Source organism: Desmodus rotundus, chromosome 5, assembly GCF_022682495.2.
Source record: "Desmodus rotundus isolate HL8 chromosome 5, HLdesRot8A.1, whole genome shotgun sequence".
NCBI lineage: Eukaryota > Metazoa > Chordata > Mammalia > Chiroptera > Phyllostomidae > Desmodus > Desmodus rotundus.
Genome location: NC_071391.1, coordinates 59,171,238 through 59,243,326, shown reverse-complemented (window position 1 = coordinate 59,243,326; position 72,089 = coordinate 59,171,238). Strand labels below are relative to the sequence as shown.

The following is a 72,089-nucleotide window of genomic DNA, read 5'->3' as shown; positions in this document are numbered from 1 at the left end:
TTTCCCAACCCAGCTGGTGAGAAGAGACACTAATTTCAGCTTTGTGTGGGCTCCAGGTACTGTTCCCTTGAGAACATTCTTTTCCCAGCCTCGAATAGTTTCCTCATACACATGTGCTAATCAGTACTTTGCTGAACACCTAAGGTGGACCCTCTGTTGTCTTCCAAGTTCTCTTCCACACAGCTCGCTCTTTATGGTACAGTCGACCCTTGACTGATGCGGGGGTTAGAGGCGCTGGCTTGTAAGCGGAAAATCTGTGTGTAACATAAGTTGGCCGCTAACAAAGGTGGATCCCAACTGTGGATGGAAGGCACTACCGTATCCTGTGAACTTCAGGTGCCTTGGTGCCCCAGACTCCCATCTATGGCTCCTCAATTCAGACACGTGCAGGCATCTGCCTTAGTTCCCTGCCCCTGAGTCATATCCTACAAACTTTCTCAATGCAGTCAGAGGGGCTTACCTTGTTTGCTGTCTCTCAGTGATCACTGTTCTTTATTACCTGATGGAAATGTGCAGTGCCTTGAAAATCATTGTTTAAAAATATTTTGTCCAATGTGTTGGTTGTTTCAGGAAGGAGGGTGAGTCTAGTCCCTTTGCTCCACCCCTGTTAGAGGCAGAACTGCCCAACCTCCTTACATCTTGCAGCAACTCCATTCTCAACACCCGGCTTGTAAGATCTCTTTTCCATCAAGCCATGGAAAAAGAGCATGAAGGATCACATGTAAGTAATTCTTATGAGTGAAGTCTGAAAGTGGTTACTTATGTCTGTGACATTGCCCTGACTAGACATCGGTCACATTGCTGCATCTGGCTGACATGCCAGTGGGAAATAAAAGTCAAATTGTAATCCCAGGGAAAAATTGGAAATAGTTTTGGTGAATGGCTGACGGATTTCTGCCACATGGTACCTTCATGGGCACCAAATACCTATTTTACTCTTCCTCCCACATAACAGAAGATACTTATTCCATGTCAAAGGAGACCACCGCGCAGGCATTTGTGCTTTTCAGGTGATGCTATTTCCTTTCTATCAAGACTGATGTCACCTATAATGATTTTGTAGCCTGTAGAGAAAGAAAAGAAAAGAAATTAATTGCTCTCCCATGCCCACCCAATGAAAAGCACTGGAGCAAGAATAAGATCACTACAATTAAAACTTCCATTTGGCCCTGGCCAGTGGGGCTCAGTTGGTTGCAGTGTCAACCAGTAGCCAAAGGGTTGTGGGTTCGATTCCCAGGCAGGGCACATGCCCAGGGTGCAGGCTCACTCCCCCATCTGGGTATGTATGGAAGGCAACCGATTGATGTTTCTCTTCCTCTCTCCCTTCCTCTCTCTCTAAAAGCAATAAAGAAGTGTCCTCAGATGAAGAAAAAACAAAACAAGCAAACAAACAAAACCTTTCCTTTTAGACAAAGAAAAGAGTAGGATTCTACTCCAGACTGTTACCTACAGCAATGATGAACATGCCATCAGGCAGGCATTGTGAGGGCCCGCCCCTAACAAATGCAGGAAGATGGTGATAGCTGAAGTTAGTTTGGGGGAGCGTTCCTTTCTCAGGGGTTACTGAAATTTCATACTTCTTTCCTGTTCCTGAAATTTGGGGGCTTGTATGTGTTTGAGGTGTGAATGGTCAAGGCATTTTTAGTATCGGTTCATGGCTTCATTAGCAGTTCACTCTCCTTAAACATTAGTAGAACTATTTGCTTCCGGGCAGTTTCACATCATTGCAAACACGCTAACATTCTTTCGTGGACATGAGTCTGAAACCTAGTTCGTCTTTGCTTCTGCTTTCTTATCCACATCTCTCTCATTCTCACTGGCGGCTGCCTAGAAACCACCTGAGGCCATCTACGGGAATGCCGCACATTGCTGGCTATTGTTGTCTAACGGTTTTTTCAGTCTTACCTTTTTCTGTTTGAGGTCTAGAATAAGTCATCTTTTTCAATCCTTTGAGGCCTTAAGTCCTGGAATCTACCTGTTATCTTTTATTTATGATGGAAAACTATTACCTAAACTGATATCTTTCTTGCAGTAAGTTGTTAAAATATTAGCAATGCATACGAAGATTATGGATGTGTTCAACCACTTCCCCTGTGCTACAGGCCCATACCTACCTTTCAAATTACTGGAACATTTGTTTTATCAAATATTTTCCTTTTGTGAAATATGGATCACCGGCTTTCCAGAGTGTTCTACCTTCAACTAAACCAACTACGACTAAACAACTAAATCGACTTCATAAAGTTTAGACTGTTCTTGTAGCATCATGCTGCTTCTGGAATCAATATTTTAAAGTAAGTCGATAAAGTAATGCAATGGATCAAACGCTGTAATTTATTTTCCTTTTACATGAAGTCCAAAATGTGTGTTCTTCATGCGCAGGCGGCTGTCTTCCAAATGGCGCCCCGCGCCCCCCCCCAGGCTGGCCATCTCCTACATACAGCCCCTGAGATTGCGGTGCTCTCCTCCATCAGTGAGCAGAAGGAGAGCGCATGGGGGTCATGCATGGGCTGCACATGGAAGTAGGCACTTCGCTTTGGGGGCTCTTTGGCCAGAACCCTTCACAGGGCCAAAACCGACTGCAAGGAAGGCTAGGGCATACACATAGTCCTGTCGTGTTGGCAGAATGAGCCCAAAACTTTGGTGCATAGCTAAGGAGTTTCTGAACAGAAGCCAGCATTGTGGAAGCTAGAGTGGCAATACTGAAAATCCTGAATCTTTCTAAATACTTTTGTGCTACTCTGTCAAGTTTCACTCTATAACTGGACTTTTCAACCATGTGAGCTAACATTCTTTGTATTGTCGAAGGCTATTTTAGTTGAATTTTCTGCCACTTGCTGTGCCAAGCATTGTCATTAATATAGTTTCCAAGTGAATTTTCCACTAACAGCAACTAACAACTGCTGCTTCTCTGCCCCCCCAACCCCCCGCCGCCTTCCTGTTATCTAACTATGGAAAGCACAGTCTGACTGTTTCATGCTTGAGTTTCCCATTCCCATCAAGCATCTGATGTATCCGGCCTGCATGTTGGGAATTCAGTTCAGTCCAAGTGATGAGGCTTCAAAATACATAAGATAGGAGTTTGGGGACAGGCTAATTCCAGGTGTGAAGGAGCTTTTGGAATTCATGTTTATTTGAGAGTTAATCTTGTAGTAGGAGGGTAATCCCTGATGACTCACCAAGGCCTCGGAATATATGACCACACCTTCAAACTTCCCTAGAGCAGAAGAAAATTCACATAGTAGTCACTGGTTTAAACCAAATATTTTCCTCTTCCCCGCCCCTGCCCCTCCCTGTGCCCCCCACCCCACCCTTAAAAGATCATCTGAGCCCAAATCACACTTCTTGGTGATACTTAATCTGAATTTGTCTTAACTGCAATTCAAGCAAACCTGCTTTCTAAACCAAACAGAGCTGAGCCTAGTTCTTATCTTTTGGCGTCTGCCTCCTTTTGTTTCCTTTATAAGAACAGAAACTCATTTTTTCCATTTTTTATGATTTTGGGAATCATTCATGGAGTGTCTCCTGGGTATCAGGCACTCTGCAGTATGCTGGAAAATAGCCAAATTGAGTGATTTCCATAAACTAGGTAAGGGAATAGCTCATCCACATTCAGGCAATTTCTAGATTGTTAATGTGATATTATGCGAAAAAAATGCAGGCATTAAAGTTTGAGGTTAAAGACATATTTCCTTTTATTCTGCCTCACAGATGTGTGTTTTCCAAATTGAAGACAAGACCCTCCACCAGCAAAAAAGACTATGCTTTGCTGAAGTACTTACAGGTTGTGTTAATTATGAAACTGGGCTCTCCTTCTCTGAGCTTTAAATACCTCATTGTAAAAATGTAGAGTACCATGATTTCAAAGTTAGACTACTTGCTAAATGATGCAACCCTGGTGAAAGTGCTTGGCACAGAGTAGGGTTACAAGCACCTCCTTTTATCCTCTTTCTTTTCTTCTGTCTCATCTCCCTTTGAATAATCCAATCAAGAATATAGATACAAATATTATTTCAGAGGTCAGTACTTTTCTCCCTTCCTAGACCGGCAGCGGCACGGGCAGTTTCTTCTTATGACTGTGAAAGTAACCCCTCCCTGTCCGATTGGGATGATGTCCATTGCCACTTCCCAGGTATATTTTACAGGCGTTACTGATGAAGAGCAATTGGACATCAAAATAATAACTGCAAAAGATCACACACTAAAAAAGCGACAAGGAAAAATAGTTTAAATGAAAGGCAGAAAAGCATTAGTGAAATTTTTATATCTAATTGACCATACTTGTTAAAAATTACTATTTGTATTTATTTCATTTTAACAAATAATTATCATAGGCACAAATGAAAATAAGTGGGTTTGTTGGATTCCATTTGCTGTATGTTTATCTTGAAATAGAGCATTCATTTGAGCGCTCTAGAAGTTGAGTATGTTACCCTATATTACATGTAGCATCTTATTAAGATTATTTTTACAGAATTTCTTTGTTAAATATCACCCCAAATTAAATCTTTAATTTAAAAAAACTTTGAGTCTTTATTAAGATGCGTGAAATGCTTTGATGTGCTCAAGATGAGAAGTGCTAAGTGGTAAGTATAATTAGATGTAGAAAATTCACACGTGCTAAAAATTATGTTCAAATACCACATTGATTTTTTGTGATATTTGTATTTTGAATGAACTCCCAAATTATGTGAAAGATTATTTAGCTTCAGAAGAATATTCCTATGACTTCCTATTTCATTTTTGGAAAAAAGATATATGTTTTATTATCTTTTGAAAAAGGAAATGATATTTCCTTAGCATGGCATTTCCAGTGATATATCACTTCATAATATGCTAAAGATAAGGAAAAACGCATAAGATTGTAGTGATATTATATATAAAAAGCTCTATTTGTTTTCAAAGGTGATACTTTGCTGAGCTTTATCTTCAGTACACATTTCAGAGACAATGAACTGTGACCGGAAAAGTATGTTTTATAATGTTTGAAACAAAATAATCCTCATAGTGGAAACAAGTGGAATTAAGAAACCACGGTACATACATCAGTATTTTTACATATCTACCTACACACATCCCCAAGAAATAAATGATAAAATAAAATGAAATAAAATGTTTCTAGTGCCAGTGTTACAGGCTTTCGAAGCGGCTAGGAAGTCACTTCTAGTTGTGATGTTCAGTGATCTTTCTTAGAGAGTCGCATCCTTTTAGACTTATGTTATGGGCAATAGAGTACTTCTAGCCCTATGGTTTAAATTTTAATAGAGTATTAATATTAAGTCTTGTAACAGACTTCTTTTAGTCTTATAGTGGAGACAATAGGAATAGTGAGAAATTATAACTTACTTTCGTATACTGATCTCTTCAATTGCAATAAACCATTGCTCAGTCGTTTATCTGATTTGATTTTTGTAGGTAGAGAGGGCGGACACTATTTATTGCATTTCACCGATAAAGAATCTGGGGCTCAGAGCGATCCAATGACTGCTGAGGTCTCACTGCAATTAAGTTGCAGAGCTGAGACCAAACTCAATAGTTCAGCTTTTTAAATTTATTCATTCGTTTTTATCGTTTTAAAATTCACATAAAATGTACTGTCTTACCCATTTTAAGTGTTCAGTTATGTGGTATTAAACATATTCCAGCACCACCCTCTGTCCCTATAACTCTTTTATCTCATAACATTAAAACTCTGTCTTTACCCATTAAACAGTAACCCTCCATTTTACCCTCCACCCAGGCCCTGGCAACCACCATTATACATTCTGTCCTTACTCGTGATTTCGAGCACTGTAAGCAACTCACGTAAGTGGAATCATACAATATTTGTCTTCTTGTGACTGGCTTATTTCACTCAGCACAACATTCTCAAGGTTCAGTCATGTGCCATATTAAAGAATTTCCCTCCCTCTCCAGGCTGAATTATATTCCACTGTATGTATATACCACATTTTGCTTCCGCACTTTAGTTATTGTGAACAATGCTGCTAGGAACTTGGGTGTGCAAATATTACCTCGAGACCCAACTTCCAGTTCTTTTGGTCATGTACCCAGAAGTGGAAATGCTGGATCATATACTAATTCTATTTTTAATCTTTTGAGGAACCGCCTGTTTTCTACAGTGGCTGCACCAATTTACATTCCCACCAACGGTGCACAAGTCTACCGATTTCTCCACATACTTGCCAACAGTTTTTCCTATTTTTTTAAAAGCTGCCATACTAATGGGTGTGACGTAGCATCTAATAATAGTTGTGATTTACATTTACCTAATGATTTGTGATGTTGAACATATTTTATATGCTTATTGCCCATTCAAAGATATTGTTGAAGAAATGTCTATTCAACCCCTTTGCCAATTTAAAAAATAGTTTTTTTAAGTTTTAAATTATAGTTGACATAGAATATATATTAGTTTTAGGTGTGCAACCCCATGATTAGATAGTTATATAACTTGTGAAGTGATCACCCTGGTAAATCTAGTGCTCATCTGACACCATTTATAGTTATTACAGAATTATTGACTATATTCTCAGTTCTGTACTTCGCATCCCCATGACTATTCTGTAACTACCAATTTGTATTTCTAAATTGCTTCACCTTTTTTACCCATGTCTCCCAACACCCCTCCCATCTGGCAACTTTAAAATGTTCTCTGTATCTATGAATCTGTTTCTGTTCTGTTTATTCATTTATTTTTCTTCTTAGATTCCACATATAAGTGAAATCATCTGGCATTTGTCTTTCTCTATCCAACTCATTTCACTTAGTGTAGTACCCTCTAGGTTCATCCATGGTGTTGCAGGTGGCAGGATTTCATTCTTTTTTATGGCTGAATCCTATTCCATTGTATATATGCACCACTTCTTTATCCATTCATCTCTTGATGGCAGTTAGTTTGCTTTCGTATCTTGTCTATTGTGAATAACACCGCAATAAACATATGGATGTCTGTGGCATTTCAATTTATTGCTTTGGGTTTCTTTGGATAGATACCCAGAAGTGGAATGCTGGCTTCTTATTTGTCTCTTGCTATAGCCTTTGTTTTAGAGTCTATTTTGTGTGGTATAAGTATTGCTACCTCAGCTTTTTTGTTTCCATTTTCATGAAATGTCTTTTTCCATTCCTTTACTTTTAGTCTATGTGTGTTTTTGATATGCAGAGAGTCTCTTGTAGACAGCATATGGAAGGGTCTTGTTTTGTTATCCATTCAGCCACTATGTATCTTTTAATTGGAGCATTTAATCCATTTGCATTTAAAGTAATTGTTAACAGATATGTATTTATTGTTGTTTTATTATTCATATTTTGATCCCTCCTCCTCCTCCTTCTTTTTCTTCTTCTAGAAAATGCTTTAACATTTCTTGTAATACTGGCTTGGTGGTGATGAACTACCTTAGCCTTTTCTTTTCTGAAAAGCTTTTTATCCCTCAATTTTAAATGACAGCTTTGCTGGGGAGAATAATCTTGGTTGTGGGTCCTTGCTTTTTATCACTTTGAATAATTCCTGCCAATCCCTTCTGACCTGCAAAGTTTCTGTTGAAAAATCAACTGGCAGTCTTATGAGAGTTCCCCTGTAGGGAACTAACTGCTTTTCTTTTGCTACTTTTAAGATTCTCTTCTTTTCTTTAACCTTTGGTATTTTAATTATGATGGGTCTTGGTGTGGGTCTCTTTAGATTCATCTTGTTTCGGACTCTCTGAGCTTTTTGGATTTGTATGTGTATTTCCTTCACAAAGTGAGGGAAGTTTTCTATCATTATATTTTCAAATAGGTTTTCAATTTATTGCTCTCTCTTTTCTTCTTCCAGCACCCTCATAATGCTAATGTTGGTATTGTTGAACTTGTCCCAAAGCATCCTTACACTATTCTCATTTTTTTGGATTCTTCTTTCTTTTCACTGTTGATTGGGTGTTTTCTGCTTTGTTATTTTCACAGTGTGTTCTTTATCTTGACTGGTTCTTTTCATGTTTTCTATATCCATTTCTATGTTTCCTGTCTCTTTGTTGAAGTTCTCACTAAGTTCCTTTATTTTTCCCCTAAGTTCATTGTGCTTCCTCATTAACAGTGTTTTGAACTCTGCCTCTGGTACATCGCTTGTCTCCATTTTGTTTAGTTCTTTTTCTGGAGTTTTGTTCTGTTCTTTTATTTTAGCCATGCTTCTTTTCTCTTCATTTTGGCAGACTCCCTGTGTTTGAATCTATGTATTAGGTAGAACTGCCTTGTCTCTTCATCTTGGTAGAGTAGCTTTATGCAGTAGGTGTCTGGTAGAGCCTAGTGGCACAGCCTCCCCCGTTAACCAAGCTGTGTGGACTCTATGCAACCTCCTGTTGTAGCTGAGCCTTGATTGCTGTAGGCATATCAATGGGAGGGATTTATCCCCAGGCTGTTTAGCTTCAAAGACTAGATGAGACCACCACAGTGGATCTTGCTGTGCAGGGGCTGACCCCATGGAGCAGAACTCACTTCATTAGGGCTCAGGTACCCTCTGAGTGTGTCCCAAGTTTGTTGCTAATGGAGGTGGTCAGGTGGTGCTTTGGAGTTGTCTGAAACTATCCACTGGGTGGGCTGTTTCTGTGCCTCCTGACACAGGCCAAGGTGAGCTGCCATATGTGCCCTGCCCTGGGCCACCTGGCATGAGCTACAAAGCCATTTTCTGATGGCAGCTACTTGTGCTGGGCTTGGAGGTGCTTGGGAGAGGCCAAACTGCAAACCAAGGCTAACTATCACTAGTGCTGGGCCTGAAACCACTTAGCAAGAGGTAGAGGGTATGTAGAGGCTAGATGATGCTTTTTTGAAAGATTTGAGGAAAGTATGAAGCATGAGCCAAGAGATGTTTGTATGTAAAGCTGCTGGAAACTGCTTGGGTGGGCTGGAAAGTTGGATGGGGTGGGGTCTCAGGTTATGACCAGGGTAGGGTGAACAGTGTTAGCCATGTTGTTGGAAACTCAGATATGGTGCCCACCTGCTGGCTTTGTAAAGGAGGGCTTGGCAAAGGAACATTGGAGTCTGCCCGCACTTCTGCCTGGGACAAAGCTGCCCCTCCAGCCCTCAGCCTAAAGCTACAATTCCCTTCCTCCTCATATATCCTGGTACCTTTTAAGCTGCTGCCCCAGTGCTGGAGGTCAAAGTGAGTGAGTCTGAATAAGTTCATAAGGGCCTGTAATAGGAACACTTGGGACTTCAGAAGCCCTTGTCTCACTCAATCATAATCTCTGCTGATTTTCACAGCCAGAAGTTATGGGGACTTCTCTTCCCAGCATTGGAACCCTAGGTTGGGGGGACTGGTGTGGGCCTGGGACCCCTTGCTCCTCCTGGGGGACTTCCACAGATGAGATATCCCTCCCCAATTTTTAAACACCATACATGGACATAGATGCCTTATGTTCATCTAGAGGCCTTATGTTCAGCTAGATGTCAGGCAGTTAGTTCTGAATGGTGGTCTTTCTGTAATTTAGTTGTAATTTTGATGTGGCTGTGGCAGGTTCTGAGTGGAATGTTTGCCTATGCTGCCACCTTGATTGGAACCTAATTTGGCCTCTTAAGTCTAATTTGAAGAGCCATGATGAATGCAAAGTTGAGAGTTATCATCAGATTCTCAGCTTAGTGAATCCCCAAGGTCTGCTTCATGTAGTTCCTACTCTCAGCCAGGACAACCAGCGCTTCCCTTGCTGGGACCCATAATTACAGCCTTTTCAGGAATGCTTGTCAGTCCAGTGTTCCAAATGTTGTTTTTCCTAGTTTTGCTAACTTCTTTGTACAATAATGTCATGCAGCACTAGCTAATTAGCAAACAGCAGACAATGTGTGTTGATACATAACTCTTACTCTTCTGAAGCCTCTATTTACTGCCAGTGACTTGTGACCTCACTGTGAACCCTGGTGGCAGCAAAGCTACCACTGTGATTAGGGTTACAATACAGTAATCTTCTTAGCCTTAGTTGAAACTGTGAAAATCCTTTTCATCTTCAATTATTATTTATTTGGCCCATTTCTCTGGAGGGCAAGGGGTTGTCTAATCCCCCAGGCTGAGCCTCAGGAGTCTGTATCAGCAGGAAAGAATGTCAGCCCTGCATAGCGGGCCATGGATTTGAGAGGCCACAACCCCGATGGGGATAGAGATGGGGAAGTTTTAGCAACTTGCTTGTCTGATGGTTATTCTCCAAGGAAGCTGCTTTAAAAGTGGTTCCAGGAAAGTTCCTAGTAGTGTAAAATTTTCCTAAGTGGAGAAGAAGTAACAAACTTTAAAACCTTTTATTTAAAAAATTCCTAACATAAAGTAAGCTGAGGTACTACAGATGACTCAGGAGTGATTCAGCTGATGAAATGATTTCACTCCCAAAGGAGCTCACATCAGCAAAGCCGAGGTGTCATTGGACATGCACAGACTTTTTCCCAGAACAGCTGAGAGCTGTGTCCATCAAAACCACAGGCCCAGACTGGATTACTGGAGGACCCTATCTTCAATGAGTCAATAGCAAGTGTTCGGTGGAAGAATTTTTTCATCAAATCGAGGAAACCTCAGCAATGGCTGTCACCAGGAGCACTAAACAAGACTGTTTGTTTCAGTGGAGGAGGAGGGCCTCTTACCTAACCTGTTATAAATACCTGTTGGAGAGGTCCTGGAGTTTTGGATATTATTGCACTGATCTTCCTGAGCATTATGGTATCCAACAACCTAGAGGGCCTGGTACCTTTTTTGGAATTTATCACGAGATTATGAGCCTCAAGAAGCCCAGTAGACGTGTCTGGGATGCCTCTGGTCCTTTTTGTGTCTCTATTCCCTGTTACATAGGCCCAGTTGTACAACAATACACTTTACCTGGAGAAGATGGTCCCAGCTGTCTAGGTAAGAATCTCTTCTCCAAGGTACTCAGGTTGCTACTAAAAACTGTACTACATTCATATGTTGTGCATAAATCTTTGAAAGACTGATTATTTCCTTGGGATGAATTCTTAAAACAGGAACATCTGGTGAAAGAATATTTACTAGTTGTTGGATAATTATGCCTATATGTAAGACTCATTGCATATAGTCAGATTATCTTTGAGAAAGTCCTATCAGTGTACAGACACCATTTAAAGGGGCTTGGAGCTTGTGAGGTGAAGGGACCAGGCTGACTTGGGAGATAGTGGTGCAGTCAGAAACAGAACACAGTCCTTAAAACTTCTAGCTCAGCAGTCTTTACTCCCACCTTCCTTTTGTTTACTGTGGAAGCCTCCAGCCATGCCCAGGTTCCTTCTCAAGGGGTGGGAAAGCCAGCTTATTGCATCCAGGGCTCAAAGTGGTTGGCAGTAACATAAGATATGGTTTCATGTGGTTCATATTTTCTGTTGTGATTAAAGCATTTACTGAGTATCTGTGCAAGTCAAGACAGTAAATGCAGCCTGGCCTGAATGAGGACAGAACATGTTTTGAGCACACAGGTATGACATGGCAGGTACTGTGCCAGGTGCTGGTAGGGTATACGACTGGTAGGGTATAGACTGGGAGGAAATGTATAAAAAGAATGCTGGTAGGAAATAGACCGATAAGATGTTATGCATATAAACTGCTATTATATAGACTCGTGCTAGGAAGGGAGATGACTTCTTCCCTGTCTGACTCAAGGAGGTTTATCATTTAGAATTTGGTTTGGCTGCATATAACAGAAAACACAACTCAGATGGATTAAATAAGAGAGAAGTTACTCTCCTTGCATGTAAAATAAGTTCAGAGGTGGTGAATGGAGCAGTCTGCTACTGAAATCATTTACTTTTGAAGAATCCTGGAGTGGTAACAGAGGTTTAGGCAGGGGAACAGAGTCAGGGAGATTTCCCGAGGAAGCAGCTTTTGGATGAAATGTCGACAGGGTTGACATGAAAGGATGGTTGGGAGGGATGAATCAGCAAACTGATGTCAGAGCGGAAATATAGGGCACAGGCAGGAAGGAGGCAAAGATGGTATCATGTGTGGGAGGGCCCCATCTTTGGAGGAAAGAGAGCACATTTCCTTTCAGACACATAGAACTGGTGGGGGAGGCTCTGGTCAGTGCCCTGTGAATGGTGGGCTGTGTGACAGTCACCCCATGGCAGTGTGGACACTTTGTGTGGTGTGCTTCAGCCTGATTATGCCACCTGTGAAATGGTGCGTCGGTTCCCTTGCGAGGGCAGGGAGGGCAAACGTCTCAGCATTGATCAGATTAGTGGGATCAGGACTGTAAAGGTTGGCGGAGAATCTAAATAAAACAGTGATACTGAGCACCCGGTGGAGAGGCCTAGAAAAGCCATTTCCATGATGATCGCTGAGCCTGGGACCAGAGCTGCTGGAAGTCTTCCTCCAAGGCCCATTAGGTGTGCATTCATTTTTGAAAAAGAAATTGTTTTCTTCTCTTTAAATAAATAATGTTCCCTGTGAAAATAAAAGAGGAAAAAAATATAAAAGGAGAAAAATACATAACAAAGCAGTAACCTCATCATCTAGAGACAGTCTCTGATGACGTACTGGTGTATAATTTTCTACACCTCTGTGTGCATATCTGTGTCTATATCTACCAGGACATGTATACATACATTAAATGAAAATTACATATACTATTATATAATTAGGTTATAATTATGCCAAACTGGCCATTATAATATTTTGTACTTTTTCCTAATTTTGAAATATTATAAAAAAACATTATGAACATCTTTCCAGGTCATGCAATATTTTTCTTTAACATCATTTATAAGGGTTGTATGATGTATCGGTACATATTTATAGCATTATGGTATTTGGCATATCTAGAAAGTTCCAGTTTTTCTTCTATGATAATCAACACTGTTATATACACCCTGAAGTTAAATGTGTATAAACCTCTCTTTCTAATGATTTCATTACCATAAATTCCTACAGATGAAATTGTTAGGTAAAAGGCACAAAAATTTCTAAGGTTTTTGATATGTATAACCAAGTTTCCCTCCCACAGCTTTTTCTTAAATTATAGTCTCGGCAGGATCCTGTGATAGTATCCATTTTTTTGAACTTTGTCAATATTGGGTATTTTTAGTATTAAGAGATGATTTTACTACTTCCATTACTAGTGACAAATATTTTTTTCACACTATTATTGGCTTTTTTCTGTTTGTTTTCCTGCGTGGTCAATTGCTTATTTATATCCCTGTCCCTCTATCTATTTGGGTGTTTTAAAATAATTTATAAGAGCTTTATATATATATTCCCTTTTTTTCTGTCCTAAATGTGGCATTTTTTTCTCCAGGTTACAATGACCATTTGTTTTATATATATATATATGTTTAAAGTGTTTTTTTCTTTTATGGTTTCTGCCTTTTACATGCTGCTTAAAAATCCTTTGCCCACAATACTATTAAGTAGACATTCACCTTTGTGGTCTGGCAGTACCTTGATGGAGTAGAGAAACACTCAGGAATTTGAGGGAATCGGAGGATGCAGGATGATAGGATGTGTGAATGGTGAAGAGGGAATAGACTTGTGTGGCTGAGTTTTAGGCTTGGTAGACTTTGGGGAGGGCGAAACCGCTGACTAAAACCAGGAATACAGGAAAAGGAACAAGTCTGTTAGGGTAGATAATGAGTTCAGTTTTACACGCTTTGCATTTGAAATGCCTGCCAGAAAGCCTGGTAGAAATGGCCCAAAGGCAGTTGGAACGAGGGTACAGAGTGCAGGAGTAAGGTCGGGGTTTTAATACAGACATAGAAATATCCAGCAGACATTTGGTAGTTGAACATTTTCTGTTCAGTGCACATCCTGGGCCAAACACTGGGCTAATAAGCAGTTCACTGCACTGCTTCGTTGCGGCTTCCTGACAACTTTAGGAGGTGGAAATTATTATCCTCATTCTGCACATGACTAGGCAGGCTTACAGAAGTTAAGTTACTTTACTAAGTTCTTGTAACTGTTTAGTGGTGAAAGTCAAATGTGAAATCAAGTAAGTTGCTTGATTCCAGAGTTTTCTCTCTGGGCCTGTTTGCTCTACTGCCACACGAGTGGATGATGAGCTCACTAGGGACAGCCCGTCCCCAGGGTGGAAACTAGCACACGTCAGCAGTGGGCAGAAAAGAAGAGAAGGGGCCAGTGAAGGGACCTCAGAGGAAGCAGAGGGGGAGGGCCATGTGTGTACATGCTGACTGACACCGCAACCAGAATGCAAATATTTTTTTATCCTCACCTGAGGACAAGCTTATTGATTTTATAGAGAGGGGAAGGGGCGGAGAGAAACATAAATATGAGAGAGAAACATCAATCTGTTGATCTGTTGCCTCTTGTTCGTGTCCCAACCAGGGACCAAACCTGCAGCCTCAGCATGTGCCCTGACAAGGAATGGAACCCGCGACCTTTCGGTTCACTGGATGACGCTCCAACCAACTGAGACACACTGGCCGGGGCCAGAACACAAACACTTTGATGGCAGAGACGTATATCTTATTATATCGTACACGTTCTTATACATAAATCTGAGACCCCGCTCCTGACCCTGCTCCCGAAAAAAAATTCTGTCACAGTGCTGTGCACATAAATCTTTCCTGATTGGTGCCCCAATGGTCTGTCACTAATTTTCTTGAGTTATATCCCCAGAGCTAGACCATCGTCCCTGTGTCCCCATGTGTTATGGATAAGGCTCCTTCACAGGAGTGCCTTGGTATTGTTAAGCTATTGCCTTCTCCGAGAGCAGCACAGGTAGACTCCTTGGTTTATGCTGTCTGCATAGGTGGGCAAGATCACTCCCACTGACACAGTGCATGCTGCTTTTTGCCTGAGTTGTTGGGTGAGTGTGGGATATATGCTTTTATCTTTGAATCACCGATGTTTCTTTTCCTCTTTTATTGGATGATTCCCTACACACTTAGGACTTTGTAAACTACAATTTGAGTCATCCTTCTTTTCTTTATGGCCTGAATATGTAGGCATGTAGCAGAAGTAAAACTGGACCTGGATTTAACCACATGCTAAAGGGTTGTGGTATAGTAGGAAAAGCATGCACTTGGAAGCTAGAAGTAAAATTTTTCATTCTGTCCCTTTGGGCAAATTGTTTAAATTCTTTGAGTCCCATTTCCCTCCTTATCAAGTGGGGGTACCTACTACCAGGGTGGTTGTGAGGGTTAAATAAGGTAACCAAGATAAAGGGGTTGGCCCATCCTAGCCACCGAATTCAAGGAAGTTGAAACTCTGATTTCATATAGAATCACTTTGCCTTAATGTTCTTCTCCATGCTTGCCTTTTGAGTATTGTGTAGCTCATTTATACTCATCCCTGCTGGGGGGGTTAGGAGTCCCAACTCAGCCTTGGTGTCTAATGCAAGTCTACTGTGTGCCGCTATGGTCCCTGATGGTAACTGGTAATACATTGGCTGAAAATGGTTCAGGGAAGAATCTGATTTTCTTGGTCCAGACTAACAGTGGTTTCAGAAACTCACCTCCAAACAGTTCCTGATGATAATCATTAAATATTTATTATAGTTTTTCTTTCTGAGAAAAGAAATCCAACATCAAAATTTTCATGGACTGAAATGCGTTCATTTTAAGCACTTCCCATACAGAATCCACATTGGCCTCTCTCCAAATAATCTAAAAATTATTGCCTCCTCCCAGACAATTGCAGCTGTCCTGAATCAATACTGAATGTAACTCCCATTGCAAGTTAGCACAGGCTTCAGACAATCCTAGCAGATAAAAGGGGAACTCTTTGCAGACAACAGAGAAATGAGCTACAGCCTCAACTTGGCAGAACTATTTATTAAAATGGTGATGTAGAAGATTTTTCAAATGCCACTCTTAGTTGTAGACCTCATTTGAGAACTCTAACCATCTGCCTCGGGAATGAACATGCTTTAGGACAGCCCTGGCTTGTTCCTGTGGTTTGGTGTAATTATTAATAGTGCCCCCTTTCACTCTTAAGAGTCCCTGTTTGTATGATAAATTCTATGGTCATTCCTTAGAGGTTTTTTTCAGAGCAAAGCCCATTTCTCTGAAGATATATTCTTTGCACTAATCTAACAAAAATTACTTTAGTTTCCTACAACAGACTCTTTGGCACTGTGTCTTATAGTCATTTAAGTATGTCTTCAGAGCAATAATTAAGAGCCACATAATCTAATGACTCACTCCCTATGGCTCTCTTACTGGTGAAAGCAAGTTAGTTAATGTCATAGGGTCTCATCTAACACAGCAGCCCTGGGAAGGAAATATGAGGATTTCATGTTTATGTTTCAAAGCCATTTCCAATCATTTACAAGTGCAAGAAGATGTACCCACATTGGACAGCAAGGAATGAAGACTCAGAGAAATGTGACTCTGTGCCTTCGGGAATGCCATTCCACGCTTGAAGTCTGAGTACTTTGGGTCTTACATACCTTTTACAGACTCGAGCCATCTGCATTTCTGTTCTTCAGGAGAGGGTGTGTCATGGTTTGGCCATTTGAGGGCAGTAAGATTGTCCAAAGATCATCAGAGATGCTCTGAGAGCTACTGTGGAAACAGTAGTGTGCTGCTGGGAGGAGGAGACACATGGCAAAACCCCAGCCGTTCTCTCTGCAAGGAGGGAGAGCCCACTTGGCAGGATGAAGCCAGGCATCCTTCTGGAGTGTCCCAAAGAGTCTGAAGCAGATGGATTCACAGGTTGGGACAGATGAATTCTTATAAAGCCTTAGAATGTGGGGGTAAAGGGAGAAAGGAGGAAGCATGGTCTACCTATTTGCAAATGCCCTTCCATCTAAACTGCTCTAGCCTGCATCTAGTTTATATTCTTGTCCCCAGCTGCCTGGCTTCCCATTTGTAGTCTAATTTTGAGAGAAGGAAATAAGTTCAAAGCCAGGCAAGGGAGCACAGAAAGGTTTGCCCTCTGGAAAAAGAAATGTGCTTGGAGAGCACTTCTTTGGGGGGTGGGGAATGTACAACAGCTGAGGAGAGAATAGAACCATGTAACCATGGCATGATGCTGGCTTTGAAATGGCCCTTACCTAGCCTTTCTCCCAAATCTCCTCAAGCAGATGGAGTTCAGGATAGAAAACTTCACCTCTTGGGCAATGGGGCTATGGTGGTGATGATTATAACCAGCGGGGGAGTAGCGCCTTCCAGAGAATGTCTAGAAGAGCCAGAATTCTGATATCTTAGTCAAAAGTACTCCTCAGGGATCCTGTGGCCCCGCTCCTTCATTTTACCCAGAGGACTTTCAGGTTCAGAGACCTTGAGTGACCTTCACAAACATATCACTGAACAGCTAACTTGGGGTGCTCACCCATCCATGGAAGTCTAAAAGATTTTAAAAATACAAACCAAGCCCTGGCTGGTGTGGTTCAGTGGATTGAGTGCTGGCCTGCAAACCAAAGGGTCACTGGCTCGACTCCCAGTCAGGGCACATGCCTGGGTTGCAGGCCAGGTTCCCATTTGAGGGTGTGCAAGAGGCAACCACACCTTGATGTTTCTCTCCCTCTCTTTCTCCTTCCTTTTTCTTCTCTCAAAAAATAAATCTTAAGAAAAAATAAAACTATAAACTGACAGCGATTTCTTCCCACTGTGAAGAATTGTCATGAGACTTAAATGAGTGACTCTGGAAACAAATTGCACATACTTCCTGCTTAGCCAAGGAGCTTGCTCACCATGGTTGCCCCTGCTGTCCTTGATGGGGATTTCCTGTCCCCAGAGAAACAGTGAGTTTAAACTTCAGGACCCGTTTCTTTTGCTTAAAGAGTCCTCTTCCACCTAATTTTATGAACTTCCGGTCCCAGAAAACCTGAATCATGGCCTGCCTGTCCCACACAATAAATTTAAACATCTGATGCTCCAGCATTCTCCATATCAGAGGAGGAGGTCAGGTGAGGCTGAGGATGACTCAGTCTGGGCCCGCTGGGAAAACAGGCTGGGGCCTGTGGAAGAGTTGGGTCGGGTGTAACATTGAGGGCTGGCTCACATTGTGTCTCCAACTTTCACCCCCATCCTTGTTTCTCTCACCATTAGCTCCTTGCCCAGACCAGACTTGTCTTTCAGATCTACAGAACCAGGATTTTTGGTCTGACAAGAATCTTATTTTGTCATCAACCCTAATTTTATAGGCTCTGAGAATGGCTTAAGCACTTCAGGACTGTGAATTCCTCTCCCTGCAAGGCAAAGCCATGGGTGTTGGCCAAAACATCGAGCAGGTAGAAAGAATACCTGGCTCCCTTAGATGTGATCTGCCTGGTGTGTCCCTGCGTGGGTGGAAACCAAGGAATGATGGCTACCTATCTCAGTTCTCAATAAACAGGCCCCAGTGCAACTCTGCACTCCCTCCCTTAGTGCCTGTTACGAGCAAGGCTTCCGAGTTACCCTCTGAGAGGGTAGAACGCTGATAAGATATATAGTGCCTGTCCTCTGTGTTTATGTCAGAGAAAAAAACTTGTATAAAAAAACTTGCCCCTCACTGGATATTAATAACTACCATTTATTCAGCACCTAGTATAGGCTCTGCGTTTTATTATATCTTCTCTAGTCTTCTCAACAACTCTATGAGGCAGATATTACCCCATTTTGTTGATGTGGAAACTGAGGCTCAGAGCGGGTATGTGGTGTGTCCAGGCAGGCCTCTAGGTTAACCCTCTGCTCGCGGAGGCTGAATGTCAGAGGAAGACAGAGCCAGGGTGTGCCAAACCCTCCATTCTTGGATGCACACTGGCCTGGATTTAAATCCCAGTGCTAACACTTGTGTAGCCTTCGGAAAGCTGCTCTCTGTCTTGGTTTCCTCAGCTATAGGTTGAACAAAATACTCCACTTCATAAGGCAATTGGAAAGATGAAATGAGGTAATGGTGGGCACCGCTCATTTCCCCAGCACGTTCAGGTACAAAATGACTCGCTGGGCACAGAATGCTCATCTCCTAGATCTGCATGCCACTTCCTCACCAACTTCAGGTTTTTATTGAATTGGCAGCTTGTCAGGGAGGCCTTCCCTGGCCACTCTATCTACAAGACCAACCCTATTCCAATACTTCTTATCCCTTTCCCTACTTTGAACCAACTAATATATTAAAAATTGTATTCATTTATTTGTGTTTATCTTGTCTGTCTTCACCCACAAGAAGGGAAATTTTTTGAGATACAGAAATGTATCTCAAAAAATGTTTGTGTTATTTTGGTATCATCCCAAGCACGAATATATATTGGTTAAAGTAATGAATCATTTAGAAACAAAACAAAACAAAAACCCCAAGACTTTTTGGTACCAAAACCCTTAGGTTTTAATTTGGCTTTTTCCTCACTACCTGTTTGACCCTGGGTACATTACTTAAAATGGCTAGGCCTTGGTTTCCTCATTTGTAAACTGAGAAGAATAATGTTTTTTTTTTTTCATTTTTAGGACTGCTGAGATGATTAAGTGCCATGTCTGAAAACTGGCACATAGCAAGAGCTGGTTAAATGCTTTCTATTATCACTTAAAATAATCTGACCCGTTGCTCAACTTGTTTCAGTAAAACTCAAATCTGTTAGGCTAGTAGAAGAGGAAGCTAAAAACTGTGTATGCCCTCGGCGTTTCAGCCCAGTTGTCCTCCTCGTGTGGCTATAAACAGGTGAATACATGTGAAATAGCTCCCTGTTCACAACCCAAGGCTGCAGATGGGTCCGGATCACCATTACCAGGTCACTGAACAAGGAGGCTGGGGTAGCTCAAACGACTCGCCCAAGGCCACTGCCTCAAAATCCAGGGCATACAGGGCCTACACAAAGGTTCTGTCTCTTGAAATTATATCACACGCTGCCTCTCCTCCCAGGTTCTCTCTCCAGTGTGGGGTGGTGACAGGGGCCCTAGCCTCAGGAGCCCAGTCTCCAGCCAGGCTTGTCAATGACTATCATCTCCTGCAATTCACATAACATTTTAACACCCAGTTTTCTGGCGCAACCCACCCCTCACAGCTCACAGCTTTATGGGCAGGATCACAGGCGAGAAAAACTCTGGAAACTGTGAGGCACTGTATGCATTACCTCTGCAACAGGTATTAACATGTGAACCCCAACTTTCCAGTCCCAGGAGTCCCTCCTGTTTGCACTCCTCTCCAAAGCCACAAAGCGCTGGGTGGAAAGGCGGATTAACCCCCGAGCTTCCTTCAGGGCGTTTCTCCGGGAGGCGGGGGAGGAGTTCCGCCCCTTGCCCCCGCCCGCGCCTTCTCTCCGGTGCGCGTGCACTGTCTGTCTCTCTCCCGCCCAGGCCCCGCTGCGCTTCCCGGCCCGGCAGGCTCTGCACAGCACGGCGCGGGGGCAGCCAGGATGCAGGCGGTGAACAAGGAGCACCTGTACAAGCTGCTGGTAATCGGTGACCTGGGTGTGGGTAAGACCAGCATCATTAAGCGCTACGTGCACCAGAACTTCTCCTCGCACTACCGGGCCACCATTGGCGTGGACTTCGCGCTCAAGGTGCTTCACTGGGACCCGGAGACAGTGGTGCGCCTTCAGCTCTGGGACATCGCAGGTGAGGACTGGGGAAGGAGGTCCGGGGGCAGGAGCGCCTTGCAGCCCGCTTGCAGTCCCGGGGCAGAAGGGTTGCGGCCAAGTGAGAGAAGCAGGTCTCCGGGACACTGCGCCTAAAGAGACTTTTCCTGGTGGGTTGGAAACTTGGCTTCAAAGAAAACAAAGAAGTTTTTCGCTGTCGCTGAAACTTGCAGTGCACTCTGGCGTGTGGAGCTGTTGCTTTAATTACCTCTCGCACTCTCTCCTGGGATCTTTCGGTCCTGCGCGGGCTCTCCAGGGACGCAGAAGGAAACCTATTTAGACTTGCATTCAGTTCTTGGCCTCCAGCTCATTTTCCGGGCTGGTGACACGACCCTGACTGTCATGCCTGCCCTTCCGTGCCCAATCCAATGCAGGGGAAGCCCCTAAATTGGTTCACAGCAGAAACCCAGAGAGTTCCAGGCTAGAGGAGTTAATTCCTGTCTCCAATCGCTCACTTTATTCCAACTTTCTTCATCCCCTTTTCTACTCTCTGTCAAGCTAGGTGGAGGTTTGTTTGCTTTGAGGAAGCCACAGAGCTTCCTATGTACATAAGGGGGCAAAACATTATTTCTCTCCCCTGCGCCCACACTGTATCTCTCTCTCTCTGGCTCTCTGTCGTCTCTCCAAAGGAGTTGGTGTATATGTTTTAGGGACACTATTGTGTAGGGGTTTATGACATTAACCATACAATTTCTTGATTTGGTCCTAAAGTTTTCATTGAGAAACCTGGAAAACAAGAAGCTTCTTTACACTGTTTGAAATCAGAATTTGATTCTGAGAGTTTGTACCAGGAAGTAGGCGCAGTGGAATGTGAGGATGCAGTGTCAGCTCCAAAAGTGAGTCCCTGGACTGAGGCTGCTTGAAACCTGATCGTGTACAGGTCCTCATTACAGATCCTGGCTCTGCCACTCACTAGCATGCTCTGTCACTTCAGACCAGTGCCTTCAGCTCAGTGCATCCCTGTGCAATGCAGAGGGGTTGGGTATGGCCGCTCAGGAATCCTCCTGCTCACTGCTCAGAAGCTTTAAGGTCCTCTGGGATTCTGGGCTGAATCACTTCAGACAATCCCACTTCACCTCTGACCATTTCATGGTCTGTGGCGCCGAGAACTTTTTGAAGTGCTGGGCCAAAACTAGCTGCTTCCCTTTCAGAAAATAGGTTCATTTTAGCTGGTGCATTTGACTGGAAACGCTTTATCATGGCTTGAAGTGAGAACAAATGTGGAAAATTTTTGAAAGGGCATTTCTGATTCTGGAGACTCCAGTGCCTCTTTAATCATCAGCTGCCAGGTCTTATGATACAGCTCTTGGCATGCGGACAGATTCATGTGTTTAGAGTCATCTTCAGCAGCTTTGGTAGCACAGGGGTTATTAGAGACCAGAATATGTCATCAGCCACTATCTGATTGGACTTTTCATCTAGAAAATCCACTATGAGTCTGTGTACTTTGTTGTTCTAGCTGTTTGGATGAGTTAGAAGTCTCCGGGACTTGGGTTTAGAATTAGCTTACAGTTTGAAGGGGTAGCTGTGATTTAGACTTATGTGTCAAATGTAACAAAGGAGGTGACCTCAGGCATTTTATACAATGTCCATGGGTCTCAGTGTCCTCACCTGTAGGGAAAAAAGAAGGTCACAGTGATTAAGAACCTAAATTCCAGAGTTAAGCCACCTCTGTCTGAATCCCTGTTTTATCCTGCATGTCCAGGCTATTTTAGGCAAGTTCCTTAACCTCCTGGTCTCAGTTTCCTTATCTGTAAAGAGGCGAAAGGCTTTCTCCCAACAAATGAGAGATAAGCAACTAACAAATACTAGCTAAAGCTGACGGTACTTCTATCTAGGGGAGCTGCAAGGGTTCCTGGTACAGTAGCTACCATTTTTTTTTGAGCATGTATAAATGTTAGGCCAGAAGGACGTGATATAAATGTGCTGATTAAATTCTAATAAATAATGATTCCTGTATTGTATTCCAAATATGTTATTTATATGTTCCAAAATACCCAGCATCGTTTTTCAGCTTTACCCACATTACAACATACTGTCGTGAGAGCGTAACCCAAAGCTTCGAAATGCCTCCTTGAGTTATGATTCTGCCCTACGGTTGCTGTAGACACTATAGTCACAGAAGCTTGGGGGTGGGGGGGAGTGAGAAATCTGAGGAGCCTTGGAAATTCAGCTCTGCAGATAAGGTGTGCAACATTTCAGTAAGGGAGCTTCTTTGTCCCAGAGCTCTGATGCTCTCTGGTGACCTGTCTTTGGCAGCCTCCAGCCCAAAGGCCGTGTAGGCTGAGTTAGAAGTTGGGCAGCAGGCAAAGCCGGTTGGGGGAAGTTGGGCCATTGTGGGAAAGGATAAGTGGAGCATAGTACTAACATGTTCCAGGCTGCATAGGTAGCCCTGTGAGGAATGAAGTCATGAAATTCAGCATCAACTGCCCATCTAGGCTCCAGTCAGATAAGTGTACATTATAGTTCCTTCAAATCACAGCCTGACTATTCAAACATAGAAGTGCTTCTCTCTCTCCTTGGTGCTCAACTCTGGTGTGTATGTGGAAAGAACAGGTACTGAAGGCTGGTGGGCCCCGCTTTCAGTACCTGAAAGGGTTGGGGCTGTCCTGGTGGGATATCAGATCAGCCTGCTGTAGAGGGACACTTTGCTCAGTTAGATTCTTGCTATTCTTTTGGTTCATTGCCAAGTGGGGCTTGTTTTGTCCAGCAAATTCCCATGATATATCTCTTGTAGCCATATAGACTGGGCATCTGATCTTGAAAGACTCCATATAGACTGGGCTTGTGAACTTAGCCTTGAAACCAACATGAAAAGTTTCATAAACACCATAGGAACCAGCCATCACCCTAGTCCCATTGATTCCATTTGAGAGGAAAAGCTGGGCCAGCTGTGGGTTCAGAAGTTCTTGATAGAGTGAGAAAAATTGAGTCAGTTTTCCCAAAGCCACCCAGCTAACAAGTGGAAGAGCTGGAGTTGGCCCAGTTCTGTCTGGCTTAGAATCAAGCCACACTGTTTATGGCCATAGGCCTGTGAGTGCTTGGTGCACAGGCGGCCCACAGGGTTTGTACCCTCTTCCCCTTTAAAGGCCTTGCTTCTTCAGTACATGGGTTATTTTGTCTTTTCCTTCCCATTTCTAATGCATTGTTGGATATTATACATACAGTACCCCTGAGCAGACTTTGGAAGGAAGTGGAAAGAAAATGTATTTCTGAAAATTTGATTCTTAGTTATAGGTTTTATTCTTTTTATAAATTTATCAAAAAGAGTAAAAAAAATGATCACACTTGAGACTATTTTTTCCTCTTGATGTGCTTTGGGACCTAACTGCAGGAATTGGGACAGAGTAATAGCAGCTAACATTTCTTAAGCACTTATACTTACAGTTGTCCACACAGGTTTAATTTCCCAGTAAAATAGCTGTTTAAGTGGTAGTGCTGGAATTTAAAACTTGGCCCTTTCATCTAGCACCTAGGTCCCTAACAGTTTCCTCTACTTCCCATAACTTAAAAATGGAATACTTTAGACATATTCTAAATGCATTCTAAATTATAGCCTTGATTTTCCTGTGGTATCATATTTGTACTACACTATCTCTTGCCATCTGTGTCAGTGTTAATATATTCTACCGTGTTCGGGTAGTCTGTGGTCGCTTATTCCGACCTCTTATTCCAAATACCCTGTGCAAGTTACTTAGCTTCTATGGCTTGGTTTCCTGTCTATGAATTGGAGACATTAGTGCAATCTGCATCTTAGAGTTGTTAAAAGAGTGAAATGAATTAATTCATAGAAAGCTGGGCCGGACACATAATAAATGCTGAATAAATGTTAGTTGTTATGCTTGTTGTTTTAACTGTTATTACCAATTACTTTCACATACAATTTCCAGCCTGATCTTTCCAGCATCGCTGAAGGTATAGACAGAGCAGGCTATACCTATTTTTTTTTAGAGGAGATTAAAAGTCAGAAAGGTAAAGGACTTGCCCAATGACAAAAGAACTAGCAAGTGGCCAAGAAGAACAAGAACAGCAGAAACCCAATTCTAGATTTAACCAATAGAGTGGAATATAAATTAAGTTGACAGATAATTTAGAGAGTGTCTCTTCACTATGTGAAAGAAACACTCTCTAAAGTTTCACTGCAAGGCTGTACCAAATAATCAATGCCTCTAAATATTTAAAACAAGATCCAACTTACAAGAAAAATATTTTCCTGCAGGGCACATCTGTCCTAACTTTCCAAGCCTAAGCCACGTGACAAAGAAGCATTGGAGGACATTTAACTATCCCACGGGCAGAGTGGAAGAGGGTGGCAGCCTGGAGTGAGGGTCAGGAGCCCTGGGGCACTGACTCCGCACACCAGTGGCTGCGAGAGTCACCTGGTCAGGGTGCTGTGTTCTTTTAGAGGTTGTGAAGAGCTTCCACATGGGTTTGTACTTGACCGTATCATCAGTATCTATTTCCAAATACTGCAATTTTCCAAGAAGTTTTAGAAGAAGGATCCTATATATCACCGTGATAGATCTAGACATGTAGAAAGAGCTAAATTTGACAACCACTATGTCAAGCAAAAAAAAAAAAATACATATCTAATTGGGAGTGCTCTCTGCTAAGCAATTTACTGCCTGGATAATTGTAGATTTTCTAAATACCTTGTGGACTAATATGCTATGTGCTTACAGGTTAATAATACATACACCAAGCAAAAGGGTGAACTTTCAAAGTAGGGTGAGGGATGTGTATGAAAAACACCACAGGGCTTTCTGCAGAAAATCATTAGAACCCCCATCTGGCACAGGCGTGTGAACATGAGGCTATGGACATGTCCCCTCATCTAGATTTTATAGGACTAGTTCAGGCAGGGGAGCGCATAGCAGACTGACCAAGGAAAGCTAAGTCGTTTGAGGGAAGGAGGGGAGAATGGAGAGGACCAGCTCCTATGGGTGTGGTTGGTTTCTTCAGCAGCCATGTCTATGAAAAGCCTGGTATGTGTTAGGTGCTGTACTGGGTGAGGAGAAAACAAAGTAGGATAAAGAATTGAACAGGACTTGATTCCTGACTTCGAGAAGTTCACATTTTGGTGGACATGATAGCACAACAGCAAATCTCTGCCATTGTGAGGAAAGTGTATCGATATCGGTAACTCCAAAACACTCTGGTGGTGCCAAGAGGGTTCTGGCCACGCCACTTCCATCCGGTCTCGGAGGTTAAACCTGAGCAGGCAGGACAAAGCCTCTAGCTAATGTGATATTTCCTGTGCTGTACCTGGTCCCAGTTACTCCCTGTGAGTGATTTCAGGGCTGCACAACCTGAGACAAAAGTTCATCCCCCGGCCCTCTTTAATTCTCCTTCTCTTGAAGATCTCATGCATGCTCATGGTTTTAAACTCTATGCTGACAACTCCAAAACTCTGCATATGACCTTGACTTCTCTTGAGCTTCAGACCTTCAGTTCTGTCTTCCTGCTGTATGTCTCCTTTTTGATACCTCATTTATCTTGCATGATTAATATGCCAATAGCAACTTGCATAAAAAAGCAGGATTTTTTCTATTTAAAGTAATATATTCTCTATGTAGCAAAACTGGAAGGTACGAAAGAAAACAACGACAAAGGAATACAGACAGACAATATCCACAATCACCCCTCTTAATGACGAGTAGTAAAGGATGTGATTTGTAAGGCTAATCAAGACATTTTTCCACACACACCGGACTTTCTAATTTGTGTTAACCATGCTATCTTTCTTCCAGTCACTAGATTTGAAACCTCTGCCACTGTTTCTCCTCCTTATTTGACCTGCACACACCATCAATCCCAGATCAGATGGTGATTATGCCTCCCACGCAGTCACTGCCCTGGACCTGGGCCAGCACTATTAATTACTTAAATCTTCTGCTCTCCTAGCTCCCTGGCTCCATCCAGTCTCCTCGTCCTCCAGTTCGTATATGAACCAAGCTTAGGTTTATCTTCCCAGGACATCACGTTGGTGGCTCTGTGTTGCCTTTAGATTATATACATCATGATGAGCGGAATGAAAGTGGTGGAGATGAAGTGACGGGCAGGCTGGCAATTAGCAAGAGGACACATTCGAAGTCACAGAGCTACTGAGGGAAGAGTTTGTGAGGTCCTGGCAAGTAAGACGTGACTGGTGTCCTTGAGGCTTGGCCATGACAAAAGGAAGCTTGGGATCTGCCTCACTGTGGCCCTGTCTTTAGTTTTACAAACTGTGCTTCTTCATTTAACAAAGTCTTCATAATTTGGAGTGAAACGTGATTCATTTGGAGGTCAAATGACAAAACTCTCTTCTCTATGATCTGTGGATACAGTAGATGAAGTAATAATACCTTCTTAAAAGATCATTTTCCCAGAGTTAAGACCTTGAGGACTCATCAGACCAAACCCTTTGTTTTACAGATGAGGAGCTATGATTCGAAAGGCAGGGGGTCAGGGGTGGTAGCTTTGTTTCTCAGACCCAGAGAAAGTTAGGGGCAGAGCTGGAACCAGAATGAAGGCTCCTCTGGTTCATTAATGATGAGATCTGAATAATTAAAAACTACTTTTTAACCCCAGATGTTTTGGGTGTTTTAAGTACCTGGGCACAGAAACAATTGGATTTGGTAGGCACCCGGCACCATGGGCATTAATGCATGGAAGAAGAGAGGATGATGATGGTTTGGCATTGAGGGCACACACAGTCATCCACAGTCTGGCTTCAAGAAGCATTCCTGTTTAACTTCCCCCACCCTCCATTAGGAGGCTTACGATTTGGCTATTTGAGCCCCTTGCTGTTCCTTATTCACACCCCATGTTTATTGCTCTGTGACTTTGCTATTGCTCTTCTTGCTGGTTCACACGTGTGCCCTTCCCCTTATTTCCACATGTCTAAATCCTACCTTATGTTTAAGACTCATTTGAAAGGGCAACTCCTCTACAGAGACTTCCCTAATTTTCTTATTCCAGTGGTGCTTCCTCCTCCCTTGAGACACATGCAACTTTTTTATTTCCTTCTAGCACTTCTCTCTTTAGCAATCAATATACTAGAGTGATGCTGTACTTCTCCAAATATCCTTCATGATTTTTAGCAGACTTCGCCACGTGCTGTTTGTTACGTAATTTAATGAAATGACTGTGGAGTCAGCAAAGAAGAGAAGGAGAAAACACCACGTATGTGGAGACTAAGGGCAGGTTTCAAAAATGAAATGAGAGAGTTTAGGAAGAGGATAGTCAATCGTTTTAAACATCTACGGGAAATCAGAATCATTACTGTCAGCTCTGAGTCTTTATTTTTTGCATTCTGTGTTACCCTGATACATTATGTAACCTTCCTTTTTCACCAGCCCTGCATAAATCTGCTCTCTCAAGATGAGGGGTGAAAAACTAGCTTCTTGTGTCACGTAGAAGCCCAGCTTCACTTTCAGAATATGTCTACGCTAGCTCCTCAGTTTAATGTCAATAAAGGAATTATCTATCGCACGAGGGATTCCGTCACATTTCAGTCTTACTTATAGGGTGAAGTTCAGAACAAGTTAATTTAAATTACTTGTCAGGTGGACTGTTGTCCCTGCAATCTAAGGGCATTAATAGCCACCATTTATTGAGTGTGGGTATCACTTCATTTATCACACACAATGAGCTTATCATAGAGACAAAAATCTGTGCTTAGACAGACTAGAAAATAAACAAGCAAAAAAAAAAAAAAAACTGCATAAGACTTTTCAAAGTCACAGTTAGTCAGGGGTAGGGCCAGAATATAAACTGAGACTTGTCTGTTTGTAAATCCTATTTTCTAACCACTCTATTCTACTATTTGCTAATGGGTGATGTAACAGTGCAATAGTTTTCACATGTGATAAATTGTTTAAGTTGCATTTAGGAGATACAGATTATTTATTTTAAAGCAATAATTTATTATGTTTTTGAACCTTTACACTTTTAGATAGAGTGAAGAATTGAATCGGCTCCATTCTTCCCACGCCTCACTGCTGCAGACTTGCAGTTGGTTTGGTGGTAACAGCCGTCTTAAATACCACTTTCAGGCAGGAAACCCATAGTGACCGAGGGTCGCAAGTCTCTAGTTTGAGTATTAAAGATAAGAATAGCTACGATGCTCGATGATATTGGAATAAAAATGATCTTGTATGGGTAGCATGGCATGTGGGTTTGTTTTCAATTTCAAGAAAACAATGCTTTAAACTAGAGCCCGCCACTCTCATTTCCTGTTTCACGTTTTTTCACATCACTCTTGATTTTTATTACACAAACTGTGAAACCCTAGTTTCAAGACAATATGATCATATTAAAAGGGAAGTAGTTTGGTCTAATGTTAAAATTGTGAATTACCTTGAGCTAATAGTTCCTGAGGTTTCTGATTGGTCTTAAGCGCCACTGTGTTTACTTCGAAATTTTATAATATCCAGTTGTTCACCTGTGAGTTCACTGAGGCACCCAGCACCCTGAGTACCTTGGTATGCATTTTTGGAATTTGTGCTCTAAAGGAATCTAGAAATCCTTTGAGTAAAACCCTTAGAGGCCAGGGTCTCTTGTGAGTTACGTATGACAGTATTTTTAATGGTTATTTAGAGGTGATGTCTCGGGTGCTGGAAATTCAGAGATATATTTTCTTTTCAATACACTTGGGCTTACAATTCAGTTGAGCTATTTTTAGGTAGTTTGGTGTATATTTGTCTAGGTTGTAATTAGTTTAACTAAAAACGCAAGATGCTGATCTATCTTGATTCAGGTGAACCTCTCTTTGTGACTTGGTTTCACTCCCCTCTCCTATCCATTATTGGATATTACATTATTATATGACCTTGTTCCTCTATCCAAGTGAATAATTTCATTTAACCCGAGTAATGCCAAACCCCAGTCAAAATAAATTCTGACAAAAACCCTTGGGATACTGGGATGCTCATTTTCACACACATGCGCACATACACACAAACACACGCTGCCTTAAATTTAAATACAAATTCAGAATTTACTGAAAATACAGGGTGGGGCAAAAGTAGGTTACAGCTGTGAGTATGCAAAACACAGAGTTCATTCTTGTATAACTGTTTATTAATTATATTTCCATACAAACAACTGTAAACCTACTTTTGCCCTACCCTGGATTTCTGAAATTTAATTTAAAACCTAGATCACTATAATCTGTCCACCCTTCCTTTCTATACTGCTGTTATTTAGGGACCCCTAAGAAACCAATTGTTACTTTTTATGTCATCTTATTCTCTTGTACACATTATCTTAATTCAGTACACTGCATCCAACTCTACCTTCTTGTTGAATAGGGGTAAGATCCGCTTCTAAGATAGGACAACCAGTAGTAAGACGCAATGAGAGCCACCGTTCACGGGGGAACCGAAGAGATCGTGTGAAGAGCTTGGGTGGTTCTGAAGTGGGGACAGATTTTTTTTCAGAGTGGATCTTTTGGGGTTTTTTTTTCCGAAAGAAAAAAAAAGAAAAGGAAGGAAAAGAAAAGGAAAGGAAAGGAAAAAAGGAAGGGTAAGAGGGAGGGAGGGAGGGAGGAAGAGGGGGAGAGAGAGAAAGAGAGAGAGAAGGACAACATGTTTGGGGAGTGTGTTTGACTGATTGGCAGCCAGGGGATAAGACAGAATGAAGCCTCTCTTTCAGGGTGGATCTGAAGAATGAACAAGTAAGGCATAGAAAGTAAATGAGTTGGATCAGAGATCTTGCTTTGTTCAGTCCACTTCTTTCCCAGCTGGGGTTCCCTCTCACAGATAATGAATCAGTATTAATTGTTACTTCATTATGTAAAGAGTGCTTGTATTACCCGTTCCATTCTATTTCGCAAGTCCATCATGAGCAGAGACTGAGAGCCACTCAGAGTGTGTGCGCTATGGACACATAAGGGTACGGTAATTGAGTAATTCGACGTAGGCTCAAGGAGTTGCTGTGTAATTGGTGACACAGGCTGCAGAGGTTTGCAGCACTGAAAAAGGAGTACAAGGCAGAGCAAGCAAGTGATGTAGTGTCAGAGCTGAGTGCAGACAGAGGAGGAGCGAGCTGAGTGCAGGGCCAGTAGTCAGCAACAGCCCCTTGAAGGTAGGGGCCTTGATCCAATCTTGAAGAATAGCTAGAATTTAGTTAGGTAGAGAATGAGAGAGAGGGTGTGTTGCAGTGGGAGTGGGCATGGAATGAGTGGGCATGAAAGCGAGAGCCTAGTGGAGCCTAGCAAGACCTAGTTTTGGGCAGGATCCTGATCTCAGTCTGAGGATCCACCTTATAGATCAAGATGTATAACCTTGAAAATCCCATAGGAGCCCAGAAGGTAAAATAAATTGACTCTGTACTTGGCAAGAGCTTACTTGCTCATCTTTCAGAAGCTTCTGTTCTTAATGTTGGATCACTCAAGCTACTGTTCCCTGTTTCCCTAGGAAACAGGAACAAAGCTTCCCCATAATCCTGGCTCACAGTTTGTTCCTCCACAAAATTCCACATATAGCTCGATGGCTGTACTGGAACAAGGCCAAGGTGTTAAATAGTGTTTTGATACAAAGAAACAAACATGGGATTCTAGGTAACCATTTATAAGATACAATAAGAAAAATGAATCAATAGCAACAATTTCTTTTAAAATTACATAAATTTCATTGAGCTCTAAATATTTTTGTTAGACTTCTTTTGAAAAAGTTGATATAAAAACACAAATTTAAGGCAGTGTTATTGTGGTATATAATGAGACAAAAGACGGCATCTCAGCAAAATTTATTTTCTTTAAAATTGGGTGTTCGGTACTGGTCAGATCAAATGGACTAATACCTAAACAGTAGTCATGTAATGTAGACCTTGTATTTCTGAGTGTTCTGAGTTTTCAAGATATTGCAATATCTGTTTTATTAGAGATCTTCCAATTTGTAGCTTTTGTTACAGTTTATAACTTTTTACAACTGGGAAACAGATCAAGTTGCTTTAAATCTCATGTGAGTCACATAACATGTTAGCAGCCCACTCTTCAGTTTTTGGCATCTGCTGTAGGCAGTGGTGGATCTCCGAAAGTGTTTAATTAGGTAAGTGATAGGGCGAAAGCAGGGCTTCGAAAGGTGAAAGTGGCAGAGGTGTATAGAAATTAAAGTACAAGTAAGATTTCAGCCTTGACCACCACCGGAACTTTAGCCTCGAATATACAACTACCTACCCAGCGTATCTGCCTAACAGGCATGTCAAACTTGCCAGGTCGGAATCCCAGTCTACTTCCACAAATCCTTTACCTCCAAAAATCTCCTCCGTCTCAGCAAATGGCAACTCCATAACTTCAATAGTTCAGGCCAAGAGTCTGGGAAATCGTGCTCGAATCCTATTATAATCTGCATCCCATCTGACGTCTCTGTCTCCAAAGATGTCTAGAAACAACCAACCTTTACCACCTTCCCCACCAGCACTTTGGCCCACACCATCATCTCTTGCTTGGATTGCTGTCTCCCCAGTTCTAACCCTGGCTCCTGCAAGTCATTCCTCAGGCAGTAGCGATGGTCAGCCACTTACTTCTGTCAGTTCATGTTTCTCATCTGCTCACAATCCTTCAGCGCTTTCCTGTCTTGTCCAGAATGAAAGGCTGCCTCTGTGTGACGGTCCCACACTGTCTCCAGTCTGGCCCCTGTGATCTTCCTCACCGCACACCCAGCCAACAGTCTCCCTGCTGTTCTCCGAACGCTCGCCAGACTCATTGGTGCCTCTGTATCTTCATACTTGCTGTTCCTTCTGTCTAAAATCCTCTCCTCCTAAATATCCATGTGGCTCGCTCCTTTACCAGTTTTTGGCTTTTACTCAAATGATTCCTTCTCAGTGGGTCGTCACTATTCATGCTGCTTAACTTTTCCCTCCTCACCCACATACCCCTTCCACGCTTCCTGCTTAAATTCTCTCCATAGCACTTTTCACCAGAAAATGTGGTGTTATAGATATATTACTTAGATTTTTGTTTACTGTTACCTCTTTTCACTAGAATGTAAGCCTCATAAGGGCAAGGATTTTCCATTTTTTCCTAGTTGCTAGAATGGTGCTTGGAAAATAATAAGCATTCCATACTTGTTTTGTTAAATGAGTGGATGTGGTGATGTGAGATGAGACAATCCTAACTGAAGTGATTTCAGTGGAAGTGGAAAGAATGTGATGAATGTAAGAGACACAACAGAGAATGACTCTTAGAGACCTGTTCAGTCTGTAGGTATCCACTGGGAGGGGGCAAAGAACTACAAGTTATTTCTTCACTCGGGAAGGAGATATAATCAAACCCTTGCTGGATACAGAGTGCAGTGTTTGTCCTAGGGGCTGCAGAAACTTGGTTCTGGCTCAGGGGAGAGGAGTAATTTTGTAGGGATAGAGTACACAGGGTTAATTTCAGGATATAACCCTGGGTGATGGATTGGCATTTTTCTGTCGATGGATCGGTGGAGCCAAGAAGTGAAGAAGGAAGATGAAAGAGTTGCAGAGCCATTGCCAGAGAGTCAGATGGGCTCTTAGAAATGGGAAACCCTTGCTCTCCAGGGTGTTCGCCTGACTCTGAGCCTTGTCTGTGGGGCTCCCTGAGCCTTCAAAACCAGTTTAAGCCATTATAAGCCCATTTGATCATGCTATCAATTGTACAGTTTGTTTTCCCCAGGTTCTTGTGCAAGGTCCATATTTACTGTTGGCTTTATTTTCCTGTTTATCTGCTATTACTCCACATCTCTGTGGCACTTTTAGTTTTACTGATTATGTCATGACCTCCAACACATATATTCTTTGGAATAGAGTAAATTGATTCCAAGGAATCATTTCTTAAGATGAGAATGATTATGAAAGCACGATGTTCCAGTATGAAATTTGTTGCAACAGACATGCACATAACCCAGTAAGAATAATGTTAATTGTATCCATCACTGACCATCTATTGATTATTTACCGGAAATTCAAGTAGAATATAGAGTAAATGCATTCATATGCGGCACTACTTCATGAATCCATGATAAATGATGTATGTTAGAGGAAGAAGGAATCTTAATTTCTGTTTATTTCTATCATAGTATCTTGAGCTCTTACTATATCTGAAAGGTGGAGAAATAGACCTTGGATTTACAACATTAAAACATGATTAACCTTCTCTCCAGGTTTTTTTACAGCATTGGAGAGTTGGAACCAGAGCAGGAATACACAGCATGATAAGTGCGAATGGTGTAGGAGAAGGAAAACGCTGCGGGGTTGTGAGAAAGGGGATCACCAGTTCCAGCTGGCAGGACAGGGAAAGTTGCAGAAATGTGTGACATTTCAGAGCACAGGTAGAGGATGCATAGAATTTCACTGAACAGAGTGAGAGGAGACATGGGGAGGGAATTTAGGCTGCAGGAACAGAGATACAAAAACAAGGAAGCCCAGGCAGTGATGTTAGGTGTGTTTTCGGAACCCAAACCACTCCATTTGTGCTTCGGCCATGGGCCCTTTGCTGGGAGTGGCAGGGGAAGAGTGTGGAAAGATGTTTGGAGCCAAAGACTCCTCCAGTGTAGTGTCAGTCATGGTATCTGTTTTTTAAGCACATGAGAGCCATCGACAGGCTATAACAGCAGAGTGTAATGATGATATTTACATTTTGAAAGTAGATTCTGATACAAATAGAGTTCTAAGGCTTCACCTAGGAAGTGCTTCAAAAGAAAACCAACAGATCTGGGCCCCATACAGAGTCAACACAATAAGATTCTTTGAAGAACATATCAAATATCTCAGATGATTCCTTTTTCTTCCAGCTCAATTGACATGTAATTGACAAATAATATTGTGTAAATGGAGAGTCTTCAGTGTGATGGTTTGATATACTTATATATTGCAAAATGATTACCACAACAGGGTTAATTCCACAACCTCATCACCTCACATGATTGTCATTTTTTGGTGTGTGATGAGAACATTTAAGATCTACTCTCTTAGGAACTTTCAAGTATATAATGCAGTATATTGTTAACCATAGTCACCATACTGTACATTACAACCCCAGAACTCATTCATCTTGTAACTAGAAGTTTGTACCATTTGACCAACATCTCTGTTTCCCCACCCCTAGCCCCTGGCAACCGCCATTCTAGTCTCTGTTTGTATGAGTTTCCCTTTTTTAGGGTCCACATATAAGAGAGATCATACAGTATTTTTCTTTATCTGTCTGACTTATTTTCCTAACAATGCTTTCATAGCCTTTGCTCATGTTGTCACAAAAAGCAAGATTTTCTTCTTTTTTTGTGGTTGAGTAATAATCTGGGGTGTGTGCGCGTGTGTATATGTACACATCCCATTTTCTTCATTCATTCATCTGTTGACGGACATTTAGGTTGTTTCCATGTCTTTGCTGTTGTTGGTAATGTTGCAGTGAACACGAGTGTGCAGATATCTCTTCAAGGGAGTGATTTCACCTCCTTCAGAGATACACCATCAGGTGGATTTCTCTGCTGCCAGCATGGCAACTGTCTGCAACCTGCATCTGTATTGACATTATACTGGGGAGAGTGGGAGTGGTGAGAACTGAGATGCTGAGAGCCCCCATTAGGGTCCAGAGGAGAAGCAGTGAGGGCCTGGGTGGAGCTTTGGCAATGCGGATGGAGAGGAGGGGACAGATCAAGAGCCATGTCTGAAATAGAAGTGTTGGCAGGATGTTGAAGACCCGTTGCATATGGGCGTGAGGAAGGAGTCTGAAGATGACTTGAAGGCGCCACTCTGGGTGGCAGTGTGGATGGTGATGTTGTGAACCACAGCGGGGAACACAGGAGGAAGAAGAGGTAGAGATTTGGATGCCTGCACATTGGGAAGGTTGATTAGAGAGGGTTGCCAGAGGCAGTGATGAATTTAGTTTAGGGTATCCAATCCAGTTTTCCTATTTTACCAATAAGGAAACTGAGGCTCAGAATGGTAAAGTGGCAAATCTGAGGTTGCAAAGCTAGTTGGTTAATAGAAAACTGAATATACTTCCTCTTGTTCTGTTTATGCCTTTCGAGAAGATTCACTGCTGGGTTATATATACTGAGAGCATCTATATAGTACTAATGCCAAGTGAAAATATCATTAAATACACATTATAGCTGTGTTGCTTGTGTATATTTTTAACCAAGTTTATGACACCAAATGGATCAATTCCAGGCAATTGAGACAGAGAGCCAAGTGTTGATTTAATGGTGATATCATGGGGCGAGAAGGCATAAAAGCAGGAATGAACCTTGGAGATAGGTCAGAACAGCTTCACTTTACAGATGAGAAAACTGGGTCTCAGGGAGAGAAGTGCATTTGTCTAAGGCTGACCAGTGATTAAAATTAAGACCCATGTTTTCTGACCCATTAAGTTAGTGACTTCATTTTTTTTAAAGATTTTATTTATTTATTTTTAGAGAGAGGGAAAGGGAGGGATAAAGAGAGGGAAAGAAACACCCACCAGTCAGTTGCCTTTCATACACACACCAGTTGGGGACCATGACTACAACTCAGGCATGTGCCCTGACTGGGAATTGAACAGGCGACCCTTTGCTTTGCAGGCTGACTCTCAACCAACTGGTTGAGCCATGCTGGTCAGGGCAAGTTAGTACCTTCTGCAGTGAGGTTATCCAGATTGTGTCTGCAGCCATTGTATTTTTTTGTGATTCAGTTGATTGCCACTTAATATCCCTCGAAGCAGGGAGCTGAATCATGGACCATGTCCACAGGGCTGCGTGTTCAGAGACTAAGAGGAAGCAAGCATCTACACGGTATCATTTCCAGTGCATGCGTCCAGTATGCCACTTCTTAGCTTAGACGTTTCTCAAGGACAAAAGACTACGTATTTGCAGCACAAAACACAGAGCCTGGACCATATTCACTATTCAATAAATGTGTGTTAAATGAGTGATCTAGCCTCAAGGGTGATTTTTGAACTATGGTTTATTTCCTTTTTATTAATAGTAGATTACCTATGATAAATACACCAGGTCTCTACTTTGCCCATATGTAGGCACTCACTAAAAATCACATGGTTCTCATTATTTTAATAAGAAACAGCAGACAGGGCTGTCAGCTGACAGGATAGGAAGAGTAGAATGGGAGCGCTAAGCATGCCCTGGTCTGAATGTGACCTCTCTCTGCAACACCAAAGATACGAACTTTCCAAGTCTGTTGGCCCAGTGACCTCAACAAACAAAGGTCTTTTCTTTCTAGAAACACACTTATTCTCCTTGTTTCTTATCCGACACACATACTCTCACAAACTCAAACATACGTACACATTTCCTTTTTGAGTTCCTATGAATGTGTTCAACCTCTATATATTGCTTTTTTGCATAGTCTTAAAAATGACCCTTTGCCACATATTTGAAATGTAAAATCTTTCTTTTTGAGGGCCTCCTTACTCTGCTATGAAAACCTCTGAACAAGTAGATTACTAAGTGACACGTGACTTTGCCCTTCATCTGATTAGTCCCCTGAAAGGGATCATAAGACATCCTTACAAAGCCTAGAGGCCCTCAGAGTCCTGAGTGATCACAGAGGGCGCCTTTTTCCCCCATGTTCCTGAAATGTCTTGGCTGCCCTGAGTGCTATCAATGGAGCTCACTGTTGCGCGTCAGAAACTAAAAAAAAGGAAAAAGGAAAAAAAGAAAGGGGAGGAAGGGAGGGGGGAAGAAAGAAAGGAAGGAAGAAAAGAAAAAAGAAAGAAAGAAAGAATAAAAAAGAAATGAAGAGGAAAGAACAGAACAGAAAAGAAATTTAAAACTCATTTTGGGAAAAGGAAAGTTCACCTGTGGGTTATGTGTCATATGAAGAGTATTATAACCCTTTCTTTCATTGACTGGGTGCCTGTGAAAATAAAATAAAAAGTGCTTCGGTGGTATAGCCCACGTAAGAAATGTTTCAGGGTCATCATGAGGTGGCTCTGACAAAAATGCTCTCGGGTCAGACCTGAACACGCAGGCTTACCTGTGAGGGTGGGAATCCTTGACCTTCGTCCGTTTCCACCAGGTGCTGTGGCTTATGGATCATTTTCACTTACAATTCGTGCCAATGCCAATGTGAACTAACAACCTACAGAAAACCTCGGTAACTCGAATTAAAGCTCATCATCAGAAAACCTGGAACTCCAACTTAAGTGTAAACTGTTCTTAGAGGTGTGTTAACCTGTGTGTTCTTAGATACATGCCACTTTCAGCATTTTATTCTAAGATAAGTTGACTTACTGAATACTTACCTAACTTAAAATATTTATGTAACTTTATAAGACTCTGAACATAAATTCTCAAGTAAAAATAAAAGTCTTTGTCTTATATACGTCTGGAGCTTTTTGGTTTGGAAAATACAAACCCAGTTTTCATTAAACCTTATCTTCAGCAACGACTAGTAGATAGAATGACAAGCAATAGGATTTTGTTGATTTCTGTTATTCAGCTGAAATACCTGTAATTTTTTTTTGTTATAAACTCTGGACAGGAGCTATGATTTTACTATATATCATATTGGCTTTTGTAAATTTTAACAGCTGGAGAAAGGGAAGGAAAACTTAAGTACCAGGTTGTTATAAGGTACTGTGCTGGGTGGTTTACACAGGTTAATTCATTTCATTCTTATGACAACCTCTTGAGGTACGTACTATAATTACCATTTTACCGATGAGGAAGGCTAAACTTAGAGTGTGTAATAAACTTGCAAAGATTCACTTAGAAAATTAAGAATCAGAGCAGAAATGATTCTAGCTGATTGGTCTAAAAAAGACCAACTTATTTATTTATTTATTTATTTATTTATTTATTTATTTATTTCCTTTCTTCCTTCCTTCCTTTGCTCTTCCTCTCCCTATCCCTCCCTCCCATCTCTCTCTCTCTCTCTCTCTCTCTCTCTCTCTCTCTCTCTCTCTCTCTGTGTCAGAGGGCTTTTCTTACACAATAGATTGTAGACTGCTTAAGGGCAGCGGTCACCTAGTTCACTGTTCTTGTCCTAGCATGTCACTCAGAGACTGGCACCGACACATGAATATCTGTTATCCATTTAATTGAGTTGAAGGGGACACTCCTGATATGGGAACCTGGAGGAAAGCTAGTACAGGACTCTGGCTCATTACTTGAGAATACTCAGTGTTGGTAAATGACTGTAGGCTCTGGATGAAGAAGCTCACTTTTGAATTCCGACTTCTGAAGTTAATTGATCTGTACAATTTGAACAGGTTACTCAGCCTCCCTAAGTCTCAATTTCCTCACTTTAAAATGGGGATGACAATTGTACCTTCATGATCATTTATGTAAATCACATCTCCGATGGTTAGTAAACATACAATAAATGCTGCTCTTATCTACCCTTAATTAGAATTGACTGTGGATGTATTTCTTAACTATTACATTATTTAAGTGTTACGTTATTACCATTAGGTGTTTGTTGTGTTTATCATTATATCACCCCACCAAAATGTAATCTCCATGACGGCAGGGATTTCCTCGTTTTATCGTTGTATCCCATGCATCGAGAGCAGTGTTGCCCAACACACCATTCTGTGCTAATAGACGTGTTCTGTATTGGAGTTGTGTAAAACTGTAGCCTGTAGCCACATGTGGCTACTGAACACTCAAAATGTAGCTAGAGAGTGTGACTGAAGGACTGGATTTTAAATTTTAATTAGTTTTATCTAATTTAAACTTACATAGCCATATGTGGCTAGTGGGATACTGTATTAGCACAGTTCTAGGACATCACATGGTATCCAGAAGTCTCAATAAATACTTGTTACATGAATGAATCCCCTCTAGACTCCAGTATCAGGAACAAAGCTGCGTGATTCTATATTTCATTCACGCCTTAAAGATAAGCAATGAAGCACAGCTCATACTGGAGGCCTCATAACATTGCCATGTATTGGTCTAGAATTGCAGGAAGTTTCTTATTTCTCTTTTTCTTTGCTGATAGGTCAAGAAAGATTTGGAAACATGACAAGGGTCTATTACCGAGAAGCCATGGGTGCATTCATTGTCTTCGATGTCACCAGGCCAGCTACATTTGAAGCAGTGACAAAGTGGAAAAATGACTTGGACTCAAAGTTAAGTCTCCCTAATGGAAAACCAGTTTCAGTTGTTTTGTTGGCCAACAAATGTGACCAGGGGAAGGATGTGCTCATGAATAATGGCCTCAAGATGGACGAGTTCTGCAAGGAGCACGGTTTCGTAGGATGGTTTGAAACATCAGCAAAGGTAATATGACCTTAAAAGATAAACTTATTGTAGGCAAGATTCACAAAGGAAATGACATGTAATCATCATCGTCATCATCATAATGATAATAATATGTGTCTGGCTAGTGATTTATAGTTCCCCAACTGCTGTAAGCCCTTGCTCACCTCAGCGGGTAAGATGGGCGGGGCAAGAACTCTCATCCACAGTTTAAGATGATTGTGACGCAGGGAGCAAAGCATCTCGTACATCATCCTGGTGGTAGTAGTTAATAAATGTTTTTGTTTATTGAGTGCTTATGTGTCAGGGATATTTTACACGCATCTTCTCATTAGTCCTGACAGCAACCCTAGTAGGTAAGTATGATTTTAGAATAAATGAATGAAATGGGCCACACAGTTGGTGTTTCTGCCTTATTCATATATTAATTAATCTACCCCATCCATTGACATATGATAAGTTCTTCTGTGCCAGGAATTATGCTTTGCCCTGGAAATGAAAAGATGACAACAACACAGACTGTGGCATTGGGAATACTGGGATAGTGGAGGGAGAGAGTAGACGGCAAATAGGAATGTGAAGACCGTAATGTGGCTTGGCCCTGCTCACTCTCTTGGGTGGCCGAGAGGCAGCAGGAAGCGGGGTGTAGTTAGGGCTGGAAATGAAGAGTCAGGTATGGGTGATGAGGGTGTTATAGCTTATACCCCACACTGCTTTCTGATTTGTCAGGTAAATGACTTTTGCTCAAATCCCTTTTTGTTGTGTGGACAGTATTTTTGCATCTCAGTATCAGAGAGAAATATCACTTTAATGGTAATTTTGAGAGTTAAAAAATGCATAAATAAAATATAAATAAATGTTTTGCTGTTTTTTTCTGATATTTTCTGTATGCATGTCTGTGTTTTCCATTATTAGGATTGCATTCTACAGTTTTATATCATGATTTTTCCACTTTCATTTATTTGTGGAGCGAGTATTAAATACTTGTTGCACACAGGCACTGGGCTAGTTGTTTGAGGTTCAGCTGCAATAACATAGGCATTGTCTGTACAATACCTCATTATGGAATTTATACTTAGGCCTTATCGTGAACATTAGAGAATCGTTTGAAAACACTACTTGAGTGGACGCCATTCTGATAGGCTGAGGGGGAGCCTTGGACTGGTTTTTCGCTGGAGAGTAGAAGGGCCAGATTGGCCCTGAGAACTAGGGAAGGATGGATTGCATGCAGGTGAACCTGGACACGGTAGCACGGTAATTACTGCATTCCTATGGGAAAATGACAAGCCTTTGAATTAAGCAAATGGATTTAGGGATTGAAAGGAAAACCTGATGTGAGAATATCGCTGAAGTGGAAACACCGGCAGGATTAAGCAACTGCTTGGATCAGGAGATGATGCAGAAGGATAAGTGGGTTGTGCTGACACTTTCTGTCCCTGTTGGAATTATTTCTGTTCCCACTATTTCATGGAGAGTCTCAGTCCCTACCTTCTCTCTGTGCTGTCTCTAAGAGGGCCTTGCATTCAGAAGTTACTTCTCAGTTCCTTGTCTTCCTTCTTGGCGTCTCAGTGAACTTTTCCTCTTTATTTTCCCTTACTTTCCCATTAAAATTCCTTGTCCATCTGTTTCTTAGGGTGCATCCTTTTATTGAAGACATAGTAGCTATCATTTTCTACTTCCTGATGTCACCAAACCTTTTTGGGGTTTTGTTTAAAGAATTTATTGTTGCAAAGAGAGAGGTAGAGCAAACCTCACAGATGTGACTTTAAGTTGCAGAAATTTAAGAAATACTACATTTTTTAGTCGTGATTTTTGGATGTTAGTCTGGCTTTTAAAACAATTCTCCTGTCTCTTAGCCCCACCCTCACTTTTCCTCCACAGCGCCTGCCTGTTCCTTCCAGTTCCTTTCTTTCAATAGAGTCCCTTTTCAGCCCAGAAGTGGATTTTGGAGAACTCTTTTTCTCAATTGGTTACTTTATATCTGAGGGGAAAACTAGATTGAATGACTCACATTTATATGGGTAGGGGACTCTTCCATCATTTATTCATTCAACAAATTATTATTATTGCACAAGTGTTATGTAGCAGGCACTAAGAATAGAGATATTTATACAACACAGAATCATGATTTCATGTATGATAATAACAACAACACAACATAAGTAAATATATGGGGTGTTTGATAGTGATTAAGAGCTAGCAAGAAAAATAGAAAAGACAGGAAGAAGCCTATGAATTTGTGGGGAGAGTTAAAATTGCTTGCGGGACCAAGGACTTTCTGAACATCTCTCTGCCCACTCTGACATGCCCACTGGGCCACTGCCTAGCTGAACTCTGCCTAGGGGCATGAAGTTCATTAACTTAAGGCCCCGCTGACCTTACATTCTGGATTTATATAATCCTCTAAATCCCTGCACATGTAAACTTTGGTGAGATCCTTTTCACAGAGCGAGGTGGAGGGAATTTCACAAGCCTGAAGTGCACTCAGCGTAACCAAGAGGGCACACGGCCTCACTGGAAAAGGTAGTGCCTGCATTCAGCGTGTCCCCTTCTCCCAAACGTACTGCCACTGAAATTGCCCTTCTGAGTGTCTCACTAGGGAAATGGGCTTCCTGGAGCCAGGTCAGTATTCAAAGTCAACACCTAGAAGCTCAGGAATAATACTGCAGCACTGACAGGCTGGAGTGTCACACGGCTCAGAAGGTCTTTTTGAAAGCATCTGATGAAGCTCTGCTTACTTTGTGAGGATAGTGTTACTGCTTTCACAGAACAGAGGCCCAGATCTGACTGTCAGCCTGAAGCCAAGATGGCAGCATTTGGAGACAGCTACCGATTCCTTCTTTGATTACATTTGGGATCAGGAAGATTTCCCATAGAGATCGTTCTCTTAGAAAGTGAATCTACTAACAATTAGAGTCCTCTTGAGTGACGTCATAATCAGTCTGGTGATACACATCTGATTTCCTTTTTTCTGTCTGCAAAATTTCTAATGCACCAAAGGCAGAAATCCTGCGGGTATTACCATCAGCTTGGCCGTCTCTGGAGCTGGAGCCAGCAGGGTGGTAGAGGAGTTTGTCTCTGAGACCAGCCTCCATCCTCACTCACCCCACCGCCTAGACTCATTGACCTTGCTCTTCAGTCTCCCGGAGTAATTTCATAGAGTTTTCATGCCTTGTACTGTTGTTGCTGGAATAATCATGGGTAGCTTCTGGCAGTGAATTAAGAAAGAAAAAAATGAAAATTAAATACATGCTAGCATCTCTTGATTTTTTACATCAAATATTTATTTTCAAATATTAAAATCAAAGGAGCCCTGGCTGCTGTGGCTCAGCAGATTGAATGCTGACCTGCGAACCACAGGGTCGCCAGTTCCATTCCTAGTCTAGGGCACATGCCTGAGTTGTGGGCCAGGTCCCCAGTAGGGGACGTGGGAGAGGCAACCACGCATTGATGTTTCCCTTCCTCTCTTTCTCCCTCCCTTACCCTCTCTCTAAAAAAAAAGGCTAGAAGTACAGTCTCTCCTAAGTCAGGTTTTCTTTGGTTTTCAAGCACTGCATTCTTTCCCTTTATCAGTTGTGTTTACTTGAATTCAACCTGTGGATTCACTAGGGCTAGATAATGTATAATTGCGGAGATCATATGTCTCATTTTCCTGGAACATTCTTGGTTTATGCCTGCTGTCCTAGCCTAATTATTGATGAGATTCTCATTCCTGGTTTGTAATTAAAATTTACATGCTCAGCCTATAGATCAGGAGCTCCAATACATCACACTGTCCACATCACACCCAAGCTGTATTAATGGCTATTTTATGCATTACTGTGCCCAAGCCCAGTCTTTACAATATACTTTGGTAAATTTGTCTCTTTAGAATGAGGGCCCTGCCCTGCCTTTGTAACTGCATCCGCAAAGCTGTGATTCCTGTCTTCTGGGCCCATCACAATGGATGACGGGACTCTGCTGACTGCTGACCCATTTACCTCATCCATTCGGGGTGCCCACTGCTGGAATCCCCACCAGTTGCTCCTTTTGTATTTACTCTGTGACCATAGCCATCCACCTTCAAGAAGTGACATAATATATGTGGGGTCCCTGGATATGTTGTGTCTGATCTCACACACACACACACACACACACACACACACACACACACCATCATCATCATCTTTATCATTTGTATTATCTGTTCCCACAGCCCACCCACTGGTCTGGGTGTCCCCATCTGTGTGTGGCCCCGAGGCACACAGCAGCTGCTCTTGACACAAGGGTCTGTTTCTGTATCTCAGCTCTTCCCCAGTTACTGCGTCCCGCCCTTGCGGTGCAGTTACTTGTCTGTGGCTGTGTTCAGAAACAGGACACCCGGAAAAACCAGTGTAGACAGGAAATAATGGAGCAAATGTCATCTGTCCACCCGTGGTGACAGGGACCAAACTCACAGAAAGAACTGCAGTGTCCTTTCTCCTGGTCGTTCCGCCTCAGCCCTCCTCCTTGGCAGATTTCCATGGCTGTTTCTGTCCTACTTACAGTGACATTTTAGGCCCACCCTCTTTTCAGAATGTTCTAAGATCAGTGGGTGTCCTAGGAATAACTTTCTTACATTAAGCTCCACTCAATTTGAGTCTTTTCCCTGAAGCTGAAGAGTGTTGTGTGTGTCCCGCAGAGAGGAGGAGCATATCCAATAGTGTTCTCCATTCAAAGTTAGTTTTTGGGGGGAAGAGTGGGTGTTTCACAGGGTAGTGGATATCTTTCATGTGTTCAGGCTTTCCAGCAACTGTTAAACACATCTGCTATCTTTGGGGAACGTATAGCCACGGGAGGCTCACCTCCCCAGGAAGAACCCGTGAAGCCTCCTTCCTTTGCCTTCTCTGCAGCTAGGGCACAGGCTCATGGCCTAGATTCCACCAATCATGCTGACTCAGAAGTGAGCAACCAGAGAAAGATGGTGCAACGCAGAATCCATTTTTCCCCCAGGCAGTGTGGTGGAAGAACAGGCCTCCATCCTTGATAGGCAGCAGAGTTTTCGGGGTCTTATACTTGACACAGAAACAGAATCATTGCTGGCCCCAGGAACAGTTGTATTCAGGGGAGTTTCTCGGAGGTTTGCAGATGACAAGATCTAGTCGTGCTCAGTGGTGGCCGCAGCTGTGCCCTCATCAGGCCTGTCTGCCCTGTGTGGGGTTTGAGTTTCCAGAAGCTTAGGGTGGTTGAGCCTGTTTGTCTACACTGCCGAATACTGCGGCAAGTTACCCAACGTCCTTGAGTAAACTGTTTCATCATCAGCTTCTCTACGTAACAGCTGAGAAACTGGATTAATAAGTGTGGTCAAAAACGTTTGAGAAAACCAGCTTAAAGAAATGCTTCCCCTGCTGCAGGACTTCTCGGGACTTTGATATTCGAATGTGCATTCCAAATCTCCAGTAATAACAATGACTGTGTTTCTTGCTGTTTGCTGTATGTTAGCTTTGTGCAAAGATTTTTATGTGTATGAACTCATTTAATCCTTACCATGATCCTACAAGGTGGGCATTATTTTTATCACTATATTAAAGAAAAAAAAGTTGAGACAGGTGACTTCCCTAAAGCTGTATGAGGTTTCTCCCTATTTTTTGGATTCTAGCATACACTTTTTGCTCCTTCATATGTTAACATTTTAAAATCAGGGTGTGTCCTATGTCAGTGTGATTTCTAAAGTTAAGGTGTGTCTTGCACATAGTGGCTTTTTTGCTACCTCCTGTCAAAGGACTAACTGTGCAGCAGCTCCTGACGGCTTTAGGCCACACAGGACACTCAGCAAAGCGCTAGAACATATTTAGGGCACACTGGCCTAGAATTTTCATGTGGAGAGAAAGTTTTCTGTGTTTTGTTGAGCTTAGTGAGCTTTTAATATTCTTACCATTATTTTTTAATTGCTCTGCAAGCTGAAATATGCCACAGTTAAGAAGTGGCTAGTTTTCTGGAAGCTGCTTGAAGAGAAGCATCACACATCATTTCTTTTTATAGGCTTCTAGAAAATATGCGCTTAGAAACATAATGTATTTATACAAACTGGAAATTCATAGATAATTACACTTGGGTATGGGTAGATGGTTATTCTAATTCATGTTTAATGGATTGAATATAGGACATCATTTTTTAGAAATTCCTTTATTTTTAAGCTGGGTATTGGACCATCTCTGATTGTTCCCATTTTTCAAATGTCAAACCATGAAAAATTTTTGACAGTCACTGGTATATTCGTTATTCAATTTGTATTGAATATCACGGTCTGTGCTTTGAACGATGTATATTGAGCCATTTCTGAGTTCAGAGCATGTTATTAGGCACCAGTTCTTACTCCTAAAATGTCTTATTGTTGAAACTCCCTTTTGGAAAATAGGTGTTCCAGGCTTTAGGGAAATAGGTGTTCCAGGCTTCAGGTGTCCATCTCTGAAGAATTCGGATGAGTTGTATGATGTGTCTGCACTGACTTAACTGGTCGCAGCACATCTGACCCTGTATTTTTGGCTCATCTGACTAGAGTTGGCTGAACTTAGGGACATTTTAAAAGAAAGGACCCAAACTGGGATGTAAAATCAGCAAGGTTAGGAGGCATCACTTAGAGGAAATGTTTCATAGTCATGATCATTAAAAAAACCTTTTTTTATTCTTACCTGAGGACATTTGTGCATTGCTTTTTAGAGATAGTGAAAGAGAAGGGGAGCAAGAGAGGAAGGGAGAGAGAGAAACATCGATGTGAGAGAAGCATTAATTGGTTGCTTTCCATAACACCCGGTCCAGGGATAGTATGCACCCGGACCAAGGGTTGGACCTGCAACCTAGGTGTATATGCCCTGACTGAGAATCGAACCCGCAACCCTTCGGTTAAGGGACAGCACTCCAACCAGCTGAGCAACACTGGCAAGGGCTAGTCATGATCATTTTATGTCATGACCATTAGTCTGTAGTACAACTATTAGAATCATCACTCTGACAAATTCTTCATGCCCTACATGAAAAATGGGAGTTTCTTGAAGTTGAGAGTAGTTTAAGTACAAGGGTCTCAAACTCAAGTTACTCATTTGCTTAAGAATCAGTAAAAATTAATTTTAACATTTAAATTTTTATCTCTAGTTAATTAATTCTCCAGAGGTTGTCTAGGTCTATGCTTATAATTTACTGGATAATATGAAGTCCAACTGACTAAGACATTGTAGGGAAATAGACTTGGGCCCTCAGAGGATATAGCAGTAGCTTGGTTTGCAGGAGAGAAGGCGTTTCATGTCATTATCTTCTATCTCCTCTTTATATTTATTTCTGTAAAAAATCTTTTGAGGAAAAAGACCTATGTGCCTGTCTCTCTAAATTTCAAGGAGGGAGGATGCTCCCAAGGCTTTATTCTATCTTGGGCTCAATCTGAAGCAGAGATGAGCTATGTGGAAAAGTGCAGGTGATGGAAAATGGAAAAAGCAGGTAGAGTCCTGGATCCTTTGGGAAGAAAAACATTGCCAGGGTGTAGCTGGGTGCAGACCATGACTGAATATGGTCCCTAGTCTTCACTAGTAGACCATGTCTCCTGTTCTCAGACCAGGGAATGGTTACAACCAGATTCTGCTTCTGGGATCAGCTTTCCTCGTGGTTGTCCACCTCTAGCCATGACTTCTTTCTCGAACTCCAGATTTCCATACTTCTCTGGATCTCTACCTGGATATCATTCTAACAACTCTCCAAACCCCACATGTCTGAAACTGACTTCATCAGCCTTTCTGCAGACCAGATCCTCTGATTTGGAGATGCCACATCCACCTGGACATCCCAGCCGTGCACCCTTCTAAACAGTTACTCATCCTTCACAAGCTCCGGCTTCCTGACCACAGAAATCCCCACAGTGAGGCTGTTCTCTGCCTCTCCGGGCCTGCCTCTGGCTCCTTTGTCCTTCTCTTTATCCTGCAATGATACTAACCAGCATCCAATTCCCTGTCCACATTTTGGTATTCTCCCTGCCTGCAGCATGCTTCTCCCAGTTAGTCACCTGTCTCTCACTCTTCCTTTATGATTTGTCTCGGGCATCATCCGTTACAGAGCGTCAGGAGGACAGTCTCTCCTATCTCTGACCACGTTACGTTAAACTGCTTTCTTCATGGGCCTAACCCTGCACTGGGCTGTGAGATGCTCCTTGGCTTCTGCTAGCACAGTGGCTGCGCATGGAGGGTGATCATTTAGTCGGTGTTTATTGCATGGGACAGGATTGTTTGCTGCACTGCTTCTCAAGGACTCTCTCAGAAGATCCCTTTACTGTATTATTCTTTCCCTTGCCCTTCGTGGGAGCATTTTCATCCTCAGAGAACTGTGTAGAAACTGAAAAGTTAATTACTGCTGTATTTCCCAGGAGGACTCCACGTTATGTAACTCCTTTCATCCAGAAATCTCTCTAGACTCTGGGCACAGCAGGGGGATCGTAGTGCCGCACAGCAGGCAGGGGAAGTAGGGAAGAAAAATGAAGATAAGGGAACAGCCCCACTTCATTCCTTGGGCCCTAGCCTGGGAACTGCGAATTCTTTGCCTGGCAGTGGTGTATAGCCCCCTGCAAGACTCTACCATTAGCCTGCGATCTCACTATCTAGCTTATTCCTCCTTCATTCTCTAGAACCAGAATTTAGCAGTTTTCTCCTCACTGAAATTCCATAATCTTGTTATACATTTATTTCTCCTTTGTTTCAGCTGCTCTTATTTGAGCAACACACAATGGCTATAATATTTTTCTTTTTTTTTTTTTAACTACTAATGAAATGGAATTCCGAAGAGGCATCTTACTGACTTGTGTTGAGAAACCAGGCCTGGACCTAGGATCTAGTCCAGAGCCCTATCCACTGACAATGATTCTTGAACAGAACTGTACATCAGGAACACCTGAGGCGCTTGCTAAAATTTCAGATGCCTCGTCCCTACTCTTAGGGAACCTGGAGGGGCATAGAGTGTATGTTTCTGGAAAACAGCTTTTTGGTGATTTTCATATGCACCTTGTTAAAAGTCACTGTGTTACACTTTGTTCATTAAGTCACTCACTCATTCAGTCATTCATGCATCACTTGTTTCTGAAGGATGCCTTGCATAGCTCCTGTGACTCAGGTTGTACTCAGGCCACCACCTTGCTAAGCATTGGAACACGGATGATAAAGGGCGAGGTTCCTCCCCAGTGAGACGTTCCCGGTCTCCTGGAAGAACACCGACATAAATGAATAATTATAATATAGTATGAAATTCCGTAAAAACTGCTGACCTCTCTGAGACTGTGAGAGCACTCCAAGGAGAAGCTGTTACCTCTCCCTGAGAGAAAGGCAGCTTCTTAATGTCTGATGTCTCTTTACCCCTGGTGACCTGAGATTCCGCAGTCCACACTCTATGGGAACCTTTGTTCTGGGCCCTCTTAAGCCCTTTCGGCTTCTGTTCTGAGAAATGTCACTCCTTTGAGAATTTTCTCCCCTTTGTTTTCTTTGTTCTTTCTCTATGGAGCTCCCGGTTTAGTGTAACTGGTTTAGTAAGTCTGTGCACCTACCATGCCTTGTTATCCCTTCTATTTTCAGCACCTTGTCATTTTTATTTCATTTTTTCCATTTCTTTGAGTCACTTCCCAATCTGTTATTATAATTTTAATTTCAGCAGTCATAATTTTAAATTTGAAGAGCTTTCCTATTTTGATTATTCTTTTTCATCACATCCTATTTTTTAGTTAAGAGTGTAATCACTTGTATTTGTGAAGATACTAATTAGTTTTCTAAAGTATTTTTTGTCTCTTGCAGTAGCTATTTCATTAGAGTTATTTTTACAGTTCATATGTAGGTTGTTCCCCTTACACATCTGATGATCCTTGGTAGAACGTTCATTTTTAGGCGCTAGACCATCAAAAGCATATACGAAGCTCTGTGTGTATTAGTAGGCTTTTTGGTTAGTGGCTGTGTTGATCGTTGATTAGTGGATTTCACTTTAGGTTGGTGGTTGCTGGGGACTCCCAAATGTCAGCTATTGGAAGGTTTTTCTTTCTACGGAAATCTTTTGTCCCAGTAGTGGGGAAGATGCCAGCGTTCTGTGAGGGGGTGCGTGGTGGTTCAGCTGCCATATTGGCAGGCTTTTCGTTGACACATTTTTCAGTCTCACACCACCTACATAGGAGAATTTTTCAGTGTCTCTTGATTCTCAAGTTCCCCTCCCCACCCTTGGTTTATTCAGAGGATAAACCAGTATTTGCTTAGGGGTATAGATGCCTAGCTGCTAGTATTCTACAGGGGAGACTAGAGAAAGGGTGTGGATGACATTCCCCATTCTGACCTTGAACAAGTCCCCCTGATTTCAGCCACTGTCAGTACATGAGTCTTGGATTCTGTGGGAATTACTGAGCTCTCTTGGTGTCCATATCTCCCTTCACACACCCTTAAACCATGCTGTGTACATACTAGTAAATCCACTATTATTCTCCATCACTTTCAGATCTAAAAAGCGGTTGAGATCTCTTGAATGCTGATGCACATTTTCTCATTACTTTCATTTTTGAGATTCTGTTTTAAATATTCTGTGTCTTTGAAATCATTTTTTAAGTTTCGGTAAGAAACAGAAATAAACATATTTTCCTCAGTCTGCCACTTAACTTGACGGTATCCATGCATGCCCTTTGACCTTTTGTTGATTGTCTACTTTGTTTCTGACTCATTCTTAGTTATTATATAGTCTAATTTATTATGTTTTTTAAGTAGTGTTATTTTATCTTCATTTTATAATGAGGATAAGGGGAGGGCAAAGCACAGCAGACTAAGCAACTCACTGAAAGTCACAACTAGTGAGTGTCAGAACTAGGATTTTAAACTCAGGTCTGATTTGCTCTGGATCTAGCTGGTGCTTTCTATCTTAGCTTCTACTTTTAAAAGAAAAAAAAAAAAGCCACAGCTCTGTCCATCAGGACCATTGTCAGACCCTCTGCGATGGGTTGCTTCCTTGGTTCAGGAGGGGTTTTGTCACTAAGTCATGCTGGACTTCTTCCTCTCTGTATTACTTCATATTTTTCAGTATTGATTTTATTTGTCCTTGTTTTTGTGGTCCTTTACCTTCTTTAATGTGTCTTGTTTGCCATCTTTGAAACACCCTTAGATTTGTGGGTGACAGCCCTGCTCTCGCAAGGTCTTCTGTTTCATATCTGTCTGCTTCGCTGACTAGTGAGTTATTGATTCCTTGGGGGAGCCTGCAGGGATTGGGGGGAAATCAATATCCCATTAGACATAAGTCAGCAGCAGCAGCAGCTCTTCAGCAGCCTGTTCACTGACCTAACATGTTGGGGCAGTGTTTAAAAACCAGGTTAGCCCGACGTGTCCAGGGATGTTCTGAAGTGATTAGGTTGCCCTAGGAATATTTTAGAAAAAGTCAATGACAGAAAAATCAAGAGTTGTAAATCCATTTCCTTGAACTAAATGAAGTAAAGTCATCTTTTGAGTATAATTTTGCCTGTCAGAAGTTGCTCCAGAGGCAGGAAGTTCTCTGTTGAGATAACTTTTGGTCACTTTGAATTTTCCAGTGAGCCCTGGCTGGTGTAGCTCAGTGGATTGAATTTTCCAGTGCAGGCACAATCTTTGAGAACCACAGAACAAGTATTTTAGCTTTCAGCTTTCCCCAGGTTCCCAAAATAAAGTGTGAGGGTGTCAGCGATGAGGTACCTAGCCTTACCCACATAATAGTTCTAAAATCTAGTGTGTAAATCCTACTTTTTAATACTACCTCAAGAGGCTCAATATGGCAGCTGTCCCCAGATGAGTCCCTTTGAAAGGAAGAGTTCCTTTGGAGACAGAATTATCATCTTTTCATTCATCTGGTTATCAGTTTCAGATTTCTGTAAAGGAGGGCAGGCATGAGAAGAAAAGGCAAATTATCAAAGACTGAAGAGGGCTCGTGTTACCACAGTAAGAGAAACCCATACTTACTCTCCAGTTTATCGTGTCATTATGTCTCTTCCCTCGGTGCATGGAAACACAGGGAAATTATATTTGCGTAGTACTTCAAAACCATCTTATGATCTAACTACCTGTTTCCTAGTTTCACTCATTCATTCTCCAGTAATCTTGAGCACCTCGCCTGTATGCGACAGGCACTGTTTCACACTCCAGAACGACCCCAGTTGATAAAACAGATAAAATCCCTGCTCCTTGGAGCTTTCACTGAAGTGGGTGAGACAGGTAACAAAATGGTGAATACATGCAGTATATAGTCAGTCAGATGAGCTAAGTGCTAAGGAGAAAATTAAAGAAGGGAAGAAGTCTAGAGCTTGTGGGGCATTTATGGGTGGTATGTAGGGGGCAGTTCAAAGAACGGAAGGCAATTTTAGACATGTGACCAAGGAAGGTTCACTGTGAAGGTGTTTTATTTCTTCAATTAAAGATTTGAAGGAGGGACACTATTCAGCATATAGATCCCTGGGAGGGGAACGGTCCAGGAAGAGGACGTAGCATGTGCAGAGGCACTGTGGCGGGAACTGACAGAGGGGCTTTAATAGAAAAATAAAGATGAGGCCAGGGAGGTGGCAGGGGCATGTTGACGCTTTAGACCATTGTAACAACTTTCAGTTTTGCTCAGAGTAAGATGAGAAGACATTGGGTCTGATCAGAGATGTGATACAATTTGATTTAGACAATCACGCTGGCAGTTATGTTGAGCCTGAGTTATAGCTGGGGGAGGTTGGAAACAGATCAGCCCGGACTCTATTGCACTGTCTAAGAAGGAGGAATCATGGGAAGTAGTCAAACTCTATGTGCATTTTGGACACAGAGCAGAGAGGATCTCCTGACAATTTGGATGAGGATAAGGAGATAACGATAGGATTTGCGAACGACACCACAGTGTCTGGCCTGCGCAGCTGGAACAATGGAGTTGACGGTTTTTGAGGTAGAGGTTCTAAGAGGTGAGGGGGTCAGTGGAGAGACATCCAAGACTCAGTTTTGTATAGAGTAGCCCTCTCCTCTCTGCAGGGGATGAGTTTCAAGACCTCCACTGGGTGCCTGAAACTGCGGGTAGCACTGAACCCTACATATCGATCTTTTCCCTCTAGTACATACCTATGATAGTTTAACTTATAAAGCAGGCAAGTAAGAGATGAACAACAATAACTAATAATAAAATGGAACAATTATAATGATATGCCATAGTAAAAGTTATGTGAATGTGGTTCGTCTCTCTCAAATATCTTCTGCTGTACTGACTTCTTGTGATGATGATGTGAGCGGATACGCTGCTACCTGCTGAGTTGCAGTGAGGTGGGTGACATAGGTTGTGATGTGGTGTTAGGCTGCTGTAAGTATTACTTGACACAAGCACTGTGATACCATGACAATCATGTGATGAGCAAGGCAGCTACTAAGGGACTGATGGGTAGTAGGGTGCACACTGTGGACACCCTGAACAAAGTGATGAATCGTGTCCTGGGACATGGAGCTGGGACAGTGTGAGATTTCATCACAATACTCAGGATGGCGTGCAAATTAAAACTTGTAAATTGTTTATTTCTGGAATTTTCCATTTAATGTTTTTGGACAGTAATTAATGGGGGGCTACTATGATGTTAAAATCTAGAAGACAATTATGAGCAGATGTCAAGTAGGTAGTTGGTTGTGCTTCTGGAGTTCGGGAGGAAAGTCCAACGGCAGGTGGGAGGATCGAGGGCAGATCCCTGGGCACTCCCACACTCAGATGAAAAACCGAGGCCAGAGAGAGACAGAGGGCTGGGAGTAGAGAGAGAGGGCTGGTAGTAGAGGGCATGGGTATTGTGACTTCGTCCAACCTTCTGATAAAAATGAAGGTTTGAGTTCTATGCCACTGCCTTAGACTCTCTCCTTGTTTAATGTGATTAAATAATTTGTAGTCCCCAGCCACCGTTTGAGCCAATTAAATTTACCTACTTTACTTTGGAGCCCCCATGACACAGCCCCCTGTGGACAGTATGGGGGCATTAGACTAAAGATGAGAGGCAACAGGTGGTCTCCTGATTGCTCACCCTGAAATCTTTATTACAAGAGCAAATGAAGTTGGTTTGTTGTGTTAACTCTGCCATCTCTGTGTCATCTGTTAACCTTGCCCCATATTTTTCAAATATTAGTCTGTCCCCCCGTGATAATACTTTTGCTTTGAATAAACCCCAAACTACTATCATTTGCTGCCTGTAGCAGTTTCTCTGGGCATGTCCTTGTACTTGGTTTGAAGCCCTTGGCCCCACTTGAATGAGGTCAGACCACCCTTGAATCTGTTCTGAGTCCACTTCTCTTTTCCTTCTTTTGTGTGGGTTATTTCTTTATTAATTTTTTAATCCTCACCTGAGGACATGTTTATATTGGTTTTAGAGAGATAGAGAGGAAAAAAACATCAATGTGAGAGAGAAACATCCATCGATCAGTTGCCCAGTTGCCTCCCAGATGCGCCTGAATGGAGTCAAACCCACAACCTAGACACGTGCCCTGACTGGAAGTAGAACCTGCAACCTTTCGTAAACAGGACGACACTCCTCCCAGCTGTGCCACCCGGCCAGGGCTGTGTGTGTTATTTTTAAACCTGACCTTATGTGAGATACTCCCATAGTCAAACTGCACTCTCCTAGATCCCTTTCCTCCTCCTTCCTTGTCGGGTTACTCATGCTTTTATAGTTAGCATTTCTTTATCTGAGCTTCCTGTCCTTATTTTTCTCCAGATTCAATCTTACAGATTTTTTTCCATCTGTGAGAAAAACCTACATAATGTTCCATTCATTCTTACATATTTCTATCTTACAGTTCATGAAATATTTATAGATATGCTGTTTCCTTCCTGTTGTCTGGGCTTGAGAGCTAAGAAAAAGATGTTAGGACTTTATAAACTATTCGTGGTTCAAAATTAATCACTTATTTTTTTGTTTCACACTTTAGAATGTGACTATTAACATAGTATATATGCCTTATGAATAGCTTAGAAAAGAACCATAATTATAAAATACAAGGTTAAAATGATCTGAATCAAATCACAAATTGATTCATTAACATCTTTGCCTATTTTCCTTTAATTAGAAATAGTTGTATATTTAAAAAGAACTTCATCCTATCCCTTTTAAGCCATATTTATCAGTAAAGTGTCAACCCATAGAACTGGCTTATTAGCTATACACAAGTATAGCTATACATACATGATACCAGGAGAAGTGGGAAGAGAGAAGTAAAAGGTACCCGTGGTAAGCAAGGAAAGCTAAGTTGTCTTCTACTTAATATTTGACAATGTAAGAAAGCATGTAATTCGTCTTAAATGGTTCTCAGGAACAAAGTTACGATCTTTAAGTTTACATTTGAAGCAAAAACATCCTTTATCTGGCAAAGTCTCTGTCCTTTAGAATCTGTTTAATTAGGTCCACTTCTGTAAAAACAACCAGAAAATCAGAACTGAGGTTCAGTCTTAAGCTTCAGGAACCCTCTTTTATTTTTCCAGAAAAACTTATTAAGCAACTACTTCATGCCTTTCTGAAGAAGCGCTTTGTTTGTTTTTTTCCAATGTGAATGAATCAAAATTATAACACTTTTTTACTGTTGTTCAATTACAGTTGTCCCACCATTTTCCACGTTGCTCTCCCCTGCCCTCCCTCCCCCCACCCCCACAGTCAATCCCCACTGTTTTCTGTGTCCGTGGGTCCTCTATACATGTTCCTTGACTGGCCCCTTTCCCTTCTTTTTGAAGAGGTGCTTTCTTTCAGGTCATTTCAGTTCTACTTTTCTCTTTTTGCATGTCAAATATTAGAGCCTCAACTGTCCACTTATTCTGCATATGTTAGTTTTCAGCTGCCACTAAATATGTATCTGATTATAATGCACAACTTTATAAAAATGTTTTCTATTTCTTTTTAAAGTCATAACTTGTGTATATTCATCTGAAATGTAAATATACCTACACTATGAATATACTACACTATATGAAATGTAAATATACCTACAGTGTAGATGATTGTAAACATCCATGAAGCAATGTAATAAGTACAACAGAGGGTTTCTTGATTTTGCAATGATCCTTCCATGGCCAGTTTTGTGGTCCTACCCCAGTCATTCCCGTTCAGCTCCCCTCCACAGGCTGTGCAAATGGAAGTTACCATCTCCCAGGTACTCTGTTTCTCAGGTCACAGTGATTGGCCAATAGTGCCCACATAACCTAAGTGGGGTCCCTCCTGGTACCATTCTCTCCTGCACTCAGAGTCACTTTAGTCTCCAGCAGCAACATGTGACTGAAGCCAGACTCACTAGTGTCCTTCCCCAGGATTTCCCAACCCAGTCTGGGGGTAGGGGGCCTCTTCACCTGGGTGGCAAAGCTATGAGAATGTAAGCCCAGAGGTTGTTGGCAACTATCTCGCTCTCTCTATGCAAAAACCTGCTGGACAGGCAGCTAAACGGAAGCTGACCTGATGGGTTTCAGAGTTTAGTTTTATTTCCTAAGACTCTTAGAATGGCCTGCATCTTTCAGCCATTGCAGAACTCCTGGGAGCTACCCTCCGGATGACCCAGGCAGTTCAGTGGGTTTCTGATTTTTGTAACCAGCAACTTCCGGCCAATCATGTTGAGAGAGTGCACTTGCAGTAGTAAATGATTGCCTGAATAAACATTCTACACTGAGACTCAGTGTGAGAAATCTTTCCCATTAAGGGAGCATTATTCTTAGGACTCCCATACGTTTAACGGCATTAGTCAAGGACTGGAGATAGTCTCAAGAGTCACCTTTACTCCTGTTTGGGGAAGAAGCAGAATATAAATTCCTTTCACAGCTGGTGAAACTGATGCCAGAGAGGAGACCCGATCAGTTTATAGTGACTAAGCTAGTGGGAGGCAACACCAGGGCTAGAACCCACATCTATTCAATCTCTGTCTAAAGTTGTCCTGAGGTTAAAGAGACTTCAGTATAATAGGTTTTAACATAGAACAGCTCACAGTATTTTGTGTGTGTGATAGTTAGTTGGGATTGGTCCATTTTTTCTTTCCCTTTCATTGGCCAGTTCATTCATAAATGACTGGAGCACATACGTGCCAAGAGGCCCTGTGTAAAATGCTGGCAACACCCCAAGTACATAAAAGTGCCACTTCTGCTCTCGAGAAGTTTACTCTCTGGTGAGAGGGTACATTCCTAAAAGTCTTTGCAATCGGGCTTGATAACGGCTCACGTAGAAGACTGCTGTGAAAGCACCTGAGAGTTACCCAACCCAAACTAGCTCCGGTTGGAGGTGGGCATTGGGCAGAGGAGGCGTGTCAGGGCCATAGTGTCAACACTTCGTCATCACCAGTCAGGCCCATTTTCCCAACTCGGTTATTAGCATTATCACACTCTGCTCTGTTGCAATCATATGAAAAGAAACACATGAATTTCACTTTGGGCTAGGCTCAGAGAAATGGAGAAAGGTAAACTTGGGGGTAGTGCCATCTAGGAAAGAGCAGAAAACCACAAGTATAATACAGAAGCACTTCATAAATGTTTCTATTCCCCACCGCTGCCCCGCCATCCACAAACACTCCTGTATGTGCCACCACAACTCCTCATCGGTGATATCAATGCAATGTTCTTTTGTTCCCCAAGCATTGTGCTTTCTTTTCAGGGCCTATTCTATGCCGACGCCATTGCTGAGTTCTTTCGCGTGTCTCATCTCATTTCATGCACATCCTCAACTACTTTATGAAGTTCGCATTATTTTTGTCACAGATCATAGGTAAAGAAACTGAGGTTGGGAGAGAGGTTATGGTGACTTCCCTGAGGTCACACAGCCAGCAGTTGGCAGAGCTAAGATAGTTCTTAGTCCTTCTACTGCACTTTTCCTCTTAAATAGTCCAATGCACATATAATAAAAATTCAAGATGACCAGAAGATTCTGAAACTGAGAAGTATCCCTGAATTACATCTAAAAGTTCAAAGCAGAATAAAATGAAACCCTTTTTAATCAGTTAGATGTCAGTAGCTAAATATTTCCAAATTAGGTGGGTACTTGAATTATCAGGGGAATCACTTCATAAATTACATAATTGTCTAACCACTCTGCTGTACACCTGAAACTAATGTAAAATAATATTGAATATGAACTGTAATTGAAAAATAATATTAAAAAATCCTTTAAAATTAAAAAAGTAATTTAAATAAACCCAGATGAGATATGTTTGCTCTGGATGGGCGGGAGATCTACAGGTAAAGATGGTGTAAGAGTAGCCTAAGCAAAGCACCCCGAGGGAATGGCCTGCGGTTTAGTTCAGCTGGGAGCCGGCCAAGTTAGGGGAGCCAGTGGAGATGAGCCAGGAAAACTAAGTTGGGGCCATATTGGTTGGCCCTCAGTGGAGTGGTCCAGACTGATTCTGAGTAGGCAATGTAAGCCAACAAAGTCTTTTTGAACTGGAAATTGGGGAAGAGGTGACTGCGGTCACACTTAAATTAGAGTAGTCAGGGGACAGCCTCGAAGGAATGTGTAAGATGATTGCCATGGGAAGCAAATGGAGCCGGGTGGTTGGAGAAGAGATTGTGCAAGACCTGACCTGGGGTCAACTGTCACAGCGATCGATCGTGGGGAGGGGACATGTCACCGTCATTATCTCTAAGCAGCAGCCAGGAAAGGACTGGACTAAAAAGATCATCACCTAAGAGCTGACTCCATAACATATTAAAGCAGAGATTGTACAGACTGATGAGTGGTGCCTGGTCCATGGCAAGTGCTCAATGATTATTTGCCGAAAAATGTATTATTTCATTTAGTTACATGATATTTCATTATTTCATGATAAGAACTTCCAACTGATGCATCACCTCTTTTTTTGCTATTAAAAGTTTTTAGAATGAAAAAAAAGACGGGGGTGGGAGGATAGTGTTATTCCACATCAGGAAGAAGTAAAACTTAGCACATGCTAAGTGAAGTTGCTCAGGCTAAGAATGACTTGTTTTCTGGCTGTGGTATTTAGGAAGTAGGCGTCAGGGATTTGGCAGGGAGAGGAAGACTTAGGTTCTAGGGTTGAGGCCAGAGATCTGGTAGTTAGCTAGCATTGTGACATTCCGAATTCAAAAAAGTGATGTAAACGTGGATTTGTTTAATCTTACCAACATATCCCCTTTTACACATAGTTCTTGTTCCCATATGTTTTCACCCAAGCAATGTTTTTTAACAATGGTGGCAGAACTTAATGTACGCTCTCTGGTAAGTGCCAGGTAGGTAGGAAGTGCCAGGGAGCACTGAAGATGCAGTTTGCAGTGCTGAGAGAAGACTACCCAGAAGAGATAGTACTTCTGGAAACAGAAGTGTGCAAGCCGCAAGAACGAAGAGGTAGCCTGTGTGATGGCAGACTCGTCACTTTCCTACCCTCTTGCCTTAATTTGCTGATGTGTCAAAGAGAGCAGTTTGAATGAGTGATATCTAATTTCCCTCCCTGTTTAATATGGGGAGGTTCTGTGTAAGCTGGTGGATGTTTCATGGCTGAAGTGGGGTTCTAGAGGCTGCTCGAGTGAGGGTGTGGAGATAAAGGAAGAGAGCTATGAGGCAGAAGGCCCTGGGGCTGTAGAAAAGAGGGGAGCAAGAGGATTTGCAGTGGACTTTGACATCTAGTGCATAAAGGACAGGGGCTGAAGTAGGACTGTGGTGAGGATGGGGGAGGCATTGTCAAAGCAACACAGTCTTTCGAGCTGAGTTTCTCGTCTTTCCCCATATCTTCATGCTGACAGTGTGACTCTGTCCTATGTTGAAATCAGTGACACATGGCTCCTTCCCACTGCGTGTTACATAGACTAAAGCCTGGGAACTTTGGGGGAGTAGGGCATCGCTGGGACCTGGTTTGTATGAATCACACTCCTCGCTTCTTCCTTGCGTGGAGAAAGCGTGGTATGTGCAAAACCACGGGCTTCGGGTTCAGGCAGACTTTCACTGGGGCATGAGCACATTAACAAATTGTTGGCCATAGACTCTAAGAAGTCAGCAAGGAGAAGAAAGAAAAGAGACTATGGAAACTTCGGGGATTGAATTGCAAGTCAGATTCTGCTCCTTACTGAGATCTTCCGTATGTCATTTAACCTCTCTGAACCTCACTTTTCTCATCTGTAAAATGAGGGCAGCACCTCCCACCTCAGCTTTATTGTGAAGATGAAATGAAATGCCACCCGCTGGGAACAATTTCTGAGATTTAGGGCTTAGTATGGAGGAGCCTCAATAGAAGTTCGTGATGGCAGAGGGAGGGAGCAGTGACCCAAAGGAAATGGGGAGTGATATTAGGCATCAGGGGGAAGTGCTAAGCAGACAAAAACACAGGTGTCTGTGATCCTCACCCCATATGAGACATAAACTAAAGTAAATGAAAACTAGCAAAACATTTGGCACTTTCGTGCTCAATAAAGAAATGCTGAATTTTAGAGTAAGGATTAAAATACCCCTGTTCTGTGTAAGACTTCTTACAGTGGTGTTATCCAGCAGGCCATCTGCTCCTATAAAAATTTCACAGGGCTGAGGAATTTAGTGCCCTAACCTCGGAGCCTCTGGTAGGTACACTTGGTGTTTTGTTTGAGGCTGATGTGTTTGGAAAGATTAAGGGAGGAAGAATTCTTCGCCGGCTTCCAATTAGGCAGATGTGAGGGCTTTCTGCTGGAATGTTTTTTGCTCTCTGGCACCAGGGGTCAGAGATTAAATAATTTGACACAATACAGATGTTCTAAAGAACTAATTAAAAAACTGATAATTACCCAAGACATCAGATAATTCGATTTATATGCCTTTATCTACAGGAAGATCGGAATCGGTGCAGCTTAAAATCACTGTATTAAATATTTCCAGAAGGTTCACTATTGAACTAAAAATGAGTGCCTTTAAAGATAAATTTAATTATGCGAGTGTGTCTCAAACCTGGCTGAGCATTTTAAGAAAGGGAAAATCTTTTTTAAAAATACCCATGCTGTGCCCCAGTCCAGATAAACTATGACACTGTGAGGGAGGAGAGCCCTGGTAACTGTTTTCTAACTCACCAGCTGAATTGAATATGCGGCCAGGATTGAGACCTACTGATTTATAAATAAAATTTATTTTAATAGACCTTCTAGTCCCGAGAGACACGGTAAGTTCTGTGGGAGCTGGATGAGAAGTGGAATTAGGCCAAGCTTGTTGGAGTGACAGATTGACCAAGATTTTCTTCTGCTCTGGGTAAATGACATAATTTTGTTAAAGGTTAAAGTCTCCTCTCCTTTAAAATATGGCTATTCACTCTTTAGCACATTTTTGTGACAGTTGAATGTGAGCATAATTTTGTAAGTAAAGCACCTGCTATATGCCCAGCATGGACACTCAATAATAACTGGTGGTTCCCAACATTTGTTTTTATTAAAATGCTTTACTGGGAATTTCAAAGCCTGTCTCTCAGGCATGCTTATTGATATAAACAAAGAGATTCCGAGCACAGGCACACAGACGAGCCCACATCCACCTAAGGCAGTCTGCACAGCAGACCCTCTTGTCATAGTGCAAGTATGGAAATACGTCACAGTCGGCTTCAGTCTAAGTGTCCCTCTCCTGGAAGTCGTAGAGTGTGTGAATTCCCTTTTTAGAAAAAACTGCTTCTGGAGATGTTAATACTTTCTAGAATAAATACAAATAAAAATTCCCAGGTAGTATTTTGCACTTAAGTCATCAGTTCTATTTCTTCGCAGTCCCGTAGAAATTGAGCACTTGACTGGGTCTGCTTGGGTGCCAAGCAGCTCAGTCAATAATACACGGTCTGTCTGGAAGGTGTCAAGCCATGTAATATGAAAAATAGAGACATTTATTGAAGAAGATACAAAATATAAGAAACACTGTACATAGGACAATGACACCTCAGTCTCCTTCAAAATAGGCACCTTGGGACCTCACACAGTTCTCCCAATTGCTATCACCTACCCCGTCGTATTTTCCTGAATCTCACTGGTGGTCTGAAATCTCTTCCCTTTCAAAGGTGGTTATAGTTTTGGGAAAAGCCAGAAGTCGAAGGATACCAAATCTAGGCTGTAGGGGAGCTGAGTCACCTGGGTGATTTGATGTTTTGCCAAAAATCTCTGCATGAGACATGATGCATGAGCAGGCACGTTGGTGTGAAGAAGCTGCCAATCACCAGTTGCCTACAGCTGTGGCCTTCTGAATCATCTGAATAGTTTCTGCAGAGGAATGTTCAAGCTTAACACAAAATTTGATGCAGATCCATTGCCCCACTTGCTCAATCATTTTGAATGTGATGACCACACAGTACACATGCTCACTCAATGGTATCTACAGCCCCTACTGACTAGTACAGTGAAGTTGTCATTCAAACATGTGCGTTCCAGTCCACTCTTCTTGCTTGCCAGGTTACATCAATATCACACAAATCGTTCTCGTTATATTAACGGTGGCTGGATGTTTTTCAGGACAGACTTCATCAGAATAATTGCCCAAAAGGTCTGAACCTGTGGTTCTGTCAGGCAGGGTTTGATGAACTATGCTGGCCTTGGACAGAAGGGAGTAGGAAGATGGGTCCGTATTGCTATTCCCTCTCCTAGTCTAGGCCCTTGGCTGTGACTTCAGTGGTGTGTAGAAGGACCAGCGATAGAAATCAGCTTTGCCTGAGGCCCTGACTGTACACTCCTACTTGTTGATGTTGGAAACATGTGCCCTGCCTATGCTGTTCCTTTACGTATTTGGAGAAATATTTTCTTGGAGGAGCTGAGACAGGGTCTGGCTCAAAGCATATGCTCTAAACACTAAACACATCGCTTTTTGTAGGAAGCATATGGTAAATATTGGTGTTTACTCTTCTCGCTGGGCTCACACCTGGTCCTACCACTTCCTGTTGTGTGTCTTGGGTCCAGCCACTTACTCCTTCAAAAATCTAAGTGTCCTTAGCTGCAAAAATGAAGGAATAGAATACATACCTGATCGTGTTCTTCTGATGATTAAAGGAAAAGCATGTATAGAAAACATTTACTGAATATGTACTCTATACCCTTGTCTAGGTATTTGTCTGAGCATTTCACATACGCTAAGTATTAACATTAACTTACTGTCACCTGCAAAGTAGATCTTTTACATAAATCCTTTTTTACATATGAGGAAGGAACTGAGGCAGGAATGGTAAAGGAATTTTTCCGAGGTCATACAACCAGAAAGTAGGAGTGCTCAGATGAGAGTTTGGCTTTAGGCCTATGCCTTAAACACTGTATACTATGCTTTTTTGTAGATGATATGTGTTAAATATAATGGTATATAATGGGTTTGTTCTTCTTTGTGGCTTCTCTTGAAATCTCTAATCTGAAAGAGGTTTCTCATAGCGGTCAGCACCATGGCACCCGTGATAGGTATTTAGTAAATAACTTTTGATGATAAGTGATAATAAGTGATGGTAAGTGATAAGACCGAGTGCTAAGCGTCTGTATAGTTTTGTCTAGTAATGGATTTGTATTGTATTGTGTTTATTGACACATCACCTGCAAAACAACCTCAACGACACTACCTGGCTAACTTAGCATTCAAGCTTCTACTGTGATCTGGCTCAGATGCCACTTACAACCTTATTATGCCCTTGCTGTTTTACGTAAACCTTGCTAGTGTATAAGCTCAGTTAAGCCCAGGACTTATTTTATGTGTTTATCTTTGTATGTCTAGTACTCAGTGGGAATCTAAGTAATATTAGTTGACTGAATGAATGTGGCTCCGTGACCATGAACGGCCACTTTGTTCCTATATGCAGTCTAAAAGCAGGCACTGGCTGTCCTCGGCTCGGATGGGGCTAGACATGGTCCCATGTCCTGTTCTTGACACCAGCTAGCCTTGGCTCAGTGTGTTACTTCACAAACAGTTTCAGCTGTCTCATCTTACCTTTTACTAAAATGATCTGGCTAGGCTGCCACTAATTAGACTTAGGTTTTAGTTGTTTTTCGCATAATGATGATGGATTTTTATTGATTTGTCCACACCAGCATCTCACTATCCTCGTTATTAGATTTTGTCACTTTGCATATTAATAAAAGAGAACTCCATTTACCTGGCATGTTAATATATAAGTAGGGGTTTAAAAAATATGATCGCCTAATCTAACTTACATTGTATATGAAGAAAGGCCCATTTTAATGTTTAAAACTAGATTTTCCTGTCATAGAAGCATCTTTTTCTTCTAATGATTGAAGGAAAAGGGAACTAAGATTATTTAACATCTTGGGCCTAGTGCTGTGGTAAAAACTTTTATTTGTTTTTGTACTTCATCGTCAAAACAATCTCGAAGAGGCGTATAGCTGAATATAAACCAGGCTTTGGTGTCAAAAAGACTGGGTGCAAGTTCTGGGCCTCCACCCCGCCCCTGTGCAATCTTGGGGGGAGTCTCTCAATCTCTCTACACTTCAGTTTTATTCTCTGCAAACAGACACGATATGATGGTATCCTATGTATAGGTTTTGGGAAGGGATTTTGTGGCCTCCTTCCCCAACACTCAAACAATATTCAAATGTAAACCAAAGTATTGTTTTAGTAATGGCTTGGCAAGCACCCCATAACCACCCAAATGTGGGACTTATTTGGGGATATCTGCTGGCCCAGAAAGCCAAGGCCTGGAGGCTGAGTAAGACTGCATATACATCCCCGCTTTCCTTGAATACGAGACATTAGAGGACCTGGACCTGTCTTCCAATTGGTCACATGAACAAGTGGCTGGACTCGAGAGCCAAGCAGTGAGCTGGGTGTGTCCCTACCTTGGTCAGATTACTGCCAGGGAGCATGCAGTTCAAGTGACCCTGGGAGCAACCTCAGGGAGAGGAGCAGTGGCAGGAGGCATGCCAAGCAAGGGCAGTGACTCGAAGGCATAGTAACCTGCACAGCAGAGGAGAGGGCAGAATGAGCTGTTCTTTACGGACTAGCTTCCATGGCATGAGGCAAATACTTGAGCTGAAGGTAGGTAAGCCCCTTCCCACCCCCACCCCAACAACAACGACAAAATCAATAAGAACAGAAAACAAACCTTGGGATTATAAAAGACTATGTAAAGTGTGTAGAACATTCACACTGTTGAAGCTGCGATCACTACACCCGTGAAGGGAAGCAATTTTTTATGAGATAAGTATCGCCATCAAGATGATTGTATGGGTGAGGAAAGGGGGGCCCAGAGACATGAACCCTGGGCTTGTACACAGACCAACTGCAACAACACCGCAAACAAGCACAAAAGCAACCCGAACTTTACCTTGCTTTCGATTTAGTGACCCCCAGAAACATCTTCATTATGACTCCGTAAATGGGAGGGAACAACCAGGATGTTGTGTGGAACTTGAAAAGTTACCTTAAGTTTCCAAAGCAGGGGAACTTAGGGTTGAGCATGAAATATAGGGAACATGCTAATGAATATTTGCATCTAATGCCATTAGGCATTAACCATAAGTACCATTTGGAGACCATCACTACCTCTTACATTTTCCATGTGATACAACTTCAGGCGGTGATCTCAAAATATAGCAACAACTAAGACATGCAGACAAAACCCAGAAATAAGTAGTGACGCTTCCGATTGGGCAGCAAGGTTTTGCAGTGAAACAATGTGACAAGGAAGTCCTTCTCTTTGCATTGAATATGAGGAAACACATCAGAGAAGTTCTGCAAATTGTGATAAAAACAGTCAAGTTTGACTTCACTGAAGATCAAAATTTTGTGTTTAGTACACTGGAAGTATTTTACAATATTATGCTATAGTGTAAGAGTGTGTGAAAAATAAGGAAATTGCCCTCTCACTTAAATTCAACCTACTAAGTGAGCCTACAAAACACTGTTCCTACTATGTGACAAAACAAAATAAATTGCTTTACTTTTGTGAAGGACTAAAAAAGAAAAGTTCTTTAAAAGAATAAATAAAAGGGAGGGGACTAGAAAGAGGGCTCATGGATAGGGTCTAGAAAGGGATTGCGAATTAAATGAATTGCCAAAAATGTTTCCCTTCTGTCCCATAAAGGTCTCTGCTCCGACATTATTTAGAATAGTGAATAAGAAAAACTCTTTTGTTTCCCCTCCCTTTAGGAAAATATCAACATTGACGAAGCCTCCAGGTGCCTGGTGAAGCATATACTGGCCAATGAGTGTGACCTGATGGAGTCCATCGAGCCGGACGTGGTGAAGCCCCATCTCACACCGCCCAGGGCTGTCAGCTGCTCCGGCTGTGTCAAATCTTACTAGGCTTCCTGGCTGGCCTAGGGTGGAAACAATCCCATCATCTCATAAATTATCTTGGTTGTTACCGCGTTGGGTAAATGTCGTGATAGGGACACACAAGTGCAAGCCAAAGATCTATGCCTGTATCTTTCCTATAGGAGAGAAGTAGCAAATGTTCTTTTTATGTGTTATTTCGCCAGCGTCAGTACTGTGTTTACAACCTTTTAAAATATTTAGTCTGTTAAAAAATTCTGTCTTGTAGCTGACCACAAATCTCCAGGACTAGACTTGGTCCTGTTATTCTGTTATTTGCCTCTTTGAATCAGCCAAGGCCTCAGGTTTTAAAAGAGAAAGGGGAAAGGAGCAGACTGGCTGGCAAGCACTGGCTTTTGCTTTGCCTCTGGTGTCTGTCCAGATTTCAACACGTTCTCTGCTGCTCTGACAGGGCTGCTGAGAGGAAACTGTGTTTTCTCCAGAGACGACCTCCATTTTCAACACGCCTGAGAGTTACGTCTGACTGAGCTCTGCAGAGTCGTGTACACAGGCTTCCTGTGCGTTTGTTGCTTCTGCTGTCCCTTGCCAGGCACTGAATGTCGGTCTAACCGAAAAGTGTATGGGAAGGTCTGCCCCCTAGACGTGCCTTTTTGTCAGCTCTCTCTGACTCGTGCCGTGGGCCTCTGTACATGTAATATACATTGTATATATTTTCACAAGTGAAAAATAAAACATTAACAGATGCTGTTTCCTTATTTCTGAAAGCGCTTCCAGTTTCTTAATTTTGTGAACTTTCTCTTTCACGGTGTATCCATGGTTCTCAAGACTCATTTCTAAAATTCTCTTTCAAAAAGGAGATGGGAAGTGTGCATTTAAGGGAACTGCTGGGCACGACTAAAACTGAGACGAGTCTATTCCATCTGTACCTACTGTTCATATTGACAGTTAGGCCAAGGAAGTAGGTAGTGTATACAAATCTCTTTGGCTAAGCAGATAAATAGATCGTCATATATTCTGATCAAGAAAGGTGCCAGGCCAATCAACATACACAAATCATAACATATACGTGGAGACATCTTGCTTTACACAATGCCTGTGGTGCCGACATACTGCAGGCAGCTACTCCTTTTTAATGGCATTATTTTCCGATGACGTTCATAATATACTCATAGGAGCTTTGTCTTTTGTAACAGATGTTTTGGTGTGTCCTGTCCATATTATTTTGGCATTCGCTGTTCCCATAATCACCAACCACACAGCTTCCCATTATAAGCCGTTGTGACCCTTTCCCTGAGGGCGCTTTCTGATCTCTGGAGCACTCGACCCCTGAGGCTGGCAGAGCAGAAGTACCAGGGAGTTAATGTCCCCAGGAGCAGCCCTCAGCCGATGATAGCAGTAATTGGGGGATGATCCTCTAGGCTCTTTGCCCCTCAGGAAGGACAATTCTGCAGCAGGTGCTGTGCGATGTCTGAGAACTTCCCGGTGGTAGTAACTCCCTGGTTCCCATAGGAGAAACCTTTCACCTGACTCATCCTTTAATAGCTTCCTTTCCTTCTAGCCTCACTTCTCCGTTCCTCTCCTGGTGCTTCCTGGCTTCACTTCCAAAATAAACCACTTTCTCTCAAATCCTTGTTTCAGGATGTTACAGAGGAACACAAGCCCAGCCTAAGATACTGGGACAGAGATGGCCTAGGAAGCAGTTCCTCAAACCAGCTTCTTGAAATGAATCACTCACCACCCGGTTGGTAGCAAGGCCCCCCTTCCTGGTGCATAATGTGGTGGGACTAATCCCTGGCACGATGTAGCACCATAATTACTAAGACTCCTATCAGAGATAGGATATAGGTGGAGGGAAATTCTATTGCTCTTGTGTTTGAAAGATACAGGATTATAGAGTTAGTTAACCTCCATAGAAATTCTGTAGGGAAATGAAAATTACAGACTTGGTCAGCCAACATTCAATTCAGGATTTAATGTGAAAGCTTGTAGACCTCCAGCCAACAATTAAGATAATCCTTTCCTTTAGCTACAGGATAGACCATGCTGAAAATCCAGCCGAAGATTTGATTTTAGGACGAGCAGAGTTCCAAAGGAGGCCGAATGCATAAAGACAGCAAGTCTCCTCCACTAAAATCAGGATCCTTATCAGAAAGGAGTCAGACACTGAAATGTAGGAAAAGGTATTTGGGCAGAATCTCCTGAACCCAGAGGTTCTTCTGAAACTCTGGCTCAGAAAGAGAGGCCCTTATGCTTTCCAATGGGAGAACAGCCAATTGACTTAAGAGCCCCGCCTCAGTAGGATGTTTTATAAGGCGGTGCTTGAACTTCTTGTCCCATCTTCGCTCGTTGCTTCTGGACAAATAGCTAGAGCCAATTCTCAGTATGCCCCAAGCAGAAAGGTATGATCTACGTTGCAAGACAGAATGGCTTGTTAATCAAATGAACTGTAGACCTTGGCTTGAAAGTACTTGTAGGACTCTGAGAACATTCTAAGAAATTGGTCTTGAGATTCGGTTTCAGGGAGGACAGAATGTAAGACCAAATAATATTGAATAAACCGTCTATCTCTATGAAAGTGCTCTTTCATGAGTTAATTTTAAACATTCTGGCAAGTACACCTGGAAATGATCCCAATGTGCTACTGGAATAGCTATTTAAATCTTGGAAACAGTGTTGGCTTAAAATAAATGATGTCAAGATGCCAGAACTACTACAAAGTATTGGAGAAGAGCTCCAAGGTCTCAGAGAGGTGGGCATGTTACAATGTATTTATTTTGTGATGCCAGAGAAACTACCAGCTAATTATGTTCCCCAGGATAGCCCAGAAGATCTCCCTTCACTGAAGCAATAAGGAGTATCTCAAAAAGAAGCACACAGCACCCATGAGAAGCACAGCAGTGGCTGGTCTCTGTAGACCAGGTTCAAGATTGTAACTATGTTGCTGTTTTTCACTTGGAATGACACCCTACATGGTTAAGGCTTATGATGTGGTACTGCTATTAAATGCCCTTAGAATCTTTAGTTTTGCATCCTGGATAGCTAGCTGCAAGAAGTTGAAGTAGGAGCGAAGCCTCCCACTATCACTTTTAATAATCTACGTAAAAAAGTGAGCTTCCCCTTTACACAACTTCAGGCTGTACAGAGTTAGAGGTTTAGAAACTTCCACCAGGGGATATAATAGGGTTCTACTAAAACTACGGCTTCAGCTGCTCCTGATTATTTTTGGCTCCACCTGCTCACAGGCCAGGCGTTAGAGAAGGCAGTTACTCTGCAGGCAAGGGTCGTTCATCCTGCTAAGCAAGAGGACATAAGTCAGCTACTTAGTAATGGAGCCAGGAGAAGTCTGTCTAAAAATCATGGGACTCAGTGGGGTGCTCTCGATGCTTCCAGGCCTGGCGAGAACTGAAAGGGCAATTGCAGCAACAACATCTAGGAGGGTAAGTAATTGGATTAGGAGGACAGGTAACCTGAGACTCATACTCTTGGGGGCAGAAGACTAGGTTATTGCACCAGGCAATGAACCTAGACTAGAAGCAGGTTGGTCAAGGGATTGGAAGTGGTAAAGGATGGAAATGATGACTCTCAATTATGGTCTCAAGATTAAGTACAATTATTCTCTGTACCTTTTCCTCCCTCTCCCTCTCCCACTCCCCTATTGACAACCCTCCATGTGATCTCCATCTCTATGGTTCTGTTCCTGTTCTAGTTGTTTGCCTAGTTTGCTCTTGTTTTTGTTTTAGGTGTGGTCGTTAATAACTGTGAGTTTGCTGTCATTTTTACTATTCCTATTTTTGATCTTCTTTTTCTTAGGTAACTCCCTTTAACATTTCATATAATAAGGGCTTGGTGATGATGAACTTCTTTAACTTGACCTTATCTGAGAAGCACTTTATCTTCCCTTCCATTCTAAGTAGCATAAATGATAGGTGGAAAATAGACAGGGGGAGGGTAAGAATAGTGTAGGAAATATAGAAGCCAAAGAACTTATAAGTATGACCCATGGACATGAACTATAGGGGTGGAATGTGGGAGGGAGGGGGTGGGCAGGATGCAGTGGAGTGGGGGGGGGGAATTGGACAACTGTAATAGCATAATCAATAAATATATTTTAAAAAAGGGAAAAAAAGATTAAGTACAACAGTGGAGACTAGAGCTTGTGCCATCTAATTCCCTCTTGTAACTTTCCCTCTCTCTTTCCTCCCTCCCCTCAGTGATTTCCTTGAAAAGAACAGTAGAAGTACAGAATAAACTAGGCCAAGGAGTGGACTAGACATTGGCAGAGGAAAGGTCTGTAACTCCTCAGCACATGGCTAAGAGCTTTCTCCGGATGCATGGCGTGTATTTGTCTTGCCAGATCGGCAGGTCGGAGTGCTATCCAGTTAACACCTCCAAGAAGAGTCTCATACAAAACTGACATAAATTGGTAGATAAATTGCCCGGCTTCTTCACCTCTCAGGCAGGAGAAATCTGTGGCTTGCTCTATACACTCTTTCAGAGATCCCCAGTGGGATTAAGGCAAACTTTCACACACAGTACCTGTTCATTAGCACAACCTTCTTAGTTTCCTTTCCTTCCCTGTCTCACTTGTCTATCCCTCCAGCAGTGCTTCCAAGGGTCACCTCCCAATTAAGATATTTTCATTTCTGAGTGAACTTCAATTGCTAGTAGTACTTCAAACATCGGTGCATCCAAACAATAACTTTCATTACAATGGAATCTCTAATCTATTTTTTTTTCTAAATATCCACTGAAATTTGGTTCTGAGATAGGTATGAGAACTAAGTGTCTTCTAAAATTCATCCACTACATAAAATTGTTTATACAGCCTTCAGAATGAATTCATTGATTCACTGATCCCTTTACTGCCTCACCAGATATTTCTGGAACAATCACTGTACTCTCAGCACCTGCTAGACACTGTTGTGGAGACATAAATGACTAGGTCGTGTTCTCAGGTGTTATGATCAGAAAGGAGGCTCAAATATGTAAACAACTCACCAAGGTGTTTACTGCAAGAGAGAAGTCAAATGACCAAACCAAGAGATCTCTTCTGAAAACAGAATTTGTTTCTAAATGCAGGAACTGCAGCTCCAATCTTGTTTAAGGAAACAGAATATGTGGCTACCATTCTCTTCCTATAACCCGAACACTGTGATCCAGCCACATTCGACTGTTTCGTTCAGCTACCTCTCCCTGCTGTCTGCAATATTCTTTTTTGCTTTTTTGTCCTGGAAATTCTACTCATTCTTCAAGGATCAGCACAATGGCACAATCTCTCTAGGTAATTCAAATTGCTTTTCACACAGCCTTTTAAAAAAATTAATTAAATTTATCCAGGTGACACTGGTTAATGAGATTATATAGGTTTTCGATTCACATTTTATTACACATGCTCTGTATATTGCTTTGTGTGCCCACCACCCAAAGTTAAATAATCTACGGTCACCACATATTTGGCTCCTTTGCCCTTCACTGTCCCTCACCCCACTTTCTTCTGGTAACCACCATGCTGTTGCCTGTGCCTATGAGTTTTTGTTTGTTTATTTTTCTTGTTTGTTCATTTGTTACTTTCAGTTTTATGTCCCACATATGAATGAGATCATTTAGGTCTTAGCTTTTTCTGACTGACTTATTTTGCTTAGCATGATATTCTCGAGGTCCATCCATGTTGTTGCAAATGGCGTATTTCATCTTGTCTATGGCTGCATAGCAGTCCATTGAATATATGCACCACATCTCCCTTCTCCGATCATCTCCTGAAGGACGCCTCGGTTGTTTCCATGTCTCGGCCACCGTGAATAATGCTGCAGTGAACATAGGGGAAAGTTGAAAACATTTATTTGCAGTAATATGTGCACAGATTTTGATTGACTCCATCATCAAACACTCACATTCTGCATCCCAGTGATTTATCAACTGTTATACAACAAATACTATGTGACAGTCACTGATATATAACTTCACCTTTATTATGTCATTTAATCCCCACGACCCTACATGAAAGTACTCTTCTCCTCATTTTTATATGGAAACAATTGAAGTGCGGAGATATTGAGCAACTTACCAAAGCTTACACATGTAACTGGTAAAGGGTTGAGACCCAGCCAGACTAATTCTAATCTCCATGCTCCTAACCATTAGGCCAAACTGTCTCCCCTTAGACGTTTGGAAGGGGCAATATTCTGAATGCAGAGCACAGCGCTTAGCCCAGAAAATGATAGTAGAATTTTCTATACACTGCTAAGCATTTCTCTAAACTACTGTGAGAGATGGCGTCGTCATGAATAATATTATAAAACAGAGCCTAGTGCCCAAAACATAGCAAGTATTTAATAAATGCAGTTA

The 72,089-nt window shown here is 42.1% G+C and overlaps 1 protein-coding gene across 1 annotated transcript; it reads left to right on the top strand.

Annotated features, from left to right (window-relative positions):
• Positions 1 to 20,130: 20,130 nt before the first annotated feature.
• RAB38 (RAB38, member RAS oncogene family) lies at positions 20,131 to 66,508 on the top strand. The gene is made up of 3 exons (XM_024572764.4): positions 20,131 to 20,436; positions 39,348 to 39,628; positions 65,619 to 66,508. Exons 1-3 carry the CDS (start codon positions 20,235 to 20,237, stop codon positions 65,772 to 65,774), a joined length of 639 nt encoding a protein of 212 aa, XP_024428532.1. The 5' UTR covers positions 20,131 to 20,234; the 3' UTR covers positions 65,775 to 66,508.
• Positions 66,509 to 72,089: the final 5,581 nt, after the last annotated feature.

Bases quoted from the DNA above. Each gene is read 5' to 3' on its own strand.
- RAB38 (XM_024572764.4), top strand. From the start codon at position 20,235: ATGCAGGCGGTGAACAAGGAGCACCTGTACAAGCTGCTGGTAATCGGT. The intron at 20,437-39,347 runs GTGAGGACTGGG...CTTTGCTGATAG, and splicing joins TCAGCTCTGGGACATCGCAG to GTCAAGAAAGATTTGGAAAC. The intron at 39,629-65,618 runs GTAATATGACCT...CCCTCCCTTTAG, and splicing joins GGTTTGAAACATCAGCAAAG to GAAAATATCAACATTGACGA.